General features: G+C 40.1%; 2 protein-coding genes across 6 annotated transcripts; both read left to right on the forward strand.

Moving 5' to 3' along the window:
- The first annotated feature begins 563 nt into the window (after positions 1-563).
- On the forward strand, positions 564-15,944 carry PSMA1 (proteasome 20S subunit alpha 1). 3 transcript variants are annotated; one of them, XR_014228828.1, is made up of 14 exons: positions 564-667; positions 1,342-1,386; positions 4,289-4,390; positions 4,888-4,991; positions 5,829-5,917; positions 6,639-6,709; positions 7,638-7,767; positions 8,442-8,521; positions 9,404-9,508; positions 10,013-10,096; positions 10,865-11,076; positions 11,695-12,074; positions 13,498-13,562; positions 15,793-15,944. XR_014228828.1 is itself a non-coding variant. In XM_082317983.1 (11 exons), exons 1-10 carry the CDS (start codon positions 665-667, stop codon positions 10,067-10,069), a joined length of 786 nt encoding a protein of 261 aa, XP_082174109.1. In that variant the 5' UTR covers positions 564-664; the 3' UTR covers positions 10,070-10,096; positions 15,793-15,944. The 3 variants fall into 3 exon arrangements, 1 of the variants encoding a protein (XP_082174109.1); XR_014228829.1 differs by lacking the exon at positions 10,865-11,076; XM_082317983.1 differs by lacking the exons at positions 10,865-11,076; positions 11,695-12,074; positions 13,498-13,562.
- COPB1 (COPI coat complex subunit beta 1) lies at positions 15,854-38,460 on the forward strand (the record flags this gene model as incomplete). 3 transcript variants are annotated; one of them, XM_082317980.1, is made up of 21 exons in its annotated part: positions 15,854-15,944; positions 16,665-16,894; positions 17,660-17,829; positions 18,495-18,609; positions 19,214-19,306; positions 19,795-19,932; positions 20,931-21,050; positions 21,496-21,603; positions 21,697-21,843; positions 22,275-22,420; positions 23,442-23,538; positions 24,124-24,284; positions 24,959-25,079; positions 25,446-25,673; positions 25,856-26,035; positions 27,125-27,269; positions 28,767-28,886; positions 29,337-29,482; positions 30,812-30,901; positions 31,715-31,870; positions 33,181-38,458. In XM_082317980.1, 21 exons carry the CDS (start codon positions 15,854-15,856, stop codon positions 33,238-33,240), a joined length of 2,862 nt encoding a protein of 953 aa, XP_082174106.1. In that variant the 3' UTR covers positions 33,241-38,458. The 3 variants fall into 3 exon arrangements, with proteins under 3 accessions (XP_082174106.1, XP_082174108.1, XP_082174107.1); XM_082317982.1 differs by lacking the exon at positions 15,854-15,944 and adding an exon at positions 17,274-17,337 and having other exon boundaries at positions 16,809-16,894; positions 33,181-38,460; XM_082317981.1 differs by lacking the exon at positions 15,854-15,944 and adding an exon at positions 17,188-17,337 and having other exon boundaries at positions 16,840-16,894; positions 33,181-38,460.
- Positions 38,461-60,801: the final 22,341 nt, after the last annotated feature.

Raw genomic sequence — 60,801 nt, forward strand, 5'->3', positions numbered from 1 at the left:
TATCCTGTGAGCATGAAGAACAAAGAGGGAGTTTTCTCAAAGTACGAAGAAAAGGCAATTAATAGCACGTGCACCCTATTTTACGTCAGTGCCTTTATCTTCAGGAGTTTAAACGCTGCTACGGCTTTTTCAAAACCAGTAAAATAGCTAACATCAAGTTTTCGTAAGAAAATGTATTTCCAATTCCACAATGCAAGTTTTCCTCAAGTAATGGAATTTTTGTATTGCACGCAGGAATCTTAAGAGACACGCTGCCCCGTTTTGAGAAATGCCGGACAGGGAGAAACACCCGGACAGGGCAGGGCAGGCTGAGGGAGGCCATTCCGGACCTCCGGCGCGCAGAGGCTGCCAGGGCTTTGCACACCGAGGGGTGACGGCGGCAAGAGCCGGGCCGCGACCAGGGGAGCGGCGCGCTGCTCGAGGCCCGCCCCTGGCCCTTACCGTTACCGCGACCGTTACCGTTACCGCAACGGCCGCCCCGCGGCACCGCGCGTGCGCCGCCACCGCTCGCTCTAGGGGGCGGGGCGAGCTCAGCCGCCGTGCGCTCGATCGATGACTCGAGGTGCGATTAGCGCTGTTTGTCCGCTTCTAGTCCAGAGCGATCGCTGCCGGAGCGGTTCCCCCTCGCTGCCCCGGAGCCCGCGCCGCTGTCGGGGGAAGGAGGATGGTGAGGGGCGGCGGGGCCGGGCCGGGCCGGGCCAGACCGGGGCAGGGCACCCCCGCGCCCCCGGCTCCCGGGCTGCGGAGCGAGCGGGGGAGGGAAGGGGGAGGGCGAGACGGAGGGAGCGGGGCCGTGAGTAAGCAGTTCCCGGGCCATGCGGGGCCGGGCTCGCCGCGGGCCGGGGCTGGGCCTGGGCCTGGGCCTCGGCCTCGCTGCCGGGGCCCCGGGCTGCCCGGGGAAGGGGGCGGCCGCGCTCCCCTCGGCGGGGCCCGGGGAGGGAGAGGGGCGCAGCGGCGGCGGTGGGGAGCGACCCCTTCGGCCCGGCCCGGCGCGACGCTGCAGGCGGGGGGTGATGGCCGCCCCGGGAGTGCGCCGAGCGGGCGGAGCGGCGTCCTCAGCCCCGGCGGGGCTCGGCGGGAGCGGGGCGGTTTCCCTCCGCGCGTCGGGGGCTGGGGCAGCGGGGTCGCTGCTCGGTGGCGCGGAGCTCGGCTGCCGGTCGCGCCTGTGCTCCCACTCCGGCGGCGCAGCAGTGTGGCCGGAGCAGGGTCCCCTCTTTCAGGCCGGGGGAGAAACGCTCGGCCTAAAAGGCCCTGGAAAGAAAACGACCAGAACTGCACTCGGGAATGCTCTTCCTGCCTGCTTGTTAGCTGTACTCATCGATTGTGTTTTGTTCGTTCTAGTTTCGCAACCAGTATGACAACGATGTCACAGTTTGGAGCCCCCAGGTAAAATGTTCCCGAGCTTGCTAACTGGCTCTTTACTTGCTTTTTGTTTTTTCTTCACTTCTGCAGCAGTGGTATGACAATAGTGTAGATCGTATTCAGGTACCTAAAGCTTACTGCAGTCTGCTCCCTTCTTGTTTTGTAGGCTGTAGGTTTCTAGAAAGCCATTAGCACATCTCTAAGCTTCTGGTGTATGAGCCCAAATGATGCTTAGGTGGGCCCTGTTACCTCAAAGTACTTAAGGCAGTTGCTTTCTGAATGTCCCTGTGAGGTACGAAATAGATGCTATCATCGTTGGGGCTTGGGCTAGATGATCTTTAAAGGTCCCTTCCAACCCCAACCATTCTGTGATTGATTTACAGACCTATAATAAAAAGTTAGTAAGGTATCAAAAGCATGAAACTGAGCTTAAATCTCCCAAATAGTAGGCTACTGCTAGGCCATTCTCTCTTTTATTCACTAGCTGATGTTTACAATTGGGAAGAACTTTCTCATATATATATATTTTTTATTAAAAGCTTTACTGTATTCAAATTGTTCAGAACAAAATGAAATTGTTAAAAGTTAATATATTCTCACTTAAGCACTAAATACTAACTTCTTCAAGTATGGCATAGCAGCACCTGTTTCTCTTCTTGTGCAGACAATTTTTACTGCCTTGTAAGCCCCTATTTGAATGACTGAACCCATATGGTAATCTGAAGCATGGAATCTGAGATACTGATTTTTGTAGTATGAATTCACAGATCTTAATTTGCTAAATTGAAATGGTCACAAACATCCCTGTTGAATAAATTCGATGTATAAAGTGTATAACATTGAGAGCTAGAACATGCAAGTGATTAAATGCCATATAATTTTGTAGTGCAGTTTACAATGCGCTTCAGTGATGAAGTCTGTGCAGCTGTGTCTCCCTAGTTTCCCATGTTGTGGAATGTTAGGGAGCCTTTATACTATCTCTGTACTTAAGATTATCTTGAGATCTGCACTTGAATTTGAAATTTTATTACCTCTGACTCAATTTCATATTGTCTATTCTTCTAAAACTTAGGCAGGTTGGGTTGACTTCAAAACAGATATTCTAGAATTTTAAAAGCAAGTATCAGTTGAGGTGTTTAATAGTGCCTCTTTGCTTGGTTTGTATATTTTAAGATAGGATACTTATTGAAAATCGAAGTCTGGAAAATTGTCTCATTTCTAGATTTAGCGAAACTAAAGATTTATTTTAAATGCAAGTAGCAAATTGTATTAGTATAACGTTAATATATCATCACCTTGTGGGTTTGTATTGCTACTGAAAATCTTCCTCATTAGTAGTATTGTTTGAAAGATGCATTTTCAACATACATTGTAACAGCGCATGTTTTGTACTTTCCATCCTATATGAAGACAACCTTGAATATTTGAACGTTCTTTAGCCAATACCATGGTAGCTGTAGATGGCTTTGAACTGTTTTCATCCTTCCTATTGATTGTGTTTCCCTGGCAGATTCTGTATCAGGAACTTTAATTTTAAATTTTTTAATCTATCTGTTACTTTAAAGTTACTTTTAAAACTATAACATTCCCTTGAGACTTTTAGTAGATATCATGAAGTTATTAACAACACTAATTTCTATTTTTTATTGTAAATTGCCTTAAAAAATACGAATAGCGTTGATGTCTTTTGTAAAAGACATTTAAAATTGCCACTCTGTTGCAATTAACTGCTCCATACATTCCTGTAGGTGAGGCAGTGATATGGTACAGTAATAATTATTGGCATAATACAGGAGCAAAGAATAATCATATTTTATTGGGGGGTGTTTTCAAATATTGTTGTAAAGAACAATATTGTAAATATACAATATTGTTGTAAAGAAAAGGAGATACAAGATTAAAGGCTAGAAGGGGTTTCACACTTTTACAGCCTTTCAAGTCATTCATGAAAGTTGATAAATACATGTTGGACACGTCGCAGTGATTCCGTGCTGCTCTTGGGCAGGAAATATCCTATGTTATTGAAATTCCATTTATAACTTAGTGGATGAAATGGAACAGTAGGGTATTTTAAGCATCTAGTGGACTTTGTGTTTCTCTAGCTAAATCCAATCAAAAACCTTTTACCAAAACAAACCCCAACAACCTAATGGATGGTGATTTCCTGTAGATTATCCCCAGTCCATTTCGCTATAACGGCTACTACATTCCACTACATCACAGCTGGTAGGATGCAACTGTGTGCTGCAGTTAGTAATTCCAGGACTTGCACAGTAGCAGTGAACATGCTGACTATTTAACATATGCTGGCCAGCTAGGGTGCAGAAAATGAGCTACTTTGCCCTCAGTGGTTACATTAAAAGGATGTTGTCTTATTTTCCTGCAAAGCTCCTGGCCACCTTTGCAGAACTTGTGGGGACTTAATTGTCTTTGAGACCTCTACTCCTCTTTCAGACTTTACTGCAGTTGACTAATAACTTGTTCAGAAGTTATTAGGGAATGGATGGTGAGACACAACAATTGCATAAGACTCATTTCTTCAGGAAACTCGATTAAAAGTTAAGCATCCAACTTCAGCTGGGAGTTCTGTCTTTAAATCACATTGGGTCAAATACTGATTCCGCTGAAGACAGTGACAAAAGTCTTGTGATTCTAATAGTGTCAAGATTCTTCACCCTTACTTTTTAGTTTTCCTGTTTCTTTGTATGCAGTAGTGAGTGGCTCAGAGATGGCCAGATTTATGTGGGCTAACGGTGAGGCGTTTGCAGGAGATAATTGAGGAAGTCTGTTGGTTGTAGGTTTAAACTGTTATGCAGTCAGTGTACCTGTTGGGGTGGGGGAATCAAAGGTCTGAAAAATCAAGAACCATTGAAAATTGATACAGAGGATTAATTTTAGAATGATTACCTTTGATTTTATTCTGTAGGGCCGAATTCATCAAATAGAATATGCCATGGAAGCTGTGAAACAAGGATCAGCTACTGTGGGGCTGAAATCGAAAACGCACGCTGTTCTGGTTGCTCTAAAGGTAACTTCAAAACTGTGTTCTTGGGACAATAATGTTAGTAGAAAACTTTTGGTTTGGCAAATCAGTTTTGCGCAGTCTGAACTTTTATGTGTAACGTAAATGCAATCCCAGTTTCCTGTTGGTTGAGTACCAGTATAGAACTATAAATGTTTTCAGTACCTATGCAAAGCGGTTTTTCACAAAATGGTGAAGGAAATGAGTGAAAGATTTTTCTCCCTTTAAAAGATAAGTGTTGCTTTTTTTTTTTCATTAGTTATTAAGTAGTAAAACTATTTATTTCTTTTCCCAAAGCTTGAGTGAGTGTCTGTTCTTTCTTTCTGACAGCGTCCTACTGAAGTGGAATTAGGTTTTTCTTCTCTTCTGTTGCAAGTTTATAAATTTATTTTTTTTATTGTTTCATGATCATATTCAGTTCTTGCTATAAATGTTAGCAGATTTCTCCACAGTGCTTGGCAAACTGTTTGGTCTGCCACATAGCTTTCTCCTTTTATGCATAGAGAGCACAGTCTGAGCTGGCAGCTCATCAGAAAAAAATCCTGTACGTTGACAACCATATTGGTATCTCAATTGCTGGACTTACTGCTGATGCAAGACTCTTGTGGTGAGTATTTTAGTTGTTGACATACACAGTTCTGCAATAATGAGTGAAAGTTCATTTGTAGACTATTGCGAATGAAATTTTATGGTCAGCTAAGGATTAGTCTTGAGTTACTGCTCTGTTGTACTATGCCAAAGACCTCAGCATGAAATTCTGGCAGATTTTTAACTAGTTGGCAGAAATCTCATTTGTTTGGCCCAAAATTTTGCTCTTTGGTTTTGTTACTAGTAAGACAGTCCTGTCTGGTTTCCTCAGTGTGATGGGGTTTCCAAGCAATCTGAGAAAGTGCATCACTTACTTCCCTCTGGCAGCTGCTTCTGTGTACACACATTGAAGGAAGTTGTTAAAAACATGCACTGCTGTATCTGTCGGCTTCAGAGGGGTTTGCTTTTTACCTGCTGGCCACATAGTTTCATCAGATGAGGTAAATGTACACGGAAGGAGGAGTGTTCCTCAGTTTGATAGGAAAGGACAAAGAAGGCATGGGAAGAACTTGCAAACTAAATTTCAATTGCTGTAATGTTACAAAGAAATGTTACCATTTAACTGTGGCTTTTTTCCAGGTCATCCATCTGTGGCCTGCGTGAACTTCTACCTTCTTTGCATTTTTATGGCTGAAATATTATAATACTCTCTCAAACCTGTGGTCAACTTTCTAAATAACAATTATAGGTCATGATGAAATGAAATTACCTAATGCCTTTTACCCTTTTTCTCAACAAGCAGAGCTGAAACAAAAATATGTTTACCTTAACAGAGAAGTATTAAGACAAAAACTCATTGTGACTTTCATCTATGCATTGGTTTGATATTTTTTTTTTTCTTCTTTTTTCCTCCTAGCAATTTCATGCGTCAGGAGTGTCTGGATTCTAGATTTGTGTTTGATAGACCCCTTCCAGTTTCTCGCCTAGTGTCACTAATTGGAAGCAGTATCCTTTTTTTTTTTTTTTTTTTTTTAAGACTTGTAACACTTCTATAGCTTTTTTTACTTGTTCATACTCATTCATAAAATGATTTTCATATATCACAGCTTAAAAGTCATATTAAATTGAAAAAGTTACTTTTTCTTTATTCACATTGCTTGTGTGTTCTTTCAGAGAATGTCCTATAATATGCACTGAACTGGTAGAGAAGCTGTAAAGTGCTGTGCAACATTTAACATAGCACTGTGTTTCTGTTACACAGCCCCATGCCTTTGGAGGTGGGGGAGGAAAGGTGACTGCACTGTTCAAAATCTGATCGTTCACTGGATTGCAGCTGCTTGCTCACATTTTTTTTTTCCTGTGGCAGCTTCTGTCTCTGCGTGGAACACAGCGGAGGCCTTATATTCTCTTATCCGGTGCCTAGAAAAAGTTCAAAGGGGTAAGAAATTAAATGAGGCTGTGCAGCCTTAGGTGAACTGTTTCTAGCACTTGGTTAAAGGCACCACTCGGTTCTTTTGGGAAAGCTAATTGCTAACTTTTCTTTTGGTGAAAAAGAAGTTGGTATTCCAAATAAGTTGCGAGATCTGTTTCTTTTGAACATAGTCTTCACTCCAGCGAAAAGGTTTGCAAAGACTATATAACAATTTTGGTGCATCACCTCTTGGCCTAGGAAAATGTTTTGGGTAATTACATGTTATTTTGAGATTGTTTCCTTAGCTTACTTAAGAAACCCAGATACCAACGCAGCGTTATGGCAGAAGACCGTATGGCGTAGGACTGCTCATTGCAGGTTATGATGTAAGTAAGCTGTGTTAGTTACTCTTGATGTAAAAGAAAATGTGCTTAATGCAATTTTATACAACAAATAGATGTGAAAAGGGGAAGATGGAAGAGGGAGACTCATCAAAATTCCCTGAATAAGGAAATAATTTTCTGTATCTTACCCTAAAACATAACTTTTAAAAATGTTAATTGATCTTACTTACACTTATGAGGTATATATTTGCAAAAATGGAAAACTAATTATTTTAAGGTGCGAAATGAGATGCAGCAAAAATTAGATTTGTTTGTGTTTTAAGGGATCACAATGTTGATCCCACAATGACAGTAATTCATTTACTATTGATTATGGAGCTTTACAAACTACTATTTTTAAAACTTTTTATAAAAAATGGATGTGGAAGTCAGCACTGGCCTCTCTCTTAGTTTAGCAACAGCAGCACACACAGAATCTCTGCTGTCAAGATTTTTGACATGAGGAAGGTTGAAGGAAATTGTTGTCTTGCCTGAAATCTGGCATGGCATGGTTACATCTACAGCAGGTTTTTACTTTTGTGCAGATAAGACAGAATGCATGTAAAATATCTACTGCAAGCCATGAAGTAGGAAGCACAGTACAGTTTATGGAACAGAGGAAGAAACATTTTTGGTGCCAGCTATCCTGCCCACGTAAAAACTGCATTTTAATTAACAAAATGTAAAGAAAGATTTTTTTTTTTTTGGTAGATTATTGCTTTTTTTTTTTTAACAGTAGCTTTGAAGGAATAGAATAAGAACAGTGATATGATAAGCAATAAAAAAATATATTTATGTGCACACGTATAAGCTATGTGAGGTACCATGAAGCAAAACTGGTTTAGAAAATATCATGTGTCCCAGAAGCAGACTGGGTATGAATTTATACATTCGTTTTACGTTCTGTGGATTTTTTTTTCTCTTTTTATAGGATATGGGTCCTCACATCTTCCAGACTTGTCCCTCTGCAAACTATTTTGACTGCAAAGCAATGTCCATTGGTGCTCGTTCGCAGTCAGCACGAACTTATTTGGAGAGACACATGACTGAATTTACTGACTGTGAGTAATGCAACCCTGTCTATCTAATGGTATTCATCAATTGCGCAGTTTATTTTCTGCTACTGCTCTGTTCTTTTGCATTTAGTAAGATAGGAAGATAAATTCTGGGAGCCAAGTTTGGCATAAGTGTAAACCTGAATGAAGACAAAATTGTAGAGAGAATGTCACAAATTTTTATGTCTCAACATTTGGATGCTTATTACATCTAATGAAAAGAGAAGTTGTGCTCATAAAAGCAGAGAAAAAGGTAAAAGGCCTCTGTCCTGTTTAACTCAGGGAAAGTACAATTCTTTCCATATCAGAGCAGGGGTAGTATGTCAGGGCAAGTGTTTAGGTGGTGCATTTAAAATGGTGAATTTATTTTTGTATGACGTGGTGATGAGGAGGCTATTGGATAGGTGCTTGGGGGAAAAAAAGCTTGATTATCACTGCACTGGAGGCAAGGCAGGTGCCAAAACCAGATGCATTCGACTTCAAATGTAGGGAAGCACTGGTTTCTCAAGGTATACTTTTATAATCAACTCTGTGTTCAGTACCAGAAAGGAAAGGAGCTCTGGAAATCAAGTTAGCCAAACTGATTTTCTAGTTGTCAACTAGGAATGGAAAGAAGGGGAAATAGGTGTCTAGAGATAATACCATATAGTTTGTAAATGCCTTTCTGATTTCATTTTAAGGTAATCTAAACGAGCTAGTTAAACATGGACTGCGTGCCCTGAGAGAGACTCTTCCTGCTGAACAGGATCTGACCACCAAGGTAAATACTAGGTTTTCTTAACAAGAAATTTTACTGCCACCATTACTAGGAATTACTGTGACAAAATTCATGTAAAGTATGGCTGGCACTGAAATTTGGAAGCTGAATACTGGTAGATGATAATATCTTCATTTCATGTCACCAGTTTATCTACAGTTTCCTTAATTATCTCAGATTTAATTTTCTTAACAAAAATGATACTTTCTCTAAGTAAGACATTGTTTCCCTGGTTGCATCATTGTATTTTAAACTTGGATCAGTGTTAAGATGCAACTAGAATCACAACTTTTCATCGTAAGCACAGTCAGTAATTCACCCTGGAGCTGAGGGAAAGCAATGCTCGAACAGTTGATTTCAGCATTGCAGAAGTTGAGACAGTTGCAAAACGTTCTGACAATGAATTGAGGAACTGTTGAACAAGAAAATTCTAAGGATATCCATTAGTTGGTGTTCTACTTGTGGCTGATCTGCCCTTTTCCACGTATAATTTTTTTTTATTCTTAGCCCACCTTTTTTTTCAGAACTTTAATCTTATTTTGCATTTTCATTATTTTAAAAATAAGTGGTTTTGAATAATCATGTATATTATTAATGAGAAAAAAAATGAAATAAATTGAAACCCTGGGAGAGTGGTTTTACTGACAAGATTTTGAAACGTGATCGCTTTTGTAGGTATAAATCTGCCTCCCTTTCCTTTTCTAGTACAATCTACTAAAGAGGGAGTCTCAAAATTTTCTTTTTTCCTTAAGTAGACACAGACAGCACAATGAATCTCTTTATCACAGGAGGAGACTTTCATCTGTTTCACAAGCAAAAGCTGTAAAGCCACAGAGTTATTTGCAGAAAAATGCTTCTCACTTCTTTCAAAATTTTGCTTAACAGAACGTTTCCATTGGAATTGTTGGCAAAGACATGGAGTTTACCATCTATGATGATGATGACGTAGCACCATTCCTAGAAGGTCTTGAGGAGAGACCACAGAGAAAGGTGTGTGGTTTAGATATAAATCAATAAGTTTTGTTGAAAGACAGCATTTTGTGATATATGACCTATCACGTTTATGTCTATGACATTTAACTCTCTACTACTCTAGTAGATTTTTAGGAATGTGATTTTTAAAATTTGAAGTTACTATATGAAAACTGTATCATCTTAGCTGGAGACTAAGATGCTTATTAAATCAATTTATGTTGAATTGGCACCAGGCTGTTCCAATGTCATCTTCTTTCCTCAGCTTTGATCAAGTACTGGTTTTCCCTTTTTTGCAACAGAAGTGGCTACATATGTTTCTCACGCCTGTCGCAAGATGCATCCTTAGTCTCCTAATTACCAACTCTGTCCTGTTGCATGCTTAATTTGGATAACACTGCTTTGTAAGCTATTTGCTGCCGTGAGCTGTGTTTACCACTCGTGATGCTCAATCCAGGATAAAGCTGATTTGTCAAATGTTTTCTGTCCTCCTATAATATATATATTTTTCCTCTCTTTAAGCCTGCTCCGCCTGCTGATGAACCTGCAGAAAAGGCAGAGGAGCCGATGGAGCACTAGTTGGTGGACGAGTTCCTCTGTGTTAACGTATGTCTAATTATACAGGAACATTTATCCGTTTGCTGGTAACTTTATCCTCACCTATATGCATTTTCTGCCGACACATTCTGAGGATTACTCTTAAAAAAGAAAGAAACCAACCCACCTATCCTTAAAAGGTAGACAGGAGGTCATAATTGGGTGTATTTTCTTTGACAAGAAAGGTGTAATCATTTTCTAAATAGTACATGATACTGTTTTTTAATGAAAAGCATACTGTCTTTAACTTGTAAGGACAAGTGGAAATAAATCACTTTCTTGGAATTTGCTGTGGGTTTTTTTTTTTTTAATCTGAACAAACAACAATTCAAATACTTCTGTCGTATCAAGGTGCCATCATGTATTTGACCATTTGTCAGAGTGAGCATTTACTTACTGTTATGTGGTGCTCTTGGAAACTTTTGAACTGAGAGGACTTTAACATGCCTACAAATCTACAGAATAGTTGCGGAACAAATACGATGCAGCGTGTTTCCCCACGTTGTCTTGTCGTCTCAAACTCAACTTGAAAAGACATTTCGGATTTTGAGTGTTTACCAGAAACATCGTAGGCTGAACACGCATGAAGCTGCCAACCAGCTTGTGTTTTGGTTTTTTTTGAGTTCTCCGCTTTAGTAAACCCTGGCTCGTTTGGAACTGAATTTTATCACTTTGTTTCTTGAGAGCCATCAGCCAGGCATCGGGTAGCGTAGGGCTTTATTTAACTAATGGCTTAAATTGGAGTAATGAGGGAAGCACATAAAATTCCCATTACAGGTTTCCCCGAGCTCTGGAGTCTCTGCGTTGCTGCTGAATAAAGAGGCTCTCTGGGGTTTTGTCCCTGCGGCTTGCTCTGCCTGCTCTGACTGAGGGGCACCTGGTGCCCCTGGGGTTCAAGCTGGATGCCACAAAATTTGGGACAAAGAGCGACTTCTTCGGGGACGTCTGGCAGGGCAGCCCAGGGAGTCGGTGCTTCCTAGGTGCAAAATGTGTGTGATGCTGTATTTTAAGCAATACGAGTGCAGCGTTATTTTTTTTCATTTTCCATGTTGGATCATTCTGTTACAATTATCCTCACTAATGAATACATTGACAAGGATAAGAAACAAGTTTTTGGGGTGAACTCACAGCGGCTTCGTATTGTGCTCAACGTACTTTAAAAAAGACTAAAAATTTTCATCTCGTCTTTTATTAATTAATAAAGCATGATGCTGTTTAGAACAGGCTTTAAACACTGTTGAATCCATTTACATAGTTCAGTCATGAAAATATTAAAATAATTGTGTCAGGGCTGCGTATTTGGGTTTAAGTACTAGACAAAGCTGCTTTTACTTCTTTTTCTATTCTATTATTATTCTGTATTTTCTCCCCCCCATGTGTATTTTCTCCCCCCCATGTGTATTTTTTCCCCCCTATTTATTTCACCCCCATTTATTTTTTTTCTGCCCCATTTTATTCCCCCCCCATTTATTTTTTCCCCCCTTTATTTTATTTTTTTTCCCCCTATTGATTTATTTTTTTAATTTTTGTTTTTTTGTTTGGGTTTGTTTGTTTGTTTGTTTGTTTTTAATTTTGGATTTTTTTTCCTATTGCTTTTTTTACGGAAGGTGTCCCGAGGGTTACTGAGCTCACCCTCCTGCACGCGCGGGAAAAACACGCCCCGCCGCAACGCTGACGTTACCTCCCACGGGGCCGTGACGTCAGAGGCGGAAGCCCCGCCTCCCGCCCTCGTGGCGGTCCCGCGCGCACCCTTTCCCCGCCCGCACGGCAACGCGAAAGGGGCGGGGCCGCCGGCGGCGGCCCCGCCCCTTTCGCGTTGCCGTGCGGGCGAGAGGCGTGTCCCGCTGGGGCCGCCGTACTATCGATGTGGCCCGGGGAGGGAGCGGCTCCACGTCAGCCATCGCCGGAGCGGGATCGCCGCGGGCAGAGCTCCGTACCGGGCCCGACTCGACCGGACGGGGCCGGGCCGGGCCGCCGCGCCACCGGGGTACGGAGGTTTGCGCCTGGGGAGCAGCGGCCTCAACGGGGGTGGGGGGCGCGGGGCGGTGGGGGGCAGTGGCGGTGCCGCCGCTCCGGCGGGGCCCGCAGGCCCGAGGCCTCACGGCCCCGCCGGCATCTTCCTGGTGGCTCCCTCAGGGGAGTCCCCGGCACCGCTGCCGGGGGGCCGCGGGCCTGCGGGGGCTCAGGGCCGCCTCGCGGTTCTGGGTGCCTTTGTGGTGCGGCCTCCCGGAGAGGTGCTGTGGTGTTCCGGTATTGTGGGTCTCGGAATTTACTCAGGGCAGTGGCAGGCAAACGGTGACATCTGAATATTCTAAGTTTTAAATCGTAGGTAAATATGTCGGGGGTTTTGAGCAAAAAGTAATCACCTGGAAAATTAAGGGAGAAATCTCTCTAAACTGGCTATAAATTCACTCAGGATTTTTTAATAAGAGTCTTTATATATTCTAGGCTGCCCATCAATTAAATGTTTTCTCAGGGTTTTGTTTCATAAGGTACCCAAGTTGAGGGTAGGAAGGCCCCGCAGAGGGATCTGCACAGGCTGGATCAATGGGCTGAGGCCAACTGTGTGAGGTTCAACAAGGCTCAGTGCCGGGTCCTGCACTTGGGTCACAACAACCCCATGCAACGCTACAGGCTGGGGGAGGAGTGGCTGGAGAGCTGCCTGGCGGAAAAGGACCTGGGGGTGTTGGTCGACAGCTGGCTGAATATGAGTTGGCAGTGTGCCCAGGTGGCCACGAAGGCCAGTAGCATCCTGGCTTGTATCAGGAAGAGTGTGGCCAGCAGGACCAGGGAAGTTATCGTCCCCTTGTACTCGGCACTGGTAAGGCCGCACCTCAAATACTGTGTTCAGTTTTGGGCCCCTCACTATAAGAAGGACATTGAGGGGCTGGAGCCCAAAGAAGGGTAATGAAGCCGGTGAAGGGTGTGGAGCACAAGTCTTATGAGGAGCGGCTTAGGGAGCTGGGGTTGTTTAGCCTGGAGAAGAGGCTGAGGGGAGACCTTATTGCTCTCTACAACTACCTGAAAGGAGGTTGTAGCGAGGTGGGGGTCGGTCTCTTCTCCCAAATAACAAGTCATAGGACAAGAGGAAATGGGCTCAAGCTGCGCCAGGGGAGGTTTAGATTGGATATTAGGAAAAATTTCTTCACCAAAAGGGTTGTGAAGTGCTGGAACAGGCTGCCCAAGGAAGTGGTTGAGTGTAGATGTGGCAGTTAGGGACATGGTTTAGTGGTGGACTTGGCAGTGCTAAGTTAATGGTTGGACTTGAGGATCTTAAGGGTCTTTTCCAACCTAAATGACTCTCTGATTCTAAGTTCATAAAGCTTCCCAAGGATGTAGCTGGAGAGCAGGGGTTGCTTTTTGTCTTCCTGTGTTGTATAAACTATATAACTTTCAATTTCTATATTCAGGTACTCAGAAATTTTATTGCTGAATAAGTAGAGTCGCACCTACTTCTGTGTCTGTGGGATTCTCGGTAAGATCAAGCTGCGATTTCAAGGCTTTGTGTTTTGCAATGAGGAGGACTTGGTGGTGGTTCTCCCTGCCAAGTCTTCCAGCCCTGCATTTTTTCATTGCTGCTTTTCAGAGCCTAAAATACACTCCACGTTTTCATGCTTCAGAGACCTGTTTGGCTGTGATTTTTGAGAGAATTTCTGCAGTTGAGGTCTCTGTATGAGTAAAGATATCTGGTCTACTTTTTGCCCAGATCTATTTTATGGTCTGTTTGAGTAGTTACTGGAGATGAAGGTGCTAGCTGCAGGGATTTGAGGCAGGAGTTCTGGGTAAGAGTATGGAAAAAGTATACAAAAAGCTGCTACTGAGGCAAGAAAACAGTAGTATTTCTAAAAGGGAGCAGGAGTTGTTTATGTGGATATTTGTAAACGATGAGTTTAAAGGCTCTAATCCTTAAAAATATAGAATTCATAACAGAAAGAGGCATTTTTAAAAAGAAAAAGTATTAGAATTTTTTTTGTAGTAGTAGTTGCGATACTGTTTTAATTGTGCTGTTTTCTTGTGTAGAAAAAGGCTGCAGCCCAAGTTAGCCCAACTTACCTGCTGACTGTTCAGCCTGAGGTTCTCTAGGTGCCTGCTTGATGAGAAAAGGGGCTTTGGACTCAGTGCCAGCTTGTGTAGTGTCTCAGCCGTTCATTCAAATGCTGCAATTCCATGTCCCGCCTTCCCTGTCTTTCCTCAGAACTATTTGTGGGGCAGTGCTTTTAACCAGGGTGGGAATGGGTGTTTGTTGGTCTGTTGGATTTTCTTTGTTTTTCTTACTGCTTCAAAAATAAGGTAGGAGTGGAGAATTTACAGGATTCACATCTCAAAAGTTGCCTGCACAGATAAAAGAGGTGATGGGGGTTAGGAGCTGGCGTCCCCAGACAATAACTTCTTAAACCGGCATGTTATTGAAAGCTTTATGTCTTGGAGATATGGCCCTGCTCAAGATCATTGAACTTAGAGGAAAAGTGATCTGCAGTGAAAGCCTAGCCTAGAGTTGGAGAGTTTAGTGTTTTCATCTTTATATAAATCACAACCTTTCGTGGGAGTCATTTTGTTCAGTTCTGTTGGCTCTACTATTAGTTAGTAATAATAATTATATAAAACAAGTGTGCTATACACAGTATTAGACTGATGTGTAGTGTCGTAATTTAAAGCAAAATGGCATCTTCCTTGTTCTAATGGTTTGCTAAACTCAGTCTAAGACTTCCAGAAAATTACTAGCAATAAAAGCACAGAGAAAGTAATTTTTCTGTATCTTTTTTGGCACATTTTTTGTGGAAAATACAAAATTGCTCATGTAATAAAAAGTAACAATTTTCTTTACTGTGCTTGTCAGTATGGTACCATAGCATTAACTGAGCCAGCTCAAACTTGAGCATTTTTCATTACTTAAGAAATGGATTAAAAAGTTTTATTTGATCCTAGATGTCTATTATATAAGGAAGAAACAAGCATAAGAATGAGGATTGAGCTTAATTGCTAATTTTGTTATCTAAACTGTCAGCCACACAGCAGGTTTTATAGATCTGTAACTTTCTCCTACTTTTTACTATAAAAATACTTACTTTCCTCACTAGTGTCTAGCGGAGCAGTTAGACAGTAGAGTTGAGCTGGTCTGAGGATCCTTGGCCAGTCAAAGGGCAGCCTGCTTCCCTCTCCACCATGTTGTCTTTTCTCTCGTCCTTGGTTTCTGCTCTGTTGGATCTCATATTCATCTTCAAAGCTTCCCTCATAGGCTGATTCAACTTGTTAAACAAGCCAAAAACTCTTCCCTGTTTTTTTGCCGTGATGTTTTTCAGCTGATTTTGCAGCTTGGGTCAGTTCATCAGGAGGGGCAGAGGACTGCAGGGTAGTAGGGGGTTTATAGCCAGGATCAGGGCGGGAGTAGATGAGGGAAAAGCTGCTGCTTCCATTCAGCTGCAGTCAGGCGCCCATACACTTCTGTTATCTCTGACTGTGCCTAAGTATTGGAAAGGTTTCTTTCATTTACTTTTTTTTCTGTCTTTGGGAAGTTTCATGGTCTTTGGTTTTTGGTACTAACAGGATTATTTTAGCGTAACAGAAAATTGAGAAGGCTTTTGATGTGGCTTCTCAAGAAACCCAGCAATCCCTTCAAATCATTAAGTCAGTTTAGAAAACATTTTTATGTTGTTTATTAATAAAATTTGTTAACTTTGGGATGGCTTTGTTTGCTTGTTTTTTAGGTTGTCTGATATTTGTGTCAAAATAATTCTTCCACTGAGAAAGCTTTTGTAACCAAGAACCATGACAGCTGCAGAGAACGTGTGTTACACGTTGATCAATGTTCCGATGGATTCAGAACCACCTTCTGAAATCAGCTTAAAAAATGACCTAGGCAAGTAATGGACAATGATTTGAAGGATACTCCATCTTCCCTGAATTATTCTCCTATTCTCTCATTGTGCCTTTCCTAGAATATTGTTTACATTTTATAAACTCAAACAAATCAATTTGGTGTTTATTTTGATCTGTTGATTTTTGAAATGGGTACATTCCTCTGTTTGCTGTGTTTTGAGAAACTTCATGATATTTATCTGATGTGTTTTGGGTTTGTTTGTGAGTTGGTTTTTTTTTCCCCTCCTCAGTTTGCAAAAATTTCAAATCTTTTTCTGTCTTTCTGTTTGAAGTAATACCTGTTTGTGCTTAGGCAGATTTAAGTAATGCAATGATAAGCAACAGGTTGTCTTAGTGCACTGCTGTATCTTGCTGGCAGAAATGGCAGTGTTAGTATTTAGTATACGTATGGCATCGGAGTGCATTGTGGTATCCTGGTATAAAAGGCTGTTTAAATTTAAGCATTGAAACAGTTGTGAAGTTTGTTGAACTGCATTAATTCCAGTATGTTGATCCTAGAATTAAGTCTGAACTCCGTGCTTATTCTTTAAATATGTCTTGCTTCCTCTTTATCCTTTTAGTAGAAGTCAGGGTGTGAATTTTATAGAAATTCTATATTGCACTCCTTCAGAGGGGGTTTGTATCTTCTGACACTGAAGATCAGTATTCCTGTTAAACGGTGACATGTTAGCCTTCCTGATTTCATTTCCTCCTCCTCTAGAAAAAGGAGATGTCAAATTGAAGACAGAGGCCTTGAAGAAAGTAATCATTATGATTCTGAATGGTGAAAAACTACCTGGGCTTCTGATGACCATTATACGTTTTGTACTGCCTCTTCAAGATCATACCATCAAAAAACTGCTGCTTGTCTTTTGGGAGATAGTGCCAAAGACCACTCCAGATGGCAGGCTTTTGCAAGAAATGATCCTTGTATGCGATGCATACAGAAAGGTAGGTAGCCCATTGTTTATTTCATTGCTTATGTTCCTATACTGGATCTTTGTAGAAAGTATATCATTTTGTGTTATTTAATGAATATAAAAATGATTTATGCTCAGCATTTCCTTCCTAACTGTTATGTGTCAGTGCTTCAGAGCTGGATAATTGTAGAAAACCAGCAGACCTACTACCAAGGAATTTTTATGCGTTCTTTTACTATTACGGCTTTAAAAAGATCTAGTGCTCTTCGTTTCCAAGTCAGTGAACCTCAAAGATGAGGGGTAGCCTAATTACCGTCTTCATAGTGTCTTGGGACAAGCCATGGGTCATAAAAGGACGCTATTTTTGGAATAACTTCATCGTGATGTGTTTTGGACACTCCTTCACAAAGATAATAAGGTCCTTCAACTTCTTTGGGAATGGGTCGGAAGCAGATGAACTGATATACGCTTGAGGTTAGTATCCGGTGTGCAGGAATGCTTGCAGGGTGAGCTTTCACAGCTGTAGTAATCAGAGAAAACACATACAATGCAGAAAAAAAAAATCCCACAGGCTTTGTAAGTTTTACTACACAGAAATAACGTGGTTTTAATTATTGTGGGGCAGCAGTGTTTTGAGGAGGTATTTCATGAGAAGACAGTGAGGTGGTGTTGTCGATGTTGGGAACTTGTACCATGAGAAAGCCGAGTGGGGGAGAAGGCTAGCAAGTGCATTCATCTGAGCTTACAATTAGGCTGAAGAGTCTGGCATTTCAAATATGTTTCTTGTTGATTTTAGGATCTTCAGCACCCAAATGAATTTATCCGAGGCTCTACTCTCCGTTTTCTTTGTAAGCTGAAAGAAGCAGAACTGTTGGAGCCTTTGATGCCAGCCATTCGTGCATGTCTAGAACATCGTCACAGCTATGTGCGCAGAAATGCAGTTCTTGCAATTTACACGATATATAGGTAAATGCCAGAAACTATTTCAAGTCATGGATGCAGAAGACCAAGGCTAGCTTTAGTGATCTGGATAGTTTTTGAGATCTCGTAAACGTTTATCAGTTACTGGTGTAGTGTTTGGGAGTTGGTTGGTTGGTTTGCTTTTTTTCCTCCTGTCTAGTGGACTTCTTTAGAAAAGCAGAAGGTACTGCTGCTTCTTTCTCAAGTATGACTGAGGTCCTTATATTGCAGGTTAATTTGTATGGGCAGATGCCTTTCTTAATTATCTAAAGGTTATTAATAGTAATCATTGTCCACAACCATAAATAATAGAAAAAGCCTTGCAGGAATATGCATATATAAATTTATTTGAAGCAAGACATTCTTCATGTACTGCACTTGTATACTAAACATTATTGCAGTTGTTACCTGAACAGTGTGGCTGAATGTTACTATTAAACAGAAATCATTGATTGGGTAATGTCCTAGCTGTCATGATAACAAACTTAATTTTTTGAAGCTTCTTGAGTCTGTTCACAGTTTCAAATAGCTACACAAAAGCTATGTATCACCATTTTATGCCTTTTGAATTTTTGTAAATGCTTCTCTTTAGGATATGCACTTAAGCTTTAGGTTCTACTCCTTACCAGTAGTTCTTTTAATTATGATTTTTTTTTTTTTTTTTTTTTAAGAAATTTTGAACATCTTATACCTGATGCTCCTGAATTGATCCATGATTTCTTGGTGAATGAGAAAGATGCAAGCTGCAAAAGAAATGCATTTATGATGCTAATTCATGCAGATCAGGTAAGGATACTTGTCTTCAAACTCGCTTGGTTTAAATACTTGAAAATGTGCTAGGTAACTAGCCAGTAGTTTGTTGGTAGTATAAACTATTTATATTCATAAAAAACCATACATGGTAGCGTTACCCATTTGTGGAATATTTGGTAACTGAGAAAGTTAGAGTAGGTCTTTAGTGCTGTCTTCATTTTAAAGGAGAATTACTGTATTTGATGAAGGCATGTGTTGGTGCTGAAAACTGTAATTAGGTTTGCCAAGTGAGCTTAACCAGATTAAGAAGTGCTCTATTACCTACTGATTTATAGCTTTTGTAGTCACATGAGAAAGAAATGGTAATTTCTGTTTAGCATTTTGGATTATTTACTCCACAGGCAATTGCCTTTTGTGCTCGATTACTGTTAGTTTTGTCTATTTTTGCCATCTATAGGCAGAATGGATTCATTTGCTCTTCAGATTTGCAATGTTTTCATAAATTGTTTTAAATTTCAAGTTGAAGGGTTGAATATATGCTGGTGTGTTTTGATTTTTAAAATGTGTTTTGCTTTAAAATATAGCTGAGTGAGCAAACTCAGAATAATTTAGAATAATTTATCTTTTATTTGTATAGGATCGAGCTTTGGATTATTTGAGTACCTGTATTGACCAAGTCCAGACATTTGGTGACATACTGCAGTTGGTTATTGTTGAACTAATTTATAAGGTAAAAGGGAAATGTTGTGGCATGTTTAAAATAAATGTACATGTTAGATTATGTTAGACTGCTTTTTAAAAGGGATAGAACGTTGCTGGAAAAGGTATTAAAGCTAGTATTTCATCTATGTCAGGAATACGTCATTGTTTAGTAGAGCTGAGTAAGATTTGTCTCTTGAAACAATAAACTGCTCAAGTGTGCACAGTATAGAGCAATATAGCTCACCTGATTTGCTGTGATGTGGACTGGGATGTGCCCTTCCTTTTGATCTGAGATTTTAAGACCTTGTAGTGTTGCGTAGAATTGTCAATACTAGCTTTTTAAGAGCTTTTGTAATTAGATTTTTACGACTGTGAATGACACTTCTTATCCCCAGAAAAGGTTGTCACCTTTTGCTTAATTTTGTCTTTGTTGTAAGATAATGGAGCAGTTAAGCTATACAATTGCTATTTTCTATTTTCTTTATGTGCCAACTACGCATTATTCTTCTTATCTAGGTCTGTCATGCAAATCCATCAGAGAGGGCTCGGTTTATTCGCTGCATCTACAACTTACTGCAGTCATCGAGCCCTGCAGTGAAGTATGAAGCTGCAGGTACTCTAGTTACACTCTCCAGTGCACCAACAGCAATCAAGGTATAAAAGTGGTGTTTTTAGTACCTTTTAGTGCACTGGAACGAATACTGTGTCCTGTACGGTGATACTTTGAAAGAGTGAAGGCTCTAGTAATATGGGGTGTTTAACACTTCATGTGTGAAACACTGTCTTAAAATATCTCTTAAAATTGGTCACAAAAAAAAGACTGCGACTGTATTTTTGCAGACCTGCAGCTGGTGGACAAGCTTGAATACTGTGCAAAGTGTTGTACAATAGTTGGTACCAACCTGCAGTCTTCTTGGTATACTTAGCAAAGCAGACTAAAGCTGAAGATTTGCAGAGATTGAATGACTTTCTTTACTCATAAATATTACTCTTTTCAGACCAGGGTGGAAACAAAGCGGTGAAGATTTACATTGATTACTGATTGACCTTGGGTTCCTAGAGTTATGATTGTATAGCTGATTATTTGAGATCACGCAGAAATTTTGAACTTGTATGGAAATTTCAAAAACAGAATATGCAAGTCTAGATTTAGAGTAAAAGCATTGTAAATAGTAGTTTCAAAACATCGGGAGGAGTATTCATTCCAACATTCTTGCTTTAGCGTAGTCACTTTTGTTGAGTAGCAATATTGTTCATAGAAGCTGTCATTGAAACCATATGTAGATAGGCTAACACTGGCAACTATTTTAAATTGCTTTTCATGCCCTGTTGTGTACTTAAGAGCTGACCCAAAGCATGCCAGGAAATTTATCTCTTTACGACTTTCTTTGAATTTGAAATCAAGTCTGTGTATTGTAAGCTGATGCTGTTGTGAGCCTTCCTGTGTAATTTTTGTAACGTGGTGGTGGAATTGATGTTTACAGTGGACCAGAAAGCTTTAAAGACTGTTCTCAGGTTCATTTCTGTGCCAACTCTTTCAGTAGTTGCTTTAATAGTAATGTAGAAGGTGTCTTTTCCTGAATTTCTCTCAGAAATTTGTCAGTTTCTCCTCTTCATTACTTAAAAAATGTTTTTGATCCTTTTAATTTTAGGCAGCTGCCCAATGCTACATAGATTTGATTATTAAAGAAAGTGATAATAATGTGAAACTGATTGTTTTGGATCGGTTGATTGAATTAAAGGAGCATCCCTCCCATGAACGAGTGTTACAGGTATGTGAGCTGTCTCTGTTCCTGCAAGGTTACTGAAGGCTTTTCTTTCCTAAATGAAAGTTTCAGGTGTTGTGATGTATGGAAGAATGCACTTTTGCAGTTTAAATCTTCTGTTGATATGTTTTTGGTAAAAACGTATTTGATGGACTTTTATGTTTATGACTTGCTGCTTTTATTGTCTGCCTAAGAATTAATAATGGCAAATGCTGTCTTAATTGTAAGACTTAATGATGTAGATTGCATGGTAGACTTTTATGTAAATGTAGAATGTATTAAATGAACACTGCGAAGTTCCTAATGCCTAGGATATCTTGCTTGTTTGTCAGTAGATTATATATTATGTATCCAGAAAGTCTTTGAAAATCATTGAGGACTGAAAAATAAATTGTATGAAAAGGAAGTAATTTAAAGCAACAAAGTAGTTACCATTTTGTTATTGTTTCAGGATCTAGTTATGGACATCCTCAGAGTGTTGAGTACCCCAGATCTAGAAGTGCGCAAAAAAACCCTTCAACTGGCTCTGGATCTTGTCTCTTCAAGAAATGTGGAGGAGGTAAAATATATATTACTTCTGTTTCATTACACTATTTCTTATTCTTTGGAAAAATATGGGACTTTCTTCAATTTTATTTGATCTTTTCTGCAGCTTGTGATTGTTCTGAAGAAGGAAGTGATTAAAACTAATAATGTGACAGAGCATGAAGATACAGACAAGTATCGACAGCTGCTTGTTCGTACATTGCATTCCTGTAGTGTTCGGTTTCCAGATATGGCTGCAAATGTTATTCCAGTGGTATGCAAATGTTTAATTATATTGTCATTAAATATGTTCTAGCTATACCCAAAACCTGGACAATAACTGAAGCTGAGGTGTTTCTAATAGTGGCCTCACACGAAGCAATACTATTTTTAATCCCTAAAGAAATACAGGACTTTTGATGCTGTAGTTATTTGTCTTCTGAGGCTTTATTTTTAAATATTTTTGAAGAACATGAGCTGAAGAGTACCTTTACTTAAAAGTGAAATAATTTGTATCATTAGAAAAACAATTTGGGGATCACGATAATTGGTAATTGATTGGAATGTACTTAAGGTTGTTTGACTTCAGCTTTGTTTAACAGGAGATGTATATGCAGTTTTATTTTTCTGAATGTAGAAGGAAAATACTATTGTACAAACTTCGCTGTGCTGCTATTTGTGCTCATGTTCACTCTTTTTTGCTAGCTGATGGAGTTCCTTAGTGATAATAATGAAGCGGCAGCTGCTGATGTCTTGGAGTTTGTGCGGGAAGCGATCCAGCGATTTGATAACCTCAGACCTCTTATTGTTGAGAAGATGCTTGAAGTCTTTCACGCTATTAAATCTGTCAAGTGAGTCCAAATTGTGACATCAGACATTGGAGCATCTTGTGGCTCACTTGCACTGACTGTATATTGTCACTCAATATGTACCAAAATCTTTGCAACCCAGACACAAAGAATAACTGAAGCTGAGATATTTTGGGGGTAGATGATTTCTAGGTACAACTTCCTTCTTGCCTACTTGTACAAAAGATATATTGGGTGCTTGTTGCACTGAATGAAGAAAATAAACTCAAATTTCATTTTTATGATGCAATTGATAATTGTATTTCCACTTGCTAGAAGATAGCATTGTTGATGAAGGCCAACTCTAAAGTGATATATTTGTTAAAATAAAGTTACTAAGGGACTAAGGAGCAGGAATTTGCACTTGTAGGCAGCTGGAAATACTTACTGTACATTTATTAGAAAACCCAGTCTAACAAAGAATGGGCTTCGCAATCTGCAAAGCTTCTTTAGTACGTTTCAGGGCTCTAAAAACTTGGTTTTCTGATGGATCTGCAAAGATTAAGTCATATGAGAACTTCTTCGTATCAAGACACCACTCTGCCATTCTTCCAATACACAGGAGACTCTGAATCCTATCTCCATCCTCATCTCATTCAGTGGGGAAAAAAAACCTCTGAAGCTTTGCTATTTTTTTCCCTAATCTTCATTCATGTTCTGGTTTTCCATTTTCTCCTGTATGAAGTAAAAATTAGTTTGTCTCGGTTAACTGGAGAAATTACAGCTGACTTTATTCACATACATTAGAGGTATTTCATTATGATCATAATGCAATTTAATTTTGTGAATATCAAGATTAACACAGAATAAATTCGTAGCAGAGAATATATCTCATTTGATATACTTGCTCATTAGTTTACTAAGGCTGCAAGGATGATTGTTCTTGATCAAACTTGCTTTCTGTCAGTTGCGTCCTTTTGAATTTGTCAAGACTGGCCTTTACTACCTGACCATAAATCACTTCCCTTGATGCTAGTTTGAGTATATCATGAAAGCATTACTTAAGTTACTGTTCCTGTCTTAGGATTTATCGAGGAGCTTTATGGATCCTTGGAGAATATTGCAGCACAAAGGAAGATATACAAAGTGTAATGACAGAAGTTCGCAGATCACTTGGAGAGGTGTGTTTACTTTGTTAGGCTAGCTCTTTGTGGCTTTACTTACTATTTTGCAGTGTGTTTTCTAAGAAAAAGATATTTTAAAAAAATCCCGTAAGATGCAAAGGGTTTTGAGCACTTGTGATATGTAATGGCGTGTGCAAAAGAAATCTAAAGTAAAAACTAGGTAGCGTTTTGCATTCTTTTTTTTTTTTTTTTTTTTTAAGTAGCATACCTGAAGCTGGCATATACTGAGAATATCAGTTAAGAGGGGAGATGAGAAATTCCTTATTTCAGAAAATTATGGCAGCTTTAAGATAGGATTTAATTATATCCACTAACAAAGGAAGAGTGCCTTAAGTCTGAGTTGTTCTTAGAGGGATCTAAGACAATCTGTGCAATGTGAGCTTTATGCATTGGTAGGAGGCTTCTGTATATATTTCAACATCTGCCTATCAGTCTCCTCAAATTCTCTCAAAACTGTTGCACTGTAACTGACCTTTACTTATAAAAACCTTATCAATGCAGATAATTTTTATTAAAACCTTCTGCAGAACAAAAATACCTTTTTTATATTAATTGTAACAATTGTTTCCTGTTTGTTTCTAGATCCCAATAGTAGAATCAGAAATCAAGAAAGAAGCTGGTGAGCTAAAACCTGAAGAAGAGGTGTCTGTGGGTCCAGCCCAAAAATTGGTGACAGAGATGGGCACTTATGCAACACAGAGTGCTCTCAGTAGTTCCCGACCTGCCAAAAAGGAAGAAGACAGGTATTTAAGATTTCAAATTAGGCCAGGAGTGACTTGGTTCTTTTTTTTTTTAAGTGGTATTCTCTCTCATACAGAGTTTAGCAATTGAGGTAATTCCCTGTTTTAAGGTATGATCCCAAGTAGATGGTATCTGATAGGAAGTTGCCTAATTGCTTAGGATTTGTAATCAAAGCTTGCTGCATATCAAAAAGGACATTATTAATTATTGTTTCCTAAATTCTAGTTGATTCTTTGTAGTTTATATATAAGAACCCTCACAATTTTAAGTGGATACAGAGATGTTGCCTTTAGAGTAAGACTTTTTTTTTTTCTTGATATCACCTTGCACTATTTAATATTTGCTATGGTTTATTTCATTGGTAGCTAGAACAATTGCTGTATTTCCTTAATTACTGGGCTACTTCATCTTGACTAGTCATTATCATCTCAGGGCTACAATGAAATTATTATCCATTACACTTTTCACTTTACTCCCTATTCCGTGTGGAAACGGCTATGTGACTTGTGAAATATCTCTGTATCTGGAAAATTACTTCGAGAGGGAAAAAAACACCAAACTTCTGACACCTTTCAGGCTTGTTTTGTTTGTATAGTATGGATGTTAAGGTATGAAGATAAGTAGGCTAAAGAGTGTCATCCAAAACTAGTTTTCTGATTATCATTTGTTTTTGCAGACCTCCGTTACGAGGATTCCTGCTTGATGGCGATTTCTTTGTTGCAGCTTCTCTTGCTACAACTTTAACTAAGATTGCTTTACGATATGTGTCGCTAGTTCAGGAAAAGAAGAAACAAAATGTAAGTCATCTATTGTGTTTTCACTGTAGTTACAAACAAGAGCTGGTTGTTGCCTCTTTTCTTTTAAACAGATGTAAAACAGGTTAAGTCCAAAGCGAAGTGCCAGTTACGTGATTGGATAATAATGATAATTTGGGTCACACGCAGGGCCTACTGCTTTCCAGCCACTCTGTCTAGACAGTCTCTAAATCATGCTGCTGGGTTTCTAGATAATAAGTACTAAAAAAAATAAGTAATCAAATCATAAAATCTCTGAACAGATTAATGTGCACCTTTTTGAAAATAAGTCAGAAATAAACATTTCTGAAAAGCTGTGTAAAATGCAATAACCTCCTTCCATTCTCTTTCCTTTCTCCTCCTTCTCAGTCCTTCATTGCTGAAGCTATGCTGCTGATGGCCACTATTCTCCATTTGGGAAAGTCCTCTCTTCCCAAGAAGCCGATTACGGATGATGATGTGGATCGTATTTCCTTGTGTCTGAAAGTTTTGTCAGAATGTTCTCCTCTCATGAATGATATTTTCAACAAAGAATGCAGGCAGTCCCTCTCTCATATGCTGTCAGCCAAGCTAGAAGAGGAGAAACTTTCCCAGAAGGTGAGCTATTCTAAGTGTGTAACCATAAACACTTGGAATTTTTTATGGATGTTCACATCGAAGCAGGTCCCCTGGTGAAGAAATGTTGCCATTTGACTGTGTGTAAGTCAGCCGTTATTTGACTGTTTCTGTGCTAAGGAACTGAATTCATCGTGAATGCTTGAATATCTCTCTTCCTGCAGAAAGAATCTGAGAAGAGGAATGTGACGGTTCAGCCAGACGATCCCATTTCCTTCATGCAGCTTACTGCTAAAAATGAAATGAGCTCAAAAGAAGACCAGTTTCAGCTTAGCCTTCTTGCAGCAATGGGAAACACACAGAGGAAAGAGGCTGCTGATCCTCTTGCATCCAAACTTAATAAGGTAATGTGAAAGTCAGTGTTTTAATTATATACGCTTTGCGCTGCTTATGCACAGGAATCGCAGGCTAGAACTGATGAACCAGGCTGTGCTGGTTGATTGGAAGGACCCAGGTGTTTCCTGGTTAGGATCAGGAGAAAGAGAAAAACCCTTGTACTTAAAGTTGTTACCTTCTTCACATGGGATGGGAAGAATAAGGAGGAGACTTGGAGAGTGCTGAGCTGGTGGGATGTGGAGAAAAAATTAAGATTGTTTGCTGGTCTGAAGAGCCCAGTAAGGTTCACAGGGAAGAGAGCAAGGATGTCACAAGTGATTAAGAACCCCATTCTTTCTTTGGCTGCCGTATCCTATTGCCAAGTGCAGTGCATCCTTGTTTTTCTCTTTATACCTTTTTTTGCTGCTGGTTACCAGGACCTGCAGAGAAGGTCCAAAGAGAAAAAAATCTCTTAATTCATTTATTAGTTAGGGTTAAAAAACCAGACTTTTATTATATTATTTAAATTCTGGATGAATTCTTTTTACTGTTTAAAGTTACCTTTTCATTGTAAGTCAACTTTTCTTTGTCCTGCTGATCTTTTTAAGAATAAATGGCATTACAGTCCATATTTTAGGAACTTAGTGAATTCAGTTCAGAATACATTTCATCTGGAAAAGTTTTACAATTGTAGTGTGTACACAAAAGGACACATGAAGGAAGGATGCAGTTAAATTTACTTGTATGAATAATATGGACAGTCACTGTGTGTTTAGCTATAAATCGATTAAATCTGTTTATTTTGGAAGACTTATGCATGAACTTTAGATTTCCTAAACATCACAACTTCTTCAAATACTATTTCTAGACAAAACTTGTGGTGATTGTTTGGAGTGTTTTTTCCAATTTTATTCTTATTTTTTTCCCTTTTTTCTTACTAGTAAGTTAGTTTTGTGAAATTAAAAACTCTTGGCACACCTGCTTGATTTGGAGGCTCATATTAAAGAGTAATGGATTTAATTGTAGTTTATTCTTATTTTTTGTCATTGTTTGACATGATTCCATGTTTTAAACTGGTTTAGGAGAAGAAAAATACCTTAAACTCTTTTCTCGCACAGGTTACTCAACTGACAGGTTTCTCGGACCCCGTCTATGCAGAAGCATATGTCCACGTCAATCAGTATGACATTGTGCTGGATGTGCTTGTGGTCAACCAGACCAGCGATACTCTGCAGAACTGCACACTAGAACTAGCTACGCTAGGTAAGGAGTACTGGTGGAAACAAAGCAACCGTTGGGCAGCAGTGAGGTACTGGGGATGGGCACCTAGTTGTAAGGAGTTTCTGAAACACTTCTAAATACTTAGAAATTTATGCCAGCTAGTTGCCATTTTCCAAGGATGTTTCGGAATGCCTTAAAGATATATTTTTCTTCTAAAAAGTGGAAGACTTGTATCGACTGGTACTGACGGTACTATCTGGCAATAAAAAATGTAGTCAGATTTTGAACTTTTTCATGCGTTTTCCACTAGAAAAATAACATTCCTTTCCCCCTTCTTCTCCCTTTTTCCTGAAATATGGACAGGTTTTTTGATATACTTATTCCCCATTGTGCTGTTACCATAGAGCAAGAGGACAAAAGCCAGACTGGGATGGAGCAAATGTCAGGGAACAGAAAGCCATATGCCCTAGGTGGTTCTTGCACTCAGCCTGAAGTACTTAAATACTGCAGTTACTCAGCTGAAACTGTTCCCTGTACCAACAGCTGTACCAGAGGCTTGCTTGAACAATACTGAGGCTTCATTAGCTTCTTTTAGGGGAGGGGCTGGAGCAGATAATCCAAGAACACTAACGAGTTTCCTGTTAGTTATCTCTTGTTTTGGCAGTCAGCAGTTGAAATATGTTTACAACATACTAGGAGAATGCATGTTATATACTTTTATTTAATGTAAATATGACTGGAGGGGCATAACCTTCCTCCTAATCTTTTGTAAATCATTTGATCAGACTAATGATGGAGATAAGTAAAATTAATATATTACTTAATAGGTTGTAATTTTCTATTTATCAGTTAACGAAAGTGGAATTCCATATTTCCCAGTTGATGTCTTCAGATACATTGCAAAAACTGACTTGATGCATCACTCTCCTGTGTAGAGCTGATGCTGTTCATGCTGTGTTCTCAAATTGCACAGTTTGATAGAACTAAGGAGTCTTTTACAATTGCTTGCTAAAGGATTAGGAAAAATACGTCTCTTACTGTTTCCTGGGAGCAATTACATTCAAAATCAAGGTGATACTCTGACCTGTTTATAAACAGCTTAGTGCATGTAATACTGGATGTTGAACTTTGGTTTTGAGACACTTGACTGTAGGATTAGGTATTATGTTGTCAGTGATTAAAACACAAGGTAGAATTAACCGTTTCCTGATTGTTAAAAATTTAATACTAGACTCAATCCGAAGCCCATTTAAGTCAGTATTTACATTTGTTTTCATTGGGGTTTGGGTGAATACACTAATATTTTAACTGAAATCTTTAATGTAATACAAATTAATTTGTCTTGCAGGTAGCAAACTGTAAAAAAGCCAACCAAACAAAAAAATTCCAAATCAACTAATACCTTTATTGTAGTATTTAGTGCAAATTTGTAGACATTAGACTTGAATGACAAGAAAATAAAAAATTCTGTTCCAAAAGCTAAACTCATTATATACTGCTAACATTCTCTGGTCCTCATCTCCCAATTTTTTTACACAGGTGACTTGAAACTTGTTGAAAAACCATCTCCTCTGACACTTGCTCCACATGATTTTGCAAACATTAAAGCTAATGTCAAAGTTGCTTCAACAGAAAATGGAATAATTTTTGGTAATATTGGTAAGTAAACAATTTAGTATGCAAACTTAACATTAATGTGTAGCATTTCTTAACTGCTTAATGAGCTCAAAAATACTTAAAACACTTCATACTGGAAGAGGAAATTAAATGGTCTACAGTGTATGAATATTTTGTAATGATTTTTGAAAAATTTATATCACTTTTACTTAAAATCATAGTAGAGCACGGTACCTTTAGAATGATTGTCAGCATGATACTTGAACCCAAGCCTCTGAATTTGAAATGAGCTAGGCAGCTTTGCCTGAAAGACCAATACAGTTAACTCGAAGTTCTGTGGCAACTGGGTAAAGCACTTGAAGAGGACAGAGGTCAGCAATGAGACTGAGCAAGTGTTGACTATTGTTAACTGGCAGGTGGTAACTGAGCACTCTTATTTAGTGCAAATTCACTTTTTTTAAACATTAAGGTGGTTTGTGTTTTATATTGCAGTGTATGATGTCTCTGGAGCAGCCAGCGACAGAAACTGTGTGGTTCTCAGTGATATTCACATTGACATCATGGATTACATCCAGCCTGCTTCTTGTACGGATGCGGAGTTCAGACAGATGTGGGCAGAATTTGAGTGGGAAAACAAAGTTAGTTTTATTGTTTGTGTGTTATTGGGGGTTTTTGTTGAATGAGGTATAATTCTGTTTCTTGTTTCTACATCAGCTCATTACATCAATATTATCTCTTGCAATATAAACCTCATTCAACATCCGCATTGGATGTTGGCCTCAAGTAACTCATTCTCTTGTTATCTTATCTGTTTCATAAGCTTAGTGATGCAATAAGTAGTTTTTTCTTAGAAAAGAGGTATGTGCATTGAGCCTTACCTCCTGTACAGAAGGTGCGCACATTGCTTGGTGATTGCTTTGTATTTCAGCTCAAAGGTGAGATCACAACAAGTGTAAGTTTATGCTGAGACTGCAGAATTAGTCATGCTGCTTACCCTCTCCAGTTCTGAATTATGTTGTCTTTTGGTTTTTTGTTGGTTTTGTTTTTGTTTGTTTTTTTTTTTTTTTAAATCATAGAATGTTTTGGGTTGTAAGGGACCTTCTAAAGTTCATTTAGTCCAACCCCCCTGCCGTGGGCAGGGACATCTTTCACTTTGCAATACAGCTGTACACTACAGAGTGGTTGTGGATGCTACATAAGACCAACAAAATGGTAGGTACACTTAATATTAGAGGGTGCCCAAAGTGTTGGTTACAGGCCTGTTAAAAAAGAGTTTAAGGGAGATAATGTCATGCAACAGAGCAACATAGAGTAGAAACACTAAAACAGAATGGGAGATATTTTACACAAACTGTAGCCTTGTGTGCTACGTCTATTAACATGTATTCACTTGAGAGGGGATTTAAGTTCCCTCAAAGGGAACTTGTAAACGCCAAATTTTAATCCATAATATGTGAAGCTGTAGCAGTTTTGTAAACTACTAAAATATGTGTAAAAAGCAATTTAAACAAGACCTGCAATACCTATTATGAGGAAGCCAACACAGCCCAGAGAGCTTTTTTGCTAGAAGGGAAATATGAAAGCAATTTTTATCATTGTTTAAAAGCAAGCTTTTGGACTAGATACCACTTTTTCTTGTGCTGGCAATGTGTAACTATATTCAGACAAGAAATGTACTATTTGCTGTAGAGAGTCTGCGTGTTCAGCGGAATATCATATTCACCTAATACATGTCAGAAACCATGGTCCTAGCATGGAGTTCCCACCGTTTAACAAGCGGATGGCAGGAAGTGAAGACTTTGTATGATGCCACCACATAATGTGATTTGGAGCTAGCTTACTGAATGTGGTGTTCCTCAAGGAGAAATGTAGTGGCAATCTTCTTTATAGAGCCCTGAAGAAGAGATCGTTTCAGAAATGCCTGAGATGCTAATTAAAGTAATTGCCATTTTTTTCCCTTCTTGAAGGTTACAGTGAATACTAACATCATTGATCTAAACGAATACTTACAGCACATACTGAAGTCAACCAATATGAAATGCCTGACTCCAGAGAAGGTGAGCTATTTGCTTGAAGGCTTTTAGACACCCTTTTTAGTTTCTCTGCTTTGTTTAATTTGTTTAGTATTTGTTTTAAATATTATTGGAGATGCTTGTTTACAATATGAAATAGTATGAAATAGTATGAAATAGAAGCATATGCTTCAAAGTTTTTAAATGAGTGCTCTGAAATGAGTAAAAGCAAGTTAATGTTATTAAAATTCTGTGTTGCTTAATCACTTCAGCTATTTCTTGCCCAACTAGAAAATCAGAATGTCTGTTTTAATTTGTAGTAGCTAAGCTGTAGTACAGGTTTGATGGAACCATATGTTTTTATACAGGTTGGTGGGTTTTTTTGGTAGCTCCAAGTTCCTTCCTCCTCTGTCAAAATTTACATTTCCTTTGCCAATTTAGCCTTTTTATTGTAAAGCAAAATATATATATATATATATACACACAATAGCTATTTGCTTTTAAGATATAATACATAATAGCTATTAGCAAAAATACGTATAGTAGCCAAAATGGGTATAGTAGATATTGCTACTATTTAGCTTCTTCACCATTTTGCTGTTCATTAAATTAGACCAGAAAATGCCATCCTACCTTGTTTTGATGAATATTGTAGATTGCATATCTTTCAATATTAATTTTAGAAAAAGGCCACCACTGTTACCCATTGCATGATTCTCACATTTTAAAAAAAAGCTGTGTGCAAAGAAAGCAGTTTAAATGTTAAGTACTGATATCTGCCTAGCTATATGTAGGATGAATTAAAATGTATTTAAAGGATTTTGGCCTTTCTAAAGAGTTCAAATGTGCTTTTTGTAGGCACTTTCTGGTTATTGTGGCTTTATGGCGGCCAATCTTTATGCACGTTCCATATTTGGAGAAGATGCACTTGCAAATGTCAGCATTGAAAAGCCAATTCATCTTGGACCAGAGGCACCTGTCACTGGTCACATACGAATCCGTGCGAAGAGTCAGGTAACGTGGCTTCTATTTAGAGCACTGTCTCTCCTTGTCCTTTTTAAGAAAAGGTACTGAGCACTCTAAAAAAACTTGCAAATTTTTGGACATCACTTAGTTTCTACTATTAGGTAAATGAGAAAGTTTTTAGGGAAGATGAATATAGAAACTTCAGCCTTAGTTTTTTAAAAACTATCTTATACACAGTTTGTGAGGAAGGAATGGCTTTTTAGTTAGGTGTAATCATACCCTAAAACCACATTGTACATCATCTTTCCCAGTGTATTATCACATAATAGGCCTTTGGGCCAAGTTTTTCTTATTTTATCCATAGCAGTGCAAATAGGATAGTATACTTGATTTGCTTTTAAATAAAGAGCAAATGCTCCCCAAGGTTCCGTGATCTGTTTCAATTTCATATAACAAGGAAATTTTATGTATGTAACTGCTGTTCACTGGTTCTTTTTAAAAAAGAACAAAACAAAACCCAGAATCTTTCAGTAGAATTATTTTCTAAAGGTATATCTATGAGTCTGCTTTGGATCTTAGAACTTCTACCTTCTGACTAAAAAAAAAAGTACAAAATTTGGAACTGTTTAATAACAAAACAGCTAGTGTACCAATAAAAGTATTTTAAACAGCGTACAATAAAGGACTGCCTGAGAATTTTCACATTCATCACATAAAACCATTTAGTTCATGTGATGTCATTGTAAAGATTTCAGAGTGATTTAATTAATGTTTCTGATATGTTTTCAGTGGCATTTTTACATAAGACTGCATTCAATTATATATGCCAGCTTAGTTTCATCTTAAGGTCATTCTGTTGTTGATTAGGTGGATTTATTTGTGCGGTTTCTTTTGAGATTTCTTCAGTTTCTGTGCAATATTAATACGGTTCTGTGATTAAATTATTTTCTACAGCTTTAGTGCATTGAGTGCTAGTATCAGCACTGAGACTTGCAACAGCTGAATTTCAGTAACTGGACTGACAGTTGTAATTTCTTCAGTGGCTGAATACTTCCAACTGGTGGGAGGTCAAAAGGCTTACATTTTTTTATTTTTCTGCCTTTTGTATTGGTAACAGATTTAGCAGTTGCTAGCTCAAATTTAAGTTTTATTATTTCAATAATACATGCAAATCTAGCCTTTACCTAGTGTTAAGAAGGTGTGCACTGTAATGTCTATGAATAATTGAACAGTTAGAAATACTTTAATTTCCATGCCACTAACTTCATAGATTTCTGTATATGGAACTTCCACTTTAATATAGATAAAGTTGTTTTGAAGCATGTGTGTCATGAATGTCTTCTTTCTTTTCCTTACAGGGAATGGCCCTGAGTCTTGGAGATAAGATCAATCTGTCTCAGAAGAAAACAAGTTTATAAACTTTACTAATGTCTTTTCAGGTCTTTTACAATTTAACCTTAGGTATGTGGCTTTTGGGATCCAGAACATCTTATATTCTTCAGTGTTCTGTAATTGTAGAAGCCAAGCTTTTGAGCTGAAAGCATTCCAGCAGAGAATTTATAGGTTCTCCATGATTGATACTGAGCAAAATTTTAAATCTCCAGATTTTTTTCTTTGTCCTGGAAGTCATGTTTTCTTTGTCTCTAATATATACTGATGCTCACAGTACAATAAACAAATTATGCCAGTACTGTTTTGTCTGTAAATTATAAACTCTGTTTTATTTGATCGGTATTGAATATCTGGCGGGGTATTTTGATACTCTTAAGAAAGTGGGAGTGTGTAGTAGCTTAAGTGTTTACAATAATGACTAGGTCTGGATTGTGGGAGTGTGTGATCGTAACTCTTAAAATACTCTGGTATACGTAGGAGACTATATATATTTGACAACTAAATCAAAGGCTGTTTCTAAACAGTTGGTTTAGAACTTTTTTTTCAGTTCTAACTGGTTGGTTTAGTAATGTAATCACTTGGCACAGACAAGCTTGTAATATCAGAAAAGAGATTGTCAAAATTCAGCTCCTTCCAGCAAGTAGTAGAACCTTAAATTTGGTTTCTGAAATGCATTCCTCATAGCATTATCATGAATAACATAACATTGCTGGTGGTGTTCTTATTTTTCAGTTAATACAGAAAAGACAGCCAAGTGCAATATTAAAGCTGTAGCAGCGTAAGCAGTATTTTCAGTGAATGCAGCCCTTAGCCACATGTGTAAGCTCAGGAAGGAAGGATTCAGACTGATTATGATCTTGCAGTGAATTGAACCAAGTTGAGGAATTGCGGAAAAGGAAGAATTGTGAGTGAATGTCAGGTCAGGATGTGGAAGTGAGTTAACACCATTTGGCTACTAAATGTTATGAAAATTAGCAGTAGATTAAAACATATAACCATTAGATTGAGAATACTTTTAGCTGAATCTGTTAAGCATTAGTTCTGAATTTGTTAAATTGTTGCAAGCAATTAATTCTACAGAAGAGTCCCCAGAGCCAACAGTACTCTTCCAGTTGGCAGAAAGTCCTGCTGCTGAAGTTGAACAGCTGTGTTCTGCTCCAGTAGGACAGAAGAGAACTGAGTTAGTATCCTGAGTAGCTGATTCCCAAAACATTTAAGACCCCAGTGATGAAAATACCTATTTTCCGCTCTGAATAAGCACAGGAAGGAACACACATGTAAATTCTGAAATGAAAGAGTCTCGGCTGCTGTATTTTTAAATCTGGCTAAAGGATAGCCCTAGAAGTATAATGCAAAAACTGAGCTAATAAGTGACATTTGTATAAATATTTCATTACGTGTTCTTCCCAATACTACTTTTTGCCAGCTAGCTTTGGTCTGTTCTTATAAGCACTAGATTCACTTTTTATTCCAATCCTGTTCTTAAGCTTAGGTGCTAGAAGAAAATAGTTTGCCCATAGTAAAAAATGGGGCAGATCTGTCAACAGCTAAAACTTTGCACTGATGCAGCTGTACAATTCTGAATTTTTAGTACATAAAAATCATAAAATCAATAGAAGTCTGCTGGCAGTAGTTATTTTTTTAAGCCATTAGCCATCAAAGCCATGCTGTATCCAACAGTACTGAAGTCTGTGTTGCTGTACTCCAGTGTGCACACCTCTGTTAACAAGCCTGTACACCTGCTAAGGCTATGTCTTTTGTTAAATATCCTAGATTCAAAATACGTGACTTCCAAAGCTATGGTGTGTTTATTTTACTATTTTCTCATAGGCACACCCCTCACACCTATGACATACAATAAGAAAAAGGAAGGGGTCTTAGATAAGCAAGGCTGTTGCCATGAGTTTGTCTGAGCAGAGAAAAAAACTTTAAAGCAGCTTCTGAAGGCTCTGATTACCTTGTGGACTTCTGTGAGCATTAAAAATGGTCATGAAATGTACAGGTCACAGTGATGTATGTTTCAGGTATAAGCAGTAGATATTGTGGACATACAATGATGTGAGTTTTAAAACCGTTACCTGCTATAGTGGGGCATATCCAGCTCTTGTACTCCCGTAGATGTTAGGGACGGTAAATCAGTAAGATGGTGCAACATGGTTTTGCTGAGTGACCTGTTTGTTTTGCATGTTTTGAAATCCCTTTTTGCTTTTGCCATTATTTTGGTTTTTAATGAAAGCTCCAACTCATGCATCACATGATACCAGCAGGAGCTGAAGCTCTGGATATGCCGGTCTGCCTTGGTAATGAAGTTATGTCTCTACATGATCTCACAGCAGTTGTATTGCATTCTGTGAAGTTACGCCAGATTCACAAGGATATAGTAGAGATAATCAGAATGTGATCTTAATTGCTTAGTACTTGGTAATTTGGGAGGGATGATGGGAGAAAAGCATAGGAGTATGTGGTATGTGCTCTCTTGTGAAATTCCATGAATTATTGGTATGCCGCTTAGAGGTGCATGGGGGGGATTTTATTCTCCAATCACTTTAAGCCAAACCAAGAGAGAAGAAAATCTGAGGACTCCAGTGAATGGTTTCATCTCTGCAAAGACATTGTGATTAGTAGGACATTAACAGAGATTGAGTCATAGCTGTGTGTATACTGACTGGTGTGAATGAGATGATTTGCTGACCACAGCCAAGGAAAGGATGTTTTTGGAGGAGGAGAATGTCTTCCAGTACCTGTTATCCAAGCCCTGTTTCAGTCACAATCTGCTATCCTCGTTGGAGAATAGAAAAACATCCTGGCATGTGCAGAGACCGATATTTCATGTGACACTTAGTCAGCTAGGAGGGGCACATAATTTAACTTTGTTTAGGATATCTTTTGCAATCAGAACTTTGTTCAGCAAAAGCTGCCATGACTTTAGGATTCATTTTCCACCTGTCATGCTTTTCAATAGGTCTCCTGCAGAATTGGTCTTGTACGGAAGTTTTCATCGGTGGTGTGCATTTTTTTCAGTAGCCTGAGCACTAAAAAAAAGTTAGATGCATGTTTCATGTCTATACTTCAGAGATGAAATTATATCCTTTTATATAAATCTTATTGTGTTTTGGCTAAGCTTTTACTCAGTAGCTCAGATAATAGACTGATTTTGGTTCAGAGCACCTCTTTCTGAAATAGCTTTTGTGAAAGACTGACTGAGAGAGATTTTCTGTGTCTGCCTGTGTCCACAGACAGGATTCTTAAGTTGTGTCCTTTGAGAGTGGTGGGCCTGGTCTTAGCCGCTCCTGGGCAGGCCTGTGTGGTCAGGTCCCTTGTCACTGCTTAAAAAAAAACTACTTGTGACAACTACCATAACTACTTACGGGGAAGGGAAATAGGAGGAAAGCTGATGTATGATTGTTGTGGTTTCCATGAGGATTAGCAATTGTGAGCAAATAGGAGACCTGAGAACCACAGATGCTCCACTGGTCACTTTAAGAATTGGTGTTCTAAGAAGAATGGGGACTCTTAAGTAATTGCTATTGAAGTGTTTCATCAAGATTAATAGGGTGCAAAATATTTCCTAGATACTAGAGAACTGTTCTGCATATACAAAGGAATATCTTATACAGACTATCCTACTTTAGGATCCACTTACGGCTTTTTCATTGCAGCAAAACTTGGTAAAAGCTAGTGTATAACTGTGGCTGTGCTGTTTTGTTCAAAACTTTGTACGAGGAGGTCACTAACCTATTTTCTGTGCAGTGTTAAGTATATATTGCATACACTATGCTTGGGTAAGGTAGTGTTATTCCACAACTCTGATTTCAGAAACTTGGATAAGAACAGGAATATAAATTCCTGGTAGGAGTAAATGGAGCAAGAAAACTTGCTGCTTTTCCATTAGAAGTTTCAGAAAGTCATTGCGTGATGCAGTGCTGGCATAGCGGGAAGCTGGCTTCTCCTATGTCCCCGCTTCTAACGTAGAGCTGCTGCAAGTCAGGGCCAGTTTTCTTTATTCAGGGCCCAGTGAGGATTTATATTTCTGTCCTGTTTAGATGATACATGAGAAGCAGGAATGTTTATCTGATGACAGGCATGATATAGGCAACTCTGTTATCTAGGAGAGGAAGGGATCATCCCAAGAAAACATGAAGGTAGGTAATAAAAAACAAAAATAAATCAGGCCATAGGGGAACATAGTTTGTATATTCAGCTTTAAAAAGATTTGTAAGTGGTTTCTGTAGAGGCAGCTTTATACAACTCTCAGAAATGTGAAGCCTCATGTGAGGGGCGTTTGTGCTGTATGATGTGCTTTTTGGCACAGAGCTGCAGGTGGAGTGTTGAGGAAAGATGCAGCCAGTTAATCCACATCTTGGGTCATCTACATAGTAATACCTACCAGTGAGCTGTACCTTGTCACAAATTAAGGTATTTTATGAAGTTTATATTCTTATGTGTTGCTACACGAGGGGGTGCTGTCTCACAACTCATAAGAAATTTTCGTTGAGTTTTTTTAAAAAGTGTTAAGAAAGTAAAGGATGTGCTGCAGGTTTCATCATAAAAGCGATACAGGGTAATTTTAGCCCATTCTTGGGGTCACTTTCAGTTGTTTTTTTGTATATTTTCAGGTTGCCTAGCTATGCACAGTGATGCTGGCAGCTCAGATTACTAATATAGTGCATCTGTTTGAACACTGCCTTTTCTCTAGAGATTTTACTTTTGTAAAGCATAATGAGATAGGTTTGCCTCTATACAGCTGGCCTAGGGAGAATCTCCTGTTTGAAAGACGTGATGATGAGCTCATTAAGAGAGGGATATAGGTGAAATTCAGGAAATTCTAACTGTGATTTTGCCTGTACATTTGTAATACTAATCTAGGCAATTTTTTGTTTGAGCAAAACCATAAATATCCACATATTTCACTAGATATTTCTCCTGATTTTTTGTGTATTCTGTAGCTTGTAATTTTAACCTTTTCCATACTCTGTGTACCATTTTTTGATTGCATCAGTGCAGTATATTTCATCAGAATGATCCACCGTTGCCAAGAGTAGAATGGAGTTGCTAGCAAAAATGTGATTTCTTTTGTGTTGAAAGATCAGCATAATTCTTATAGCTATAGATTGTAGTCATTTTATAATTGAGTTATATGAATTTGGATGTTGTCAAAACCAGTTATTTTACATACTATAAAATCTGCTGTTTCTGTGGCTTGCAGGTCCCTATTTTGTTCTTTCTTTCACTGGAATTTCATTTAGGGGAAGCAGAACAAACTAAGCCTATTGTTATCCTGGCCCCAACACAAGAGCAGAGTTGGTGGGTCTCATTGTTCCTACATCTTGTTCACAGTGTTTTTCAGGTTTGATGTTTCATGTTTTCCCTGTAATATCTGATTAAAGGTCTAGTCTTTTACAACAGGTGGTCACACTAACATCTTTTCATTAAAAATGTGGTCTCTTCTTTTTCTAAGATCTTACAAGACTGTAAAGAGTTGTAAGAATTTTATCATGCTTCTAATTTTAATTACTTCCAAAGTTTGGAAATTACATCTGACTTCTGTATTTAGAAAGGTTAGGAAACCATTTTCTTTTACAGAAGTGATCATTTGAATTTCAAAATGCAGCAATGAGTTTTTAGTCTGATCTTTTAGAATAACTGCTGTCACTTGTATTCAGACACAAGAATAAAGTATTATTTCCACTGAGTTGTCCTTAAGCTATACGTTATATGAGAATATGTAAATATTTTATTAATGTGTAGAAACTTCACTGTAGATGAGATTCCCCATGACGTTTACTTTTTTCCTTCCTTATTTTTAAATATTTATGTTACTGCAACTGTAGATCTCACATACTGTCCAAAACTAACATGATGTGTTGCATAGGCATCCCTGCTCTTAATTGATTTTCAAATGAAATTCTGTCATTCTTTCCAATATCCATTGAATTCAGTGGGGCCAATTTCCTCTTTGAGCTATGCCTACTGAAACACGTGAAAGGGTTGTTCATATGCAGAACCATGTACCATTTAGCAGTAAATTCTTTTTTGAGGCCCGGAATAGTGAATGAATGGTGCAGGCATGGATAAGCCCCTTCAAACTCTGGAGGGTAGCATTGTCACCTCAGAGATGTCCCAGCTTGTTGCAGGGTACTCTCTTTTTTACCTGTAAAATGAAGAATGTGGGACCTGTGGGCACAATGAAAACCCACTGGGTTCATCTGTTTTAATAATGTAGTGCACGGTTTTAGGTGTGAATCTGCTTTGCATCTATAGCTGTAGTCTTGTGGTATACACTTGAACTTAAAGCGGTTTTCCTTGGGCTGAAGTTGTGAACCAGAGCACTGTCTCGGTGCCTCACTTGCAACGTGGCTGTGAGGACCTCCAGCAGTTAGGTCTGTATGCGCGTGTGATGTGCACCTGCGACAGGACCTGGTGCCAGCTTCATTCCTAGTTAAGGCTGAGCCTGAATATGCGGTACCAGAATGGCAACAGGTCAGACCAAATCAAAGCTGATCTCCAAGTTGGTGTCCAAGCTTCACGTCAACCATTAACTTATCTGTGTCATCCCTACCACGTTCAGTGGCTGCTGGCAGAGAGGTAGCTGCTTGCTCTAGTCATTATCCCATGCTCTGAGATCTTTCAGGCTGTTCCTGTGCCTGTCAGTAGGAGGCCACTCTACATGATGAGACATCTTGTCACAAAGACCAGATGTACAGTTCTTTGTACCAGATGGGAGTTATGCTCCAGGCTTTGATCTATTAGGTCTTAAGCAACATCTCTCCTTGTTTACAATATTCTAATATCTGAAAACTGCAACTTGAAATGGTCCACTTAATTTATTTTGTGTTATGCACAGATCTGATACCAGCCTGGAAGGCAAGTGTCCCGGTTTATTTGGTTAGTACAGCTGATGTTGTCACCATGTAGAAAGTGATGGCATTCACTGGCTCCTTACAGTTAGATCCATATTGACATGTACTATTCTCCTAAGGAGAAAGAGTGAATTCTTATTCCACAGTAGCTATGGTTCATTGACATGTTGTCATCCTCCGGGATCCTGTAGCTCACCCTTTATCCATACTCGAGCTAGGTGAAAAAGAAGGAAAGGCCATTTGAATCTGTAACTGGTGGCGCATGCAGCAAAGTACGTACCGCTGGCTGATTCGGACTGTCTGCAAGGTCCCACACATGTGCCCAGGGAGAGTCCCGCTGACTGCACCCGCTCCTAAAACCCCTGTTGCTGTAAATCCAGTCTTCCCCAGTTTACTAGCTTGCATTCAGAGAGGTGTTTACCTGCTCAGATAGCACCTACCTGTCAGTAAAAACCCCGTTGTAGGAGCTTTCTGCTTTTCTGGTTCATCCGACATAGACTTGGTAGAGGTTGTCTCAGAAGAACAATTTCGCCCTCAGTATGGTGGCTGGCTCCCTGTGCCATACCGTACTGTCCCATGATACAAGTGGCTGTATCTCTCCTAACTTTCTGACATGCAGAGACCCACAAGGTGATGACTGACAAAACTGAAATTTTGTTTCTTATAGTTTACCTATATAATATAAATGTTTCCATCATGGAAAACAGATTCACCTTTTACTCAGATTAGTAGGAATTGCCTTGGATTCCTATACAAGATTTTCTTTTTTAATGCCATATCAAACTTTCTTTTATAAAGGTGCAAGAAAATAAGCTGTTAAAACCTTAAGGTATTTGACCTGTCAATACTTTAGTGCTTGTATTTTAAAGCATGTAACGCTATGTTAATGCATCTTTAACAAGAGAGAGAATTATTCCAGGGTTTGTATGCCTACTCCATAAGTAAGAACAGGTGTTTTTTTCCTACGCCTGTTCACACTTACACTTCAGGCGCACAAGTTCAGCAGTGATACTATATCCAGCCTTAATAAATGTGAACGTTGCCGTAGAAACACTGTCACTTTGAGAGAGGTATGGAATGCCAAAGAAACCTGTTCTCGCAGCATGCAGATGCTAAAAGCAGATGAAGACATTTATCAGTTAATCAGTTAAGCTTATTATTTATGGAAAATACAGATCATGTGAGACTATGGAATGCATTTGTTAATTAAGTGAAAAATCAGGAATTGTGTGTGTTCCAGCTAATTCCTCATGTGTTACTGTAGAGCATGAAGATACAAGCCCTAACAAATATATACTTATATTTCTGGAAGCATAAAGTAGTCCCTAGCTTCCCAAGTTACATATATTAAAGCACATAAATAATGAAGCTGCAAATCTTGTTTAACCTTTGCTTTTTTATTACCAATGTATTTTTGCATTACCAGTTTTCTTGGAAATTATTGGGGTTTGTAGTTGGGGCAATCATGTTTTCCAAAGCTTGTAACTGTTTTTTATAGCAGTATTTAATGGATAGTACATGGAAGTAGGTCTTCAGAATAACAGATTTCTGCAATTTTTCTCATATGCCCAGGAAATCACCTTAGGGCCTCAGTTTCGTAGCTGTGAAGTGGGGATATGCTGCCACTTTTGTGTCGTGTTCCGAGATCTATTGGTGAAAAGTTCTGTACGAACGCTCAGTTGCTGTTCTCCTTCTGAAAACCTGGTCAATAGTCCCCACTTTCTTCCTAGTCAATAAATGGGCAGGTAACTGAGCTGAGTCAGGTTTCAGAGAAAGTTCTGGGTGAGCGCAACAAGACAGAACTGGGAGCTGGATGGCTGTGCACATGTTGCAAAGGAGTGCTGGTAAGCAGCTAGCTGTCAGAAGAACAGAGATTTCGCCAGCTTTATCCTGTGATTTACACTTTACCATAGTGTAATATGAAGACAGTAAGCTCTCAGCAAATCAAGAATAGTTTTTGACGTACACAAAAGCTAATAAACAGTTGGGCACCTGAAGTGGTGTTTAGCAGTAGCAGGACCAATCTGCCAGAAGGACAGCGTAGTGTATTTCGGATGACCTTTCCCATGAGCCAAGGAAAGGGAATTGATAAATAATTACAAGCTGGGGTTGGCAGGCTTGTCTTGCTGCTCCCATGCAGCTTTTACTGAAAAGACTTGTGCAACACCTTGTTTGTTGTAGTGAAAGCATATTTTCTAGCTCTGTTTCCCAGTCTGTCTCTTCTTTAATAGATAGAGGCACAGCTGCTTTTGGAGGGCAAATGCAGTAGTCCTGCCATCATCTACTAGGCATTAGCTTTGGAAGCTCCTTTTCTAGTAAGACTGTTCATGTTCCATCACGTGCGCGTCCCTGGATGCAGAGGGCCAAATGCCCTTCTAGAGGGCTGCACCAAGTGCCCATCTCGATCCCTTTGAGGGACCCCCGGCCCTCCTGTAACACCCTTGCCGCCATCTCGTCCAGGGGAGCCCAGGCACGGGCTGAGGAGGGGGCTGGAGCCCAGGCACGCGAGGGGAGGTGGAGGGCAGTCCCTGTGCCCAAGGGGCAGCAGAAGGGCACCGGGGAGCGATCCCCAGGAAAGGGGCCCTCCTCCCCCCCGACCCTCCTCCTTCTCCCACGTGAGGCCATCTTTCAGGCCCCCCAGCTCCCAGGACAGCCATATTTGGCCACGTGCATCCCCGTCACAATGGCCTCCTGATGGCACAAGCCACCTCGCTGCCCATTGTTCCGGGCCCTATAAATGCAGAGCAGCTGGCCCACAATTCACTGAGCTTCGAGGGCCTCGTCTTCCAAGCATGCCTGGAAACAAGAGGCCCAAGAGCCAAGTGTACGGCTGCCCGTCTTTGCGTGGGGGCAGAGAAGACGCATGGCTGCAGCAACCGCAGAGCAAAAGGAGGCGGCCACAGACGGGGGGCACCATCAGCCACATCTACCATGTGGCTGACAGCGTGGAGCCCATGGAGGTGGATCCACCCGCAGATGAAGAAGAACCAATGCAAGTGGATCCACCTGCAGCGTGGCTCCCCTGGCACCACTACACCGTGCCAGGCCTCCCCTCCGTGACGCCACGGCACCGGCGTCGCAGGAGTGCTCGGCGTCGCAGGAGCACCCGGCATCGCAGGAGCGCCCGGCATCGCAGGAGCGCCCGGCGTAGCCGCCGCACCTCCATCAGCTGGCAGGCCCCCAGCCTCTGCGCCTGGCCGCCCCGCGGGCTCACCCGTGCCAGCTCCCGGCATCAACAATTCTTGTGGTGATCGCCGCGGGTGGCGTGAGCCCTTCTTTCCCATCCCCCATCTCCTCCCCCTATTTAAAAAAACCCAAACAAACCACCAATAAACCAAGAAAATAGCAGTAAAAATGCTTTCCTCCTCTCTTGTTTGGTACTTTGGCGATGGCGTCTGGCCTCCTCTGTCCCCTCCTGGTCTCCCAGCCCAGGAAAGGCACCGACGCGTGGGGTGTGGGCCCAGCCCAGGGCCTTCGAGCTGGTGAGGGGCCGGGGCACACGGCACACAAGGGCGGGCTGAGGGAACGGCCTCCGGTCACGAGGGCGGTGAGGCACGGGAGCAGGTTGCCCAGAGAAGGTGTGGGTGCCCCATCCCTGGAAGTGTTCAGCTACCTTCGTAAAAAAGGTTAGTATCCCTGAATTGTTCAGGAATCCTTTAGTGGCACTGTCCTCTGCTACTGAAATGTCCAAGTCTTACCAAAGCAAGGGAATATGCACTTTGGTAGCCTAGAATATGTTGTGTCTGATCACTGAAGTTATTTGGATTCCAGGTGTGGCTTTTTAACTTCATGTTTTGCAGTATACAATACATTTTAAAGTAACCTGAAATTGCATTTAATTAATTGGGAGCTTGGGAATGCAATGAAATCTAAAGAAATGATGCTGTATACTAAACTCCTGGTCGTGCTCATTCACAAATGCTTCTCCCCTAAGATACTACTACACCAAGAGTGTGAATGACAGTGATAACAGAGTTATATTGTGGACTGCGTCTGTATCATGTGATAAAAGTTTTCCTGGGTGATGTAAGTGATGCAGGTATTACAGTCACTTGTCTCTTCATGCTTTTTGATGACAGTTTTAAATGTGATACAGCTCTAACATTATAGATTATCATATGAAGTTCAGTCATCTGAAAAGTATGTTGAAATGGTGCCATTCACATAGATGAGCTCCATGTAACCATTTCAAAATCTAGGTGAATTGCATAGATTGCCCAATGGCAATCCAATGGATTTTTGTTTGCTGTATATATGTTATGTTCCTGTGGCTGAAATTAATTCTAGTGCTTATGACTGGTCAAAAGGTACCTGTCTATTTGAAGTTCCACTAAACCTCAGCTTTCATAAATTAAGCAGCTACTTAGAGAAATGGGCCTTGTGTTAGTTCTTTCCATGGAGAATTTGAGGTATGGAATAAAAATGGGATCTGAGCTTGAGAATAACTGACTGATGATCATCTCTGCCCTGCAGTTTGGATCCATGGAAATAAAACCTCATGCACCTCTACACTGCAATGTCAGCGATGCAGTAACTGACTGTTAATTCAAGTTTCTTCAGTGCTAGATTTGGGACTAGGACATCAGATTGTTGATAAGGCAAGACAAAGAAGGCCGTCATTTGCTAGAGGTTGGTCCTGAAGTGGCAAGGAAGCTTGCTGGCATCCCAGTCAGAGCCAGCTTAGAGCTTCTTAGAAACATAAGCAAGATGGAATCTTGAAACATGGAGTACGAGAGGCTCGGGGCTGGCTGGGGCTGGGCTGTTGCTCCCCACAAGAGAAGGACAAGGAGGAATGGATCTGAGGGCAATGGGAGGGTTGTAAATGGTTTTCCCTCTAATGCATTCATTATAGTATCTACAGGCCGGGTACTACCCATGGTTGTAATAGCAGTTATTACTGGCTGCACTGGTGCCAGGGCCTTAGCTGATATCCTTAGAACCAACCTTTGGTACCACTTGCAGATTTGCTAAAGAGGGTTAATGCAGGCTTGAATTTTAAATGAATACGTTTGATTTGTTTTAGGAGTGTGTTTCAGGAGGGTATAGTGGTTGATTTGGTCTGGAAAGCCTATTTTTAGATAAAAGCATCGCAGCCCTCATCCAAAGGGGATTAGGGGCCTCTGCTGTGTTGTATTTTGAAACCCAGGTACTGTATGTTTACTTCCACAACTGTTCACAACTGTACATAATGTAGCAATATATAACTGAGAGAAGGGTGGTTCTTGTTCTCCTACATCAGTAAAACCCATAGGGAGGTGCTCTTCCCCATGCACACACAGGCCCACATACTCTCAGAGCATCCGAAGCTTTTTAAAAGGATCTATTACTCTAAATTCCTTGAAAACTTCCTGAAAATAAAAAATCAATCCATTTGCTCAATCTCTGTCAAGCAAATAATCTTATGGAAGTACTTTTTGTGCCCAAATTGAAGGACTCTGACAGGAGACAAATGCAGTCATTTACACTGGCAGACTCATTCTCTGCCTGACCTCGCCCCAATGGCATTTTGAAAGCGTGGGTGCGTTATTTTGTTCAGGTGAATCATTCAAAATTACCATTCGTCTGAAAGAGTTTATCAAAAACTAATGGGATTTTGCAAAATAAATGGCTTCACAATTCTTCATCTAGCAGATTGCTGAGAGATGAAATTAGTCTCTGAGATACTTATTGGCTTCTTTTGGTAGCTCTGAATATAAGAAAAGCATGTGCTTTAAACTTTTCTAAAGGAAGTCTTACCCTCTTCAGTTATCAGTGAGGAGTTTTTAATGCACAATGAAAATGTTAATCATCCAGTTGTTTGCTGCTTATAATACTGTTTGTAATGACAGAAGATTCTTTCTAAGAAAGAATTCAAATTTTCTAAGAATAATTTTCTAATAATGAGATTTTTTTTAATATTCTCTAGAATACTATTTTCTGAATAATTGATCTTTTCTGTTGGTTCAGAACACTGGTGGATGCCTAGTCCCTGAGGGTAAGGAGATGGGTTTCTCATGTAGTTGCTCAGCGATGGACTTTTTGAAGAAAATGGCAGCTATGATGCCCATCCTTCTCTCAGGTTTTATCAGGCAGTTGGAGTACACCACCAAATTTTGATACCAGATGTAATTATTCACTAGAAGCAAATGTATATTTAATCCTGTAAGGTAGGAGTGTTAAGTAGGCAGGATAGAGTTCGCACGTATGGAATATTGCATTCTTTAATGATGCCGGAGCAAGCTAAAGCTTATTCTCTGCTTTTGTATCTGCATGTCAAAACATGAACACAAATCAAAACCTTTGTTGGTACAGATCTGTCACAGGTGCAAATATGCAACCGCAATTTAATTAGTGCAAACTATGTCAGCAAAGGGGAACTTGCCTTTCCCAAAAGGTACCCCTCAAATGGTACTTTAGCCAGAACACTGTGTTAACTAGATGAGCTCTTCCCACCATAAAATTGTGTTTTGGTTTGGGGATGGTATGTATGTAATATGTGCTAGACATGTTTGGACCATGACATGCTGTGCCATCTGTTATGACTGGGTTATCTGAGCGATACCATAATATAAGCTTCAAATGATTTTTGCCTTCTCTTTACCTAGTATTATGTATGTTCTCGTTCTCCAAGGAGCAGAGGATTGTGAGAAAGAAACAAGGGAAGACTGTGTGTAGGAAGGGAAATTGCTTCTAACTGTAATTCTGTAATTTTCCATAGTCACCTGTCTTAGTGGTTTGCTTATACTTTTTTTTAATAAATACTGAACAGGCCCTGAATAATAGCAGATGAAAAAAGGAGAACACAGTATCACTGAGAGATTATTTTAATTTTGATGGTCAACAGAAAGACAGTTCAGCAGTGCAAGGGAAAAACAGATGGAAGCAGCAGCTCTAAAATCAGATGAGGTTAAGATTAGTTTTTAGCAGAATCTTTCATGTCTAATAGCTAATAACATCTCTTTACATCGTATTTTAAAGGCAAAGTATTTTTAAAATAGTTTTTGTCCAGCATTCTGCAGGTGGGTAGAGTTTGGGGATTTTTCAGGAGATGATTGTCTCTAATGAAGTGTTTTATGGCTAAGACTGTTGCTGGCATAAAACCGTTGGCTACTTCTGCCTGAAGTTTCTACACCTAAATCCTGTATACGTTCATTACCTCTAGCTTCCTCCTTTCTTACTGATCTTATTCATTAATGAATACTGTGGGTTCCTTTATTGCATCTTCTTCATCCTGGATCATTATAGGGTCACTAAATGTAATTCTTCCCTGTGGGTGTATACTAGCTGTTCCTGCTCATTTCACAACATCATAATTATGGAAAAACCAGAGGTCACAAATTATGAAAACAGTTTAATTTAATTTAGATTCAGTGTCAGCTGTAGGGGAAAATCCATTTATGCACCCGCATTGTTGGCTTTATTGTTTGCTTTGTTTTTAATAGAAAGGGACCTGGTTTTACTTATCCAATGCCTCATACGCGCTAGGAGTCCTGTGGCAGCATTCCTTTTTCATAGCCAGTTGGATTTGAGATATTAGTACATTTTAAATGAAATTATTCTTATTTCAGCAGGCAAATGCACCTGAGGTCCTGAGCAGCAGCAGCTCTGGAGTCAGCGAATGCGATGGTCAGTTCCCTCGAGGACTGCGCTGTGCGCAATGGTACTGTCTGTGCCTATGAAAGAAATGGAGAGCGCTGCTGCTCGAGGCCTCTAGCTCTGTTTGGGTTTTTCCTCTTCTGTGCTTTGAGCTGAGCCAGGTCATAGCATAGGGCTGGCTGCTGCCAAAATGGCTTGTGTTTCTCTCTTTTGCTGTGTGTGCTGTCAGTAGGAACAGCAGATTCATAAAGACGACAACTGACTCCTCTGTTTTTTGGACCAGCTACTTCTTTTCTAATCACACTGGCATGAAATTGGTTTCTCATCAATGACAGCTAAGAGTGGACTGCCCATGTTTTCCCTTTCTAATTTTGCGAAATCAGGGGCAGTACACCTTATTTTACATATGCGCTGTCCAATACAGCACATGTCCTTGTACTGCTTATATACCTCTGGACGTCCCTGGGAATATATAGTTGTGTTCTTTAGAGGGATGGTTACCAGCAGATGCAGACACTTTGTCTGATTCTGAGAGAGATAAGGAGAAGCAGAAATACACGTCTTTCACTGGTCAGCGGCAGAAATGATCCACTCTAGGTATAGTATTACACTAATCTCACTAGCATAGTTGGCGTTTAAACCCACAGATGACAGGTACTTTACGGTACTTTTGACAACAGACAAAGCAGGTCCTGAGTACAGATTTCCATGCAGCACTGCTGTTGAACCTCAGTTGTTTCTGCCTACAGCACATCCATTATTCCAGTCCTTAGACTCTGATCATCAGGAAACGGCTACGGTGTGAGTGCTGCAGTAAGAACAAATCCCTGAAGTGTCTGAGGGCTGTAAGCCCGTTTCACCTCTACCCATGCATCAAATATGAACTCACGTCTCCAGCGACTTAACTTTCTGCACCACCGGTCTCCAGCCCTCTCTGTAATGCTCTTCTTTCTGCACGGGTCACGGGGGAGCCTCTCAGGCTTTTAATCTGTAGCTTATTGTTTAAAGATTTATTTGTTTTGCGTGACTACTGCCAATGTTGATCACAGGCCGGCATCCACGGAAGGAAGCTGGACAACTGGAAGAGTGTCCGCTGCTTCTCCAACTGGGTTCCTTATCTGTGATGAGACTGCTTTGAAGGATTCAGGTCATTTGCAAATGTCATCTTAAAACTGCAGGTGCTTAGTTTTTCATGTTTACAGTGGAAATGCGTGAGAGAAAATGAGGTGTAACCAGCAACTCCCTTGACGTTGCAGAAAAGCCTTTTTTTTTTGTAGGAGTGCCTTGTTTCCATGGCTACCCTTTGTTAAGGCTCCTGCTGTTGGGATCAACTTTAATTCTGCAAGTACCAGAGCATGCCCAGCGGTGGGACGGTTTGGTCTCAGGCAGCGGGTGGGGGCAGGATATTCCCCTGCACGAACCAGCAGCGCCTGTTTCCTGGGCTCTGCTAATCCCTCCTTCTCCTCCCTCATTTTAAAGAAGGCAATCTGACATGTCTTTCTCTGCCTTCTTCACCCTCCAGCAGACTTCGCCCACTTCAGGGACACACTGCCATAGCAGGGAAATTAATTTGGCTGAGAAACTGTAAAGAAAATGCTGATCTTTCTCCCTGCCACCAAATCAAGATGGTATGCCCAAGGGAACACTGGAGTTCTTGCCCCAACCCCTCTGCTCACCCAGTGATCAGCCTGTATTCTCCTAAAAAAAAACCCCAAGTGAACAAAAAACAAAACCAAACCCCACCCAAAACAAAACAACCCCTGTCTCTTGGAATTGCTGTTAATTTCAAATTGAGATATTAATGTTAAATGTTTCTGTCTCAGATTTTTCCTGTGATTTTTTCCTTTTCCAGATTCTCCCTCCCCCATACAGGCAGCAACAAGTTGGTGGAACGAAGTGTTAATTTTTGGTCGTTGGTGTAGCTATACTCAGATGCCACGATCTCAGGAGTGTTGGGTTGTAGATGAAGTAGTAGTTTTTGGACTTATTCACAGACATATCTGTAATAATAGGGAACAGTTTCTGAAAGCCTAATGGAGGTTTGGTAACATTGGTAACTTCTAAAAGTTTGCTTGGGTGTTTCTGTGTGTTTTTAAGTAGGTAAGTGTGTCATGTATGGATCATTTGATTCCCTCTCTCTCTCATCTGTGTTGAAATTGCATGTTCTTGTCAATGATATGTGTCCAGAAGCAGTAGACTTCAAACCTCTTCATGGGTATTTCTAATTTCTCATTATCTTTCTCCCTTTGGAATTGATTGAATGTATCTGGGGCTTTCTCTCTTGTCACAAAAAGGAGCAATGCTGCTTGCAGCCTTTTCTCCTACTTATCTATTTCTGTAGCCATGAGGTACAAGAGAAATCTCAGCTTCTATTTTCTTCAATTTTCCGCTAAATTTCCTTTGAAGGTTATCTTTCCTCGAGGCTTCAACTGATCCATTTTCTTTTCATTTCCTTCTCTTTTTTTTGGCACTGCATAATGTGTTTGTGTAAAGAAGAACAAAGGAGAGGAGAAGAAAGTATACCTTTCTGTTGACATAAAAACTCTTTGGTTCTTACTCTCCTTCTGGGCTTTCTGCTTGGATATCCTACATACAGCCATGCATCTCTTCTGTGCTACAAAAGGGAATGCTGCTGTCAAGAATGCTAGTTGAAATAGCTTTCCTTATGGACTTTGAATCAGGCCCTTTTATAGCAGATCTGTTGTCTGTATATATTCATGTAATCATAGCTCTTTGATTTACTGATTTAAAATCAGTTTTAATTATTCCTTATTTCTCTAATTAATCTGGAGCCAATGCAGCTAAAACATATTTATCCTATTGTGGAGAGGGTATGAGGTTTGGAGGGTTGTTTCTGCTCCATAAAAATGCCCCTGGCTGCTCCTTTACTCTAGGTTGGGGGCTCTTAACACTCCTGCGAAGGGTCTTTGCCAGGACCAGGGGGTCAGGTGAAGAGCAGAGCCATTCAGGTGGTGTGAGTTGCACACGTGTGCACGTAGGTGCATCATGTGGGTCCTTACCTCTGCTGCTGGGTACACAACGTGAGTGTGCCTGTGTGCTTATAGTGCCCCAGACCCGAGATATTTGCATGACTGTTTCTTTCCCTATATCCCTGCAAGGCAGGAAAGATTGGTTGTGTTAGCCCTGTTCTTTCTCCTGATGGGGCTCATCTAGAAAAATTTAGAAACCTTCTTCATCTAGAAAATTAATTGATAGCATCTTTTGCTGAGCGTGGTGTGCCCTCAGCTTTTACTTATGCCTTCAAGACTTCATGCAGAGCTTTCTTTTCAAGCACATTCATCTTTCGACAATTTGACCCCACTTTCTCAGCAACTCTTCTGGACTTTTTTAATATTTTCTGACTGCTTCTGAGTGTGTCTGTGAGCTGTCTGGGAGTTTGGTTAGTATTTAAAAAGTATTTATTTATACATTTCACATTCACAGCATTCATGTGTAAATAATCAAATCAATGTTGGGTAAGTCCCAGTCCATACCTCAGAACTAATGGAGAGAGACTATTGCATCTCTCCAATGCAGAACCATTACTGTCCAAAAAAAATAAACCTCAGGTGTACTTATAGTTGTTTGTGTTAAAGAAAGACTGGACGTGGTGCATTTCAGATCAGCCCTGCTCCTGTCACACCATATCTTCCTTCTCTGAGGGGGCTGTAGGATGGCTGGCACCAAAAAGTCTTCTCACATAACTGTGTGCCCTACGCTAGAACCTCAGTCTCATTTAAAACTGTACTTTATATTGCCCCCAAATTTCCTTAGCAGGATGAAGGATTTAGCCTGTTGGTTTCTTCTCATTTGAGAAGCATAACCATAAAATCCTTGAGAAAAACAAGATTTCTGTTCACAGCAGAGCTAATGTAGCTTTCTTACATATTTGTGTTCTATAATTCTGTCACCTGCTCGTATTCACACTGCTTTTCTTTCTGCTTTTATAAGACTTTCTAGTTCCCTTTCTGTATTTCTCTGGGCAAGTAGCATCATTTTGGCTGATTTAGAGTTATGGATGGGCTGACTGGCAGGTCAGTACTGAGGTGCTTGTTAGTCAGCTGGCTGTACCTGCATTATATTCATTTTTCCTCTCTATGTGGCTACTTGCTTGGGTTTCTATCCTCCATCCTGCTGATTTGCATGAACAAAAAAAAAAAATCTCAAGTAGTATGTGAAATTTGGCTGAAATTGCTATTAACGGGAGGGGTATCAGTTTGCTTCTTATGCTGAAAAACTTCAGTGTGCTCCTATTTGGCCCCAAGTCATCTTATATTTTATTGAAATATTTGCCCACCAGCCTTAACAGATACCAGTAATTGAGCTTTCATTCTCATTTTTTCTGTGGAATTTTATTTATTCATGGGGGAGCGATCTGATAGGTTACACAGCATGTAGACCTTTGGTTATATGAGTTTAGTAGAAGGTTATTGTGCAGAAGATTAATAAAGTTATTTGACTGTGTTGCATTTCCTCTTTATTCATTGTATGAGCAGTGTTGACGTGTGCAGTGCACTGATACAGATTGTACTGTTTCATCCAAGTACACACAGTCCTATTCTCCCTATTTTTTGCCTTTAAAGTGAAGCACTTGTAGTTGTGAATGATGTGATTTATTTTATTAATGGTATCTTTGCTGCAGGCTGTAGCATTGAATCTCTTTGTCCCAATGAAGTCTTTTTTATGACAATGATAATATATGACTTAGTGTTTGTTTCAGTAACAAGGAGACAACTGTATTTTGCTTGTACTTATTTTTTCAGTCTTGAATTCTTTGGCCGTTCCCAAAATAGACAAAATGGGCTGAAGCATATGCAAAGATCCTCATTTCAAACTTAGCATTATCTATTGGCACGTTATTTTTAACTGGAGACAACAGCTCCAGAAAACCAGAGCATTCCTTAACCATATCCTTAGGTTTTACTGAAATCAGTCTGAGATTTCAGACCAAGTTTAGCAGCCTTAGCCTGTTAAATTTGTGAAGTTAATTAGAACTGCGGATTGCTGTGGTTCTGGACTGCATTAGATCAGCACATAATGAAAGCCCAGGGACCCACGCGGGGTTTGCTAGCAGGGAGAATCCGTGTTGTCTCCAGCTGCAGCTGCGGCAAGGGGTTAGGATGCAATTGCATAGGCTAGACTTTGTCCAGGGTATCAGGAAACCCTGTTCAGAGAGAAAGTGGCCTGGTGCTTTTATTGACTAGACATCACCAGGGCTGGCTTTTACACCCCTGCGTAAGAAGTGGCAACGCTGCCAGAGTAACTCCTTCCAAACCTCGTCCTGCGGTTCTGGCTCAGCGCTGGGTTGAGCCCAGCTCTCATCAGCATCGCTTCCTGCCCACGTTGGTGCCACTTGGAGACCTTCCACTGCAAATATTGATCCAACTAACACTGCTCAGCTTACGAGATCTGAGGAGATGAAAGTATTTGGCCTTATGGCCGCAGGCTATTACAAATGATTACAATGTGAATCAGACCCTCCGCCTACCTGCGAGGTCCCGAGTTTGGGATTCCTTTCCATCCCCTGCCCACGCAGTCTTTAGCCCAAAGACTGCTTCCTCTGGAGGAAAACATGCCGCTGGAGGGATCAGGCTGGCACACCGCCTTCTGGTTTGTGTTTCTGTCTCGAACACATCATCTTTTTCTGCTCATTATATGCTTATGATAAGGCATTGGGTAGAGTGGAAACGTTTGGAGATCTTTTGGCTCCAGCCATGTCACTGCTTGTTCAGCTCAGTGTCATGATTCACAGGTCTGCATTCTTTGCACTGAATCAGACGTTAGAGATGTAAAAGGTCTGTTAGGTCACCTAGCACGCCCTTTGGTGACTCTTCCTTTCAGGATGTAAGTCTCGTTTTTGTTCTGCTGGGAGAAAAAAGGAAGCAGAATCACACGGTGTCTCTGCAGGTCTGGGTTGCTGCGTGAACCCGTGGCTCTTTGGTCCTTTGTGCTCGTGGAGAGCTTTTGGCGTTTATAGATTCAGAAAATCAGTATTGTTTCTCTTTGACTGATCATGTGTGAGTTGATGCAGCAAAGGCAGAATAAAAGTCACAGTGCAGCAGATAATCAAGGGAGAAAAACTTTCTAGATAGAGAGGTTTGGGGATTTGTGCCACCTGCTTTTTGCCGTCACTCAGGGACAAGCACAGCACACGTGTATCTTTCCTGGCTTATTTGTCCTGACATTTCTTTTTCTGCTACACTAAAAAGCATTGTTAATATTGATACTTCTTTGATGTGCATATCTAGCCAAAATATCAGGATCTTGTTGATTGTCTCACTTAAGAGAAACTGATGAAAGAGAGAGGTATTGCTAGGAACAGATCTTGTTTATGTGAGAAGCCAGTCGTCCTTCCTTGAGCACAAGAGAACCACTGGAGCAGAAACTGTCAGTCCGTGCTCTTGCAGCCAACACCCTCCTTCGCTCACCAGGGTGTTTTTCATGATTACGCTGCCATGCTTGTTCAGGGTGAGCTTCCTTCTCTCTTTGCTCTGTGCCCCTCTTTTGCATTACGTATGTGTGCATGAGTGCCCAGGGACACGCCACCCTACCCAAGGCAAGACTCGGACAAACGCCTCCTGCCACACTCAGGTTTCTAGCCAGGCTTGCATTTGTGCTTGGGTTTGTGTGCTGTATTTTGGAGATTATTATTTCAAGTATCAGCTTTCAAAGAGGAATTTACTGATTTCTTGAAGCCATTCTAAATGAAGGTCAGTGTTTATATCCCATTGTTTTAGTGAGGTATATCCCCAGCTACAATCAAACTGGCTGATTACTTGTATTTCAGCGAGACCTGGATGGAAGTTTATCTTCCTGGGCTCCATACATACGCAGTGGGAGACAACCCCTGTGCGGAGGAATTCATCCTTTGAGGAGCCACTACAACAAACGCTAAACAAAACAGAGTCAGTGAATATAGCAGCTCAAAAGCAGGAAGAAAATCAAGCTGAGAGCCTGACTTAGAAACCCATCTTTCTTAGGTGCTGCCTAAGGCCTAATGTACTCCACCCCAGTACTTCCCAGGTACTCTGTTGTATAATCTAAAAAACATTGAAATCAGTGAAAAAGCTGATGTCTTTAGGTCCATAATGCAGGATTCTCATTTCAGTTCATTTCATACTGAGGAGACTTACTAAATGAAAGGTGAAGTTATTGAACCTAACACAGGAGCCTTTCTTTTCAGTGGAAAAGGGAGTTGCTGCCAACTTGTTTGGATAACAGCAGTTGGCCAAGCCTGTGTCCCGGAGCGTGCTTTAACCCTCAGCGACTCCAAGTTCGCCGGCTGTTTTGCAGCAAGCAGAATGGCAGCGCAGGTTTGCAAGAGCTCCGTGTCTGACCTTCTCACCAGCCATAGCGTGGTGGCAGCCTGGACTTTCTCTTCCTCAGTGAGAAGCACATCAAAGAAACAGGTGTCAACTGGAAGTTGCAGGTTAGGGTTAAATTGTATTTCATTTGCTGCATAGCAAGACAAAAAAGACAATGGTGAAGAACCTTCCTCATTTTCTTAAACAGGTCTTACAAATCCTCTTGAAGTGTCCTGCTTAGGGGAAAAAAATCCCTTCTGAATCTCGCTGCTCAGGAGAGGCAACTGTGATTTCAAACAGTGTCTGCCCTCTCCCAAACCCAAAAACAGCCCAGTGATGCTCTGATGCAGAGGAGTGCTTGTAGTCCCCCTAGCACAAGCTGGCCCGGGCTGGAGGCACGCTCTGCAGCGCCCTAGCAGGATGCGGGTTTGAAGGCAGGATAGTGGGCAATGGGAGTGTGGTTGCCAGCATGGACGATAACAAAATAATGACTTTTGTCCCCTTTCTGTTGTAGTTCTGCATCCCCCTTCCCTCACTGTGAGGACAATTTAACCCCACGCTATTTCTCTGAGTAAGTGATGTGTAAAAAATGAGGGAGGGGTTGGCTTTGGTTTAGTCAATAGTGGAGGGTTTTTTTATGTTTGAGGGAGTAAAAATTCATTCCCTATTGCTCAGGATAGGAGAGCTTGCCAAAGTCATTCCGGTCATGCCTCAAGACTACTTGAGAATTCAGTTACTGAAGTCCATGCCAAAACCTGAAGACCTGTATCTGAGAAATGTTTTTTATCGTTTTTATAAGTCTATGAATCTGTCTTAATGTTTTAGTCTTTGGTTTAAAACAAGCAATTTTTTAAAAATGGCAATCTTTCCCCAGATATTGATGACCTGAGTTAGTAGTTACAGGGCCCAACAGTTACTGGAAGAGGGGACACTTTGCAGAGACGTGAATACCCAGATCCAGTGGTGACACTTCTTAAGGTTGCACTTGCTCTGCTATGGGATCTGTTCAAATGAGAAATTATTACGTTTCCCAGCTCAGCTTTTTTTTGTTTTGTTTTGTTGTATTTGCATTTTCTTTACTAGTGCCTGTAAAGCAGTCCTAGGGGGTTGTGAGAAGTCATAAAATATTCCTTACTTCTTGGAGGCTAAACAGGTCCCATCCAGGTATGCATCCTACGTGGCTTATTTAAGCGTATCTTTCACAGAAAATGCAGGGTACTCAGCAGCTCAAACTCCCATGTTTTTAGTGCCTCCAGTTGATTATATCTAAAATAAGTAAAATAATATGAACCTAAAAAAAGATAAAATTATTTTTTCTGGAAAATGTTTGGCTTGGAGTTCTTAGTCTATTCATTGATGTCTGTCTCGGAAAGAGCAGATGAATCTCACATTTCCAAGAAGACTATAAATATAGAGCAGTGCAGTCTCATTTACTAATATTATGAAGCTAATTTAGCTGTAAATTCAATCTTACATCTATCTAAACCATCAAGAAAAAAGTCATCGTGCTGGGAGACTGAATTCCCAGCAAACATCTAAGCAGGAGTGCAAGTCTCCACTCTTCTCTTCCTGTCGAATCACAAAAATGGTGTCCTCTTGAAGCTCTGAAATTAGAAAATCTTTGTAGATTCAGGACGTACTGTTGTCTGAAGGCGCTTTTATATGTTTCTTTTTCATTTCTCTATGGCTTGTGATCTCTATGTATTTAAAGATTACTGAAATTTCCTGCAGTTAAAAGCAGTGTGTCCTTAGTTATTAATTAAAAATATATATATGTATGTATATAAAAGATAATAATTTTATAATCTACCTGGTACTTTTCCAATAAGTGAGTGATAATATGCTATTCTAGATATCTCAAGCAATTCATTAAGCCTTTCAGCACTGAGCAGGCCACTAATGGATGCAGAATATCCCTTAAGTCCCTACTAAAATACAATAATATTTACTGGAAATGGTAAGCTTTTGACAGTACGCTCTAGTGTAGGGTGGCAGGGATCTACTTGAGGTGGAATTTGGCGGGACACGCAATTTATTGTCACTCACTTACAAAATGTTCCAGGAATTTCTTCTGATTCTCTGAGCTTTCCCTCATGTCACCTGACTTTGACTCAGAGCCCAGACTGCAGAATGTAGTTTGGTTTATGAGATAAGGTTTTCAATGTCAGCCTTAACAGAATTAAGTATTGACTTGACATTTATACAGATTCTGACTCGTGGGATGAGTTGACTGATTCAAATGAGGACAAGCAATCTACCAGAGTATGAAAAAATGATGAATAGTGAAGAAGTAATGGTTGATAGTAATTCGGGAAGATTATATAATGTCTGTAGATCTATAGGACCTCATACTGAATGAACTGCAAAAGTTAGAAGACCTTTCAACAGAAAAGCAGAAAATTCCAGTGAACACCTTAAATGTGGTTGACTTGAGAGTTTATTTAGTACAGGTCTTATTACATCAGGTGAGTATTTATCATCAGTGTACAATACAAGTTCCCACCTTTCTCCTCCAGTGAAGAGGTAAGGGCAAGGCTCACTTGCAAGTCTGTTTAAAATTTGAACTCTCTCATGATTTTTTCATAACCTTTAATATTACTTTCTGTTACCTAACTCTTGAGTGATTCCCCCTGAATAAAACCAGACGGAAATAATGAAAAGGCCCTATGGCAAACTGTACTGCAGCGACCATTGTCACAGCGTTGAGAAGATAGAGGCTGAGCAAATAAGGAGCTGTGTCCTCAAAGTTCGGGTTTCCTGTTAGATTTCATTCACTTTTTTGTTGCCTGTTTTCTTGCCTGCCCCTCTTGTCCTGTTCTGTTTGGTGTCTCCACTGCCTCAGAACTGACTCCTGGACTATGAGCTTCTGCAACGAAACTGTCTGAGCTGGGCACAGGATTTGGCTAGCATTTTTTTGTTCTTTTATTAGAAGTGGTGAAATTTGTGTTATTTACCTCTACAGTGTGTTCAGAAATAGACTCCTAATTTCTGTCTGATATTCCTAGGCAGTACCTTAATTAAAACAGTAATGTGGCAGTAGTATGGAACCTGTCAGCAGATGACCTGAAAGTTAACTTTCTAGAACCAGACTTGTCATCTCTTTTTCCTCTCTATAACATTTATCGTGATCTATCCGTAGCCTCAGACTACACCAAGTTCTTCACTGGAGCCATGGGGAGGCACCATGAGGGAATACTGTAAAATCTCTCCAAGAACAGCAGATGGGGGGAGAAAACCTGCTTTGCTCCCAAAGGCAAAATATCTGGGCACAGAGACAAGTATTGTTTATAGCAAGAGCTGATAATATTCTATTTTTTTTTTTTTTAAACTAACCAGCTTCCCTCTGGAAAATGCGACTTGCTTGTAATGATCTATTTTAGTGAAACTGGGAAAATTGTGAAATGGTTCAATATTGAAAGGGACACTTCATTTAGACTTTCTTGTCTCCTTTACACTCTTCCATTTCTTTTGCTCTGATGTCTTTGCTTTGTTCCCGTATATATACATATATGATAGGAGTGATCATATATTAGATATTGGAACATTTTGATGTTCTCAGATAATTTTTTTACATTTCAGCTCTATTTTTATCCACGTTCACTAGCTTCCCACTCCTTGTTTTTTGTTGTTTGGGTTTTTTTTACTTGAAATTACTTTAACCTGTGACACTGTTTTCTACCTTCCAGTCCCTTCCTCCATCGCTCCCCTCCTTCACTGCTCCCCTAACGATGCTCTTAGTGACATCCTGAACTTTTAAATTTTGTTCTCTCTTTCTAGGTTTGGTCATGCCTAAGGAAAGACCCTGGGATACAGATTGTGCATGAATAACAGTGTACAAGAAGCCTGAGGATACCTTCTTACTTTTCTGATGCACAATACCTTTTTCTCCTCTTTGCTTAGGGAAAATGAGCTACTACAAGCCTCAAATGATGTTCCCATCACACCTACTAGCTATTCATCTTAATTTATGGGATGATGGGTTCCCATGCTGTCCTCTTGGTGGTGCCGACCATCAGGAGAGCTCAGTACAAAATCTCACTATGAGGGACAGGCAGACAAGTCTAACCTTGATTACTGTCATCTCTATCTTTTATCCCTGGCATGTGCTACAGCTCTTGGAAATTGTCAGCAATTACCCCTTTCCTTAGTGTTATTGCTATTTCCGGTTTTACAGATGCATCAGACATAGCTTGAGCAGACATTTTAATAGACACTGTATTAGACTGATATATGATCTATGATCTTAGACATTTATGATCTTAAAAAAACTTCCATTAACTGTAATTCTGTCTTCAAAGTGCTTGAACAAAATCTCGATTTTAGCATGTTGCAGCTGAAGAAAGGAGATGATGGCAAAGACACGGGGTTTCAGCAAGAAGAGATGCTTAGGAAAGCTTTAAGGAAAGAAAGGGAGAAATGGCAGTGATGATGGAAGTGAGATTGTGTCAGTCACTGAAGCTGGGAAACAAGAACACAAAGGCAGGAGGCCAGCAAAGGAATTCCTTGAAAGAAGTGGACTCCAAGACAGTGTGAAGGGGAAGACGACTTGCTATTAGAGCTCTACTGTGACCAGCCTAGGGTGAAGTAAGGAAGAGCTATGAGGGGTTTGGGAGGCCATGGAGGGAGGTCAGCAATAATCCTATTGAGTGGTGATTGAGCTTTCCCAGTGAGGGACGTCTCTGGTGAGATTTCAACTGAAGAAATGAGTGCTAGTAGATCGATGCATCAGATGCTGTGACTTTTAACTGTGGAGAGAATAATGATGAGTGGCAAGGAAGACAGGAATGAGAAGTAGGTGGAGAGATAAATAGAATCTATTTACTAGAGATTTGTGACAGGGTGGGCATGAGCTGCTTTTTATTGAATAAATTACTGTCACTGCAAATACTGTGTAAGTGAATCCATTCTTTATCCCTAACGTGTGTATTAGCTAAGTCATGGCTGTCTGTTCCAGGATTTCAAGTGGAGGTGAAGGGCTGCTGCAAACCAGACTGCAGCTCTGCTTTCACATTTATTCAGCATTGTCACATGTGCTGTGGGTTTATTCTTTGCTTTTCTTGTTCTACTGATTTCTGTTTCAGCAGCTGCTGGGTGGGGTGGAGGGTGCTATTATTTGTGTTGATGATGTTTGTTATATGTGTTATTTAAGGAAGGGCAAAGTCCTACATCACTAGTAACTACTGCAAACTACCTTCTGGGTAGGTGCTGTCTGACACTGAAAGACTCAGGAGGCTTTGCCCTGTAAGGATGTATGGCTTGAATCTCAGTCCTTCTGCTTCACTTCTCCTAGGTTTGGCCTTTAAAAATGTTAAATAAATACAGAGATTGGTTGCTGGACCACAGAATACCTTCTGTCTTGGGTACCTATCTTTATCATGTTATTTTATTATTATTAGTTGCCTTGAAGAAATCTTCTTTTCCCTGTGACCTGTGGCTTGCCCTACTGAAGTGCAGTGGAAGGCTATTTCAGTGTAAAGGTGAAAGGGAATTGCCTCTGTTTATCAGTTACAGAAAACTAATGCACTTTGTGTGAACTTACAGATTACTTTCAGATAAACACTAGGACACTTAAAAAGTAAATTTATTTCCTATTTCTTCACGTGCCCTCCATAATGACTGCAGGAGCCCTTTTTTCTGTCATAGTTCATAGCTCGCAATTCATATTAACTCTGTAGTAAAATCCTCACCAATTTCAATCAGTGTTGCATTAATGCCTTAACAAGGCATAGATAAAACGGCACTCTTGGGGTGAATTGCTAAGTACTTTGCTTACCTTGCTGTGGTTTCCCACTTCCTTGTTCGCTGTGCTTGCCATGGATACTTTGAGCTCAGGAACCCAGTACTGAGG

This window comes from Platalea leucorodia (assembly GCF_965183815.1).
Source record: "Platalea leucorodia genome assembly, chromosome: 7".
NCBI classification, from domain to species: domain Eukaryota; kingdom Metazoa; phylum Chordata; class Aves; order Pelecaniformes; family Threskiornithidae; genus Platalea; species Platalea leucorodia.

Bases quoted from the DNA above. Each gene is read 5' to 3' on its own strand.
- PSMA1 (XM_082317983.1), top strand. The intron at 6,710-7,637 runs GTAAGTAAGCTG...CTCTTTTTATAG, and splicing joins TGCTCATTGCAGGTTATGAT to GATATGGGTCCTCACATCTT. The intron at 9,509-10,012 runs GTGTGTGGTTTA...CCTCTCTTTAAG, and splicing joins AGGAGAGACCACAGAGAAAG to CCTGCTCCGCCTGCTGATGA.